Source organism: Sturnira hondurensis, unplaced genomic scaffold, assembly GCF_014824575.4.
Source record: "Sturnira hondurensis isolate 20B ecotype Veracruz unplaced genomic scaffold, ASM1482457v3 Scaffold0020038, whole genome shotgun sequence".
NCBI classification, from domain to species: domain Eukaryota; kingdom Metazoa; phylum Chordata; class Mammalia; order Chiroptera; family Phyllostomidae; genus Sturnira; species Sturnira hondurensis.
In genome coordinates, this window is record NW_028092669.1 from 409870 (window position 1) to 481958 (window position 72089).

A 72089-nucleotide genomic window follows, 5' to 3' on the forward strand; every position below is an offset into this window, starting at 1 on the left:
TTATTTTTTAATCAAAATATTTGATGCCAACCTTCCTTCTACTATAAAAGTTTTTTAATGAATTGATATTAAGGAAGGCTGCATCTACTAGAAGAGAAGAAAGTTCTGTAAGTTTAGGGTTTCAGAACTCCCTCAAACCAGAATTACCAGTATCTTGGTCAGAGCTGGGCTGGGACCTGGAACAGAGTATAAGTATGTGCAGGTGGCATCCTTGAGAATTCAGTGCCTCAGAGGACCATGAGTACTCCAGCTGTAATGGAGTACAGGGCAAGGGGTACCCAGGAAAATGAGAGAAAACCCCCACAGCCATGGTTTGGGGGATGTGGGAAACAGATGATAGGATTAAGGTACTTTGTATTACAATGACAATGTTTTTAAAATTATATCTATTGATTATGCTATTATAGTTTTCCACCTTTTGTTAGCTAGTCTAATAGCTGTGCTACTACCTCAAGGCAAAGTGGGTGTGACTTTCAGGATATATTCTGACTTGTGATGCAGCCAAGGGCGTGGTCCCTCTGGATCACTGAGTCACTCTTTCCCTGTCTGGGGATGGCAGCTGAATAACTGTAGACAATACAGGAAAACTAGAAAAGGTACTCACTGTGGAAGGAGTCGGAGATGAGGTCGCACAGAAGACTCCGGGTCAGGGGTGTACAGCCATGTGAACACAAGTGAGGAAGAAGAGCCACAATGTACCTTATAGTGAAGGAAATTCTGCCAGGCTGCTGGTAGTGAGATAATAGCCATGGGAGCTATAGGAGCTGGTCTGCCATGGGCTAGTAAGGGAAAGAATGGCATGTTGCTGCTGTGATCGCGCCTGCTATAGCTGACTCCAAAGCCATCAAGGATCTTGCCTTGCAAGATGCTTACCTGCTGCCTTGCAGACCTGGACTTTATCTGAACACTTGGGACTTGTGCCTTTCCTGTACTTCACCATGATCCGGTATAACACGACTCATGCTTTCTTGGAGTAATAGTACACAGAGGCTAGTGACAACATACCTCCAATCCTGAAGATGAAAGCTGCTGCATGAGGATGGTGACTTTGGTACCTTCCAGAGAGACTAAAGAACTGTTTGCACAGCCAGCTTAAAATAAGGAAAGGGGAAACTAGTTTGGTTTTGGCTCATAGCCTTTTGGAAAACAAGAGAAGTTCTGGGTCTCGAGGGAAAGGAGGGCTCTGAGCATAAGTGTTCTGAGCCCCTCTCCCCAAGGCTGGAATACTGTAAATAAAGACCTGTCTCTTCCAGAATTAGTGGTTGGGTCATTCACCAGAGCACCATGTGGACAGACCTGTTTGCTCCTTTACATAGCTGCAAAACTCACTGAACTGGCTTGCCAGTTTTTACACTGGCTTGCCTGGCATAACTCAAAAAGAAAAAAATCATGTTCATTCTTCTAGAGCTCCACGACAGCATTTAATAACACCCTCGGATGTCTTCCACATATAGAATTACAGTATTTTTTAAGTAATTGTTAAAAGATGCAGGGTCATTCTATAATACTCATATCCAGTACTCATAGATGTTCAATGGGTCTGTAAATCTCCCCCTGAAATTTATCATAGTAACTGTAACAGAATCTTTGATCTTTCCATGGCTTTAGTTGTGTATAAGGCAAATATATCCCAGTGCTGTGTTTGCAAAGATTTGTGTTCAAACATTCCTGTCTTCCATTGTTCTCTGTAAATCTTTCCATCAATACAAGGCCATAAGTTGGTGGTCTACATATATCCACACTGGAAAGTGCACACCCAGAGAGGGACACATGATGCAAAGGTCCAAGGAAGAAAATTCTTCAGGTAGTAGATGGATCCACTTGTTTGTAATCTTGAGCAGCACAAGACCCACAGTGCGTACATCCTCAAGGTTTGCAAAAACGACTCTAGTAGGTTTTTTTGGATACTGTACTCGTGAAAGCCCTGCAGTCCTCAGGCCGTGTACCAGCAACTGGCGACTGGCTCCTCAATGACAGGTCATGCAGGTGCACATCTTGGTGCCTGTATCACCCTCCCAAGGTGCAAGGGTGCAGCTACTACAGCTAAAGAGACACCACGGGAAGAGGAAGAGGCAGGGCCAGCAGCAACAATTACCACAAACTCCGGTGACCAACGGAAAATGAGGACCACGGGAGCTTCACTGAAGCCCTGGCCCTGCCCCAGGCTTGCTTGCCACCGCTTCCCAGACTGGGCAGGTTCCATGAGGTGCTCTCACAGTCCCCTCCCCATCCAGTGGCCTGGAGGAGCCACTGCCAGTGACCCCGCCCCCTTGACTCTGTGTTGGCTCCTCTCCCCACCCACTGTGGGACTCCTGCCCATTTTAAAATCAGATTATTATTATTTTTCATTACTGAGTTGTAGAAGTTCTCTCTATATTTTTAAATATTTAATTCCTTGTCAGGTATAGGGTTTACAAATATATTCTCCAATTTCAGAGGTTGCCTTTTCACACTAGGAGTAAACTAAGGTGAAAAACTTGTGCACTGAAATTGCAAAACAGTGATGAAAGAAACTAAAGCAGAGATAAATTAATGTGAGGAGATTCCATGTTCATAGATTAGAAGAATTAATATTGTTAAAATGTCCATATGACGCAGAGCGATGCACAGATTCAATGCAATTCCATCAAAATGTCCATGGCATGTTTTGCAGAAAGAGACAAAATAATCCTAAAATGTATGTGGAACCACAAAGGCCTCCAGATAACTAAAGCTAACTTGAGAAAGAAGAAAAAAGCTGGAGGCACGATACTTTCTGATTTCAAAATATATTGCAGAGCCAAAGTAATTAAAATAGTATGTTATAGACCAGTAAAACAGCCTAGCATAGGGACAGACATGTGGACCAATGGAACAGAGTGAAGAGTCCAGAAATGAACCCACACTTAAATAGTCAACTGTCCTCTGACAAGGGTGCCAAAATGCATGAGGATAGTCTCTTCAACTAATGGTGTTGGGAAAACAGAATATCCAGATAAAAAAAGAATAAAATTTGACCTTTAAACTATACACAAAAGTCAAATCAAAATGTATTAAAGGTGTATACATGAAGACCTGAAACTATAAAACTCCTACCAAAAAAAACATAGGGAAAAGCTTCATGACATTAGTCTTGGCAATGATGTCTTGGAAAAGATTCCAAAAGCAAAGGCAACAAAAGCAAAGCTAAACAACTGGGACTGCATTAAAACAAAAAAGCTTCTGCACCACAAAGGGAACAATTAATAGTGTGAAAACGCTGCCTATGGAGTGGAAGAGCATATTGCAAACCATATCTAATAAAGGGTTAATATTTAATGGATATATAAGAAATTCTTAAACTCAATAGAAACAAGCAAAACCCCTGAAAAGCCTTGATTTAAACAACGGACAAAGGACTTGAACAGAGCTTTTTTTAAAAATTACATTTTATGTTGTGTCTTCCTAGAGTGTGAATATATATATTTCCCTCCATGGGAACAACTGAATGATGTCACAGGTGGATTGCATAAATATGGAAGTTGAGGCTTCACAAAAGAATTGGTCAAAGATGAGAAATAGCTCTGATTTCCAAATATAAATAATTTCAACAGCCAAGAAAACAAAGTCCCTGGTACAATAAAATGCCTTCTCAAGGAATCTTCTTTGAGTGTGTTCCAGCACGAATGTCTAGCTGAATTCATTGCAAACTCTAGCCAACTTCTGCATTTCCTTATTAGCTTGAAACTAAATGGCAGGAAACACCCAGGGTACCAATAATACTTCAGAATCTTGTGCCAGTTTCAAACTGAGTAGACTGTACTATGGGGTTAGTTTCTATATACTTTGAAAAATTCCATTGAAATGAGAGATAACGAACTTGAAAGGCAAGTCTTTTTCTGAATCAATAAATAAAACATCAAAGTGATTATTGAGCCAAAGATCCAAAGAGGTCATGTGCAATTTTAAGCATAATAAAGCAGTGAATATGAATTTAAATGAGCAGCCTGATTTTAAAAAGAAAAAAACCCCACTACTGCCCTGGCTCATATAGTTCAGTGGATTGAGCGCGGGCCTGTGAACCAGAGGATTGCGGTTCGATTCCCAGCCAGGGCACATGCCTGGGTTGCAGGCCGGTTCCCTGCAGGCCAACTCCCAGCAGGGGACCCACGAAAGGCAACCATACATTGATGTTTCTCTCCTTCTCCTTCCCCTCTAAAGATAAATAAATAAATAAAAATTTAAAAAACCCACTACTTTCTATTTGTGGAGCAACCTTCTCCTAGGAAATGATGTAGGCATTATCACCACTATGCTGTGCCCAATTGTTCACTTGCGTCTGGTTTCTAAATGTTTTTTAGACAACAGAGAACCAATAAGCTTACTTTTCACTTCTAATTCACTTAAAGAACACTAAAATGTTGGAAAGAATGGTAGTGCTCAAAATAATTTTAAAGTAATGGGAACTCTGGAAGCCTGAAGTTCTTGTGACCATATGCAAATTTAAGGGAGAGAATGTCAAACCTCTTATCTTTAGTTGACCCATCTAACAATTTGTAAGAAATCCAGAAAGACACAGATCTTGTTCTGGAAACCGCTTTCTCATTTTGCTGTTTCTCTGAGTAGGTTGGGCAGAACCTACTCAGAAAAACATGTAGGAAATCATTTCCTACAGCCTTTCCAGGAGAGCCTTGCACCCTGTGCTTTAACTTTCTAAGACATACGAAGGAGCGTGGGTGTTGCAGCCAAATGAACCTGTTGTAATATAGAAATAATGTCAAAGCTGATTTTTTTAAAGAAAAAATAATCAACAAAATAATTACTAAAAATTTAAAAGATAACATTGTTTTCTCCATGAAACCCTAGTTGAATGTGTTGGAAAGATAATATAAAAAGTGACTGAAAATGTTGCTGCTGAGTAAAATATAAATAAGAGAATTATAAGTTACTGGTTAGGAAAGGGGACAAAAATATGGGAGGAATCTGAGCTCTAACAATTTCACGAGCATCTCTAGCTTTTCCTTCTAACTGAAGAAACTAAAACTGAAAATTGTGGGCCAAGCTTTACCAATGAAATGTATTAAAAAGTTGGTGAACCTGTGAGAAAAGAAAGTCCCTGATGAAAAGTTTGAGGAGTAAATATATGTTTATATGTTTTTAATTAAAATAAAACATTCAAATTCATAAAATCTTCTCTAAGATAATGGTCCTTAAATTTAGTACCTACGTTTTCTTCTATGTAAATTTATTGTTTCAGATCTCATATTTAGGTCTTTGATCCATTTAGAATTAATTTTTGTACATAAGTGGTAAAAGATAAAAGGGGCCATATATATGGTGACAGAAGATGATTTAATTTGATTTTAGGGGATGGACCCACAATATACAGGTCATGTATCATAGAGATGTACTATTAACTAATGTTACCCTAGTAAATTTAATTAAAAAATAAAATATTCAAGGTACATTTGGACCATCATCTATGATATTCTAACTTTAACTCTTGACATTAGTTGAACAGCTATCATTCCTCGAGTTATGTGGTACCATGTTGTACCCACCTTGCAAAATTGTAAAGATTAGAAATGATGAATGTGTATGGTTCAAAGTAGTTGCTCAAGAAATAAAAGTTACTGGGGGGTGGTCGTGTTACTTATTGTGCACTGTGGGGCTTTGATGCATCTTTGGAGCCCCTCTCCTTCATGATACATTTTACTTTACCGGCTTTATACATAAGATGTTGGAAGTGGCACTGTGACAATTGCAAAAAGATTAATGCACTGATTCCAGCTTCCAAGAATTTGCAATTGAATATTAAAAAGCAATAGAAATAATGACCATTTAAAGTATGGTGCTTTCTGTGCATTTGGGTAGTTATTCACTTTCAGAAAAACTTCACAATGTTTAAAGTCACATAACTTAAATTCACCATTTTAACCACTTTAAAGTGTACAGTTCAGGAACATTCAGATCATTCATGATGTTATGCAAACATAAACACTATCTGGTTCCAGACATTTCCGTCACCCAAAAGGAGACAAATACCCTTTAAACAGTTAATCCTGTAACCTAGGAAATCACTATTCTGCTTTCTGTTCTGAATGAGTTTATATATTCTGAATATTTTATTTAAATGGTACCAAGAAATACAGTATATTTCTTTTTTTTTCTGTCTGGCTTCTTCAGTTATCATGTATTCTAGGTTCTTTGATGCTGTAGTATTTATCAGTATATTACTACTCATACTTCTTATGGATGAATAACATTCTACTGTATACCATATTTTATCTGTTTATTCATCAACTCATGGACTTTTGTTTTACTTTGGTTGTATTTCAAATGATGCTCTTATAAACATTCATGCACAAGCTTCTGTGTGAACACCTGTTTTCAGTTCTTTGGGGTATATATACCTAAGGGAAAACTTGTTAGGTTGTAGAGTAAGGTAGAGTAAGTCATCTGTTATCTTATTAAGAAACAGTTGCTTCATATTACACTCTCACCAGCAGTGTATGAGGGGTTCAATTTCTCTATATCCTTGGAAACACTTGTTATACTTCATTTCTTGAAAATTATATCCATACTAGGAGCTGTGAATTGGTTTTGCATCGTAGTTTGGTTTGCATTTCCCGAATGAGTATTGATGTTGAGCATCTTATCATGTGTTTAGTGCCCATTTGTGTATCTTCTTTGAACAAATGTCTTCCAGTCCTTCATTCATTTTGAATTGGGTTGTTTTGTCATTTACCTGTTGAGTTATAAGAATTCTTTATATATTTTGGATCCTAGACATTATCATAGATAGGTATGCCTTGGAGATATTCTGGGTTCAGTTCCAGAGCACCGCAAAATAAAGGGAGTATCACAATAAAGTAAGTCACATGATTTTTTGGTTTCTCAGTGCATATAAAAGTTATGTTTACACTACAGTGTAGTCCATTTAATGTACAATAGCATTATGTACATTAAAAAAATGTACATAATGTACATTATGTACATTCTAAAAAAAAGCAATGTATATACCTTAATTTAAAAGTACTTCATTGCTAAAAATGTTAACCATCATCTCAGCCTTCAGTGAGTCATACTCTTTTTGCTAGGAGAAGGTCTTGCCCCAAGGTTGATGAAGATGCAGTATTTGAGACACTCAATAAAGCAAAGCACAATAAAACAAGGAATGCCTGCATGTAATTTACAAATATTTCCTCTGATTCTGTGGGTTTTCTTTTTCCTTTCTTGTGTCCTTTGATGCACAAAAGTTTTTCATTTTGATGAAGCCAATTTATTTGCTTCTTTCCTTGCTTATACTTTTGATATATGTAAGAAATCATTGCCTAGTCCAAGGTCATGAAGATTCACTCCTACCTTTCTTCAAAGACTTTCATAGTTTTAGCTCTCACATTTAGGTCTTCAAATCATTTTGAGTCAAGTTTTGTATCTGGTGTGAGATGAGGTCCAATTTTCTTCTTTTACAATGTAGACATCCTGTTGTCCCAACACGATTTGTTGAAAAACTACCTTTTCCCTCCATTGAATGGTCTTGACATGCTTGTTGCAATCAATAGATGTATAGATCTATTTATACAATAAATGTATAGACATATACATTAGATGTATAGATTTATTTATAAAGTCTCAATTCTATTCTGTGACCTATATGTATGTAATTTTACATATATCTCTATTTATTATATATCCTTATGCTAATACCACATAATTTTGCTTACTGTAGCTTTGTAGTAAGTTTTGCAATAAGAAAATATAGGCACTGCAAATTTTCTCTTATTTTTCAATATTGTTTTGCTGATTTAGTTTCCCTGGCAATTTATGTAAACTTCAGGACTGGTTTTTCCATTTCTGCAAAAAAAAAAAAAAAAAAGGCTATTGGAATTATAATAGGGAGGGTTTGCACTGAATTTGTAAGTGGCTTTGAGGAATATTGCCATCTTAAGAACATTGTATGATTTGTTAACAAAAAATGTCTTTCCATTTATTTAGGACTGAGGGGGCGACTTCCTGGCAAGTGCCCCCAAGTGCCACAGATGAGAGTGAATACGGCCGAGACATGATGTGATCTGCTTAGAGGGGAGAAGTGGCCATTTTCCCAGACGGAAAAGGCCATGGGCTGGTGGCCAGTTTCTCAGGGGAAAAAGGCCAGCAGCGGCCAGGTTCTCCAAGGAGAAAAAGGCCCCGAGCCCCCTCCTCTGTAGCCTTTTATTGGGTTCTAATACACAGGAATATGGTGGCAAGGATCAAACAGTGATAACATTTCAAAGAAATCTGAGTGTTTAGTCTGAATCAGAGTCTGTCAGGAACAGAATATTAGGGTTTCTTGCTCAAACCCTTAACATGTGAATGAAAGCACTCTTAGCAGAGCAGATTTCACAGCCTTATCAGCAAGTCTTTGTGATGCCAGATTTTTCCCCAGGACACACTCTTGCAAGGCCAGGAGCTGCACCTCTCCCATCAGGTATTCAGGCTTAAGGGGATTAGAGCCAGGAAATGTTTCTCCCAGAGAACATGGGGACTCAGGGCTTTGACAAAGGGGGGCGTGAGAGTCCACTGCTCTTTGTTGCAGTCCCCCCCCCCCCTGCTGTGAGGGGTCTTATCGGTCATTGACTTCCAACCAATCTTTGGGGGCAGGGAGAGGAAACTGAGGCAGCATTTGCTACCAGAGACAAGCTTTGTCTCCTTAGGCTTGCATTCCAGAGTTATTCCCTTGCCCTTAGCCACAAGGGGTAGAGATACAATTCCTAAAACTAGGCAGAGTGGTCTGCAACATAGGACTTCTTTAATCTTTTGATAATATTTTTTGGTTTTTAGTGTACAAGTTTTTTACTGTCTGAGCTGAAGTTAAACTGAAGTATTTTGGTCTTTTAAACATTATTTTTTTTAATATTTTATTTATTTATCTTTCCAGGGGAAGGGAAGGAGAGAGGGAGAGAAACATCAATGTATGGTTGCCTTTCGTGTGTCCCCTGCTGGGTGTTGGCCTGCAGGGAACTGGCCTGCAACCCAGGCATGTGCCCTGACTGGGAATCGAACCGTGATCGTCTGGTTCACAGGTCCGAGCTCAATCCACTGAGCTACACCAGCCAGGGCTAAACATTATTTTTAATGCAATTGTTTTCTTAATTTTCTTAGATTATTCATTGCTAATCTATAGAAATACAATGGGTTTGTGTGTGTTGATCTTGTGCTGTGCAACTTGCTGAATTCATTTATTAGCTCTAATAATTTTTATGAGGGTTTTTAAAGCTTTTCTATATGTAAAATTATGTCATCTGTGAATAAAATTTTTATTTACAATTTGGATGCCTTTTATTTATTTTTCTTGCTAAATTATTCTGGGTAGAATATCTAGTAAAATTTTGAAATAAGTGGCAAAAGTAGATATCCCTGTCTTGTTCCTGATATGAGAAAGCAAGTTTTCAGTTTTTCATTATTGAGTGCAATGCTTTACCTTCATAAATGCCCTTTATTATTTTGATAATGTTACCTTTATTTATAGTTTACTAAGTGTTTTTATTATGAAAAGGTGTTAGATTTTGTCAAATGCTTTTCTCCATCAATTGAGAGGATCATGTGTTTGTGTGTTTTTCCTTCTTTGTTCTATTAATATAGTGTATTGAATTGATTGATTTTCTTATGTTGAGCCACTCTTGCACTTTGGGAATAAATTTCACTTAGTAACAGTGTATAATATGTTTAATATGATGCTGGGTTCAGTTTGTTAGTATTTTGTTGAGGATTTCTGCATCTATATTAACCAAGGATGTTGGTCTGTTATATTTTTTAAAGATTTTATTTATTTATCTTTAGAGGGGAAGGGAAGGAGAGAGGGAGAGAAATATCAATGTATGGTTGCCTCTCATGGGTCCCCTGCTGGGAACTGGCCTGCAACCCAGGCATGTGCCCTGACTGGGAATCGAACCGTGATCGTCTGGTTCGCAGGCCCATGCTCAATCCACTGAGCTACACCAGCCAAGGCTATATTTTTCTTCTAGAGTCTTTTTTGCTTTGGTATTATGTTAATTTTCACCTCCCAAAATGTGTTAAAAGATGTTCCTTCTCTTCTATTTTTTAGCAATTAAGAAAGCTTGGTTTTAATTTTTTAATATTTTGTAGAATTCACCAGTGAGGCCATCTGATCCTGGGCCTTTCTTTACTCCCAGGTTTTTGATTAATGGCTCAATCTCTTTACTTATTATAGGTCATAAGATTATCTATTTCTTCTTCAGCTAGTTTTGGTAGATTATTGTTTCTATTTGTTCATTTCATCTAAGTTATCTAATTTGTGATGTGCACTTTTTCATAGTATTGTCTTATAAATCTTTTTTGTTTCTGCAAGGTTGGTACTTTCTGATTTCAGTAATTTGAATGTTTTCTCTTTCTTGTTAGTTTGTTAATTTTGTTAGTCTTTTCAAAGAACTTTCATTCTACTTGTTTTTATATTTCATTTATCTTTGTACTAATCTTCACTAATTTCTTCTGCTTGCTTTGTTTTTAGTTTGCTCTTCTTTTTCTAGTTCCTAGAGGTGGATAGTTATTGGCTTGAGATCTCCCTTTTTTAATGCAGCCATTCAGTTATAAATTTGCTCTGAGCACTGCTTTGACTTCATCCCAAAGTTTTAGCATGTTGTATATTTGCTTTCATTTGTATCAAAGCATTTTCTTACTTTGTCTTACATTTTTCTTTGATTCATTGGTTTTTAAGAGTGAGTTGTTTAATTATGACACATTTATACATTTCTAGTTTTTCTTCTGTTAATTGATTTATGGTTTCATTTCATTGTAGTCACAGAAGGTTTTTTGCATAATTTCAATATTTTAACATTTACTGATAGTTATGTGTGCCTAACATATGACCATCCTGGAGAATGCCCCATGTGTACTTAGAGTGTGTCTTCTGCTGGCAGTGGGTGCATGTTCCATGGCTGTCTGCTGGGTCAAGCTGTTCAGGTCTTCTGCTTCCTTATTGATCTTCTGTCTAGTTGTTCTATCCATTATTGAAAGTGAGGTATTAAATCTCCAACTATGATTGTAGAACTATTTATCTCTCCCTTTATTTTCATCAATGTTTACATCAGATATTATGAAGCCCTGCTGTTAAGTGATAAATATACAATCACATCTTCTTGAAGAATGGACACTTTATCAATATTTTTTTGCTCCAGGTAGGTAGAATTTTTGGTTTACCAGGGTGCAGTTGGACACCACAAATTGTGCTGTGTGACCTCAGATCTGTGGGAGGAGCAAGTGTGGGTCCTGATGAAGAAGCAGGGATAAAATGTGGATGGGATGCATTGAGTGTCAAGGGTGGCTCAGATGAAGGCAGAATCAGGCCCAAGATACTTCAGCCATGATCATTCTTCCCAAAGAAAGTCCAGTCTCCTGGGACCTTAGGAATCCTATGGGAGCTGTCAGGGGAGTTCTGGGATGAGAAGAAGCTGGGTGTCCTGGGTACCAGAGGCCTATTGTCTCAGACTCATCTGTAAGGAGTATGCCTAGACCACCTGTTAGGCAAACCCCATTTTTTTCTTTCATAACTTTAAATTTGTCATCTAACTGCTTTATGGTCTTCATGGTTTCTAAAATAAGTTGTTAGTCTTAATGAGGATTTCTTGAATGTAAAAATTAGTTTCTTTCTTGATGTTTTCAGGATTCTTTGTTTTCCTCTGGCTTTCAACAGTTTTTCTTAAGAATGGACCCTATTATTTTTGCTGTTCCTTTACATGCCTCATACATGTTTGTTGCAAATTGAATATTTGAATGCTATAATAAAATAACCTTGGAAATCAGATTTGCCCACCCTCCAGGGCTTGTTGTTGATGCATGTCCTGGGCTGCAGAACTCCTTTAGTGAATTTTCTAAAGAAGCATTTTAGAGATTCTATTCATTGTCACACGTGGTCGCTGAAGTCTCAGTTCTGTTAGCTTTGTTATTAGACAGAGACATCCTTAAAGGCATAAAGATTTTTAAAAACTTTCCTGTGTTCATACATGGGCTTTTGTTGGGACACTTTTATGACATTTATCCAGGCTCTTGACAATTGTCTGACATATCTAGAGACTTAAGTTATTCTAAAGCTCAAATATTTATTTTGATAGTTATTCACTATTATTTTTACATTACCAACACTGAGGAAACTGATCATTAGGCTATGTCCTTCTGCAATTTACAAATAACAAATATGTTGCAACAAATACAGGATTTTACGTTCACAAAACTTTGGATCTATCTAGTCCTGTCCCCTACCCAATGAAGTGATATTCCCGGTTCCATAACTGATGAGGACATCCAGTGTCAGCTTGAGCACTTCCACAGACCTGGCCAAAATCTCTGAGGCATGTTATTCCATTTCTGAACACAAAGTTCCAAAAATAATCTTCTAATATTGGGACAAAATCAGTCTGCTTCCACCCATGGCCCCATTTCTGTCAGAATAAATTAGACTCTTTCTTCACTTGATAGGCTCCCAAATAACTGCTCTTTCCAATTTGGTTTTTTGGCAAAGGTTTTCCCCGACCCCCACATTTTTCTAACATGACTTCGCTGTAGTGATTCTAATCACTGCTCCATTCTTTCTTTTTAAATTAAGCTTCAGTTTAATGCATTAACATTTCTCTTAAAACACTGAATAAAATATCATGGATATAGGTGGAGCGATGAAAATAATAGTACTGCCTATTCTACTTCTATTATTCTAGACCATTCTTGTATAATTGGTGAGTTATAATTTCAAAAGTAAGATACCTTCATATTTGGCATTGGTGTCTTTAAAGATTTAGAAGCTAAAGTTGTTTATTTTATGTTGCATGGTGTAGAAATATTAAGGACTCAAAAAACCATTGCTATAAGAACTTAAGAAGATTCAGAGCTTTTTATAAAGGAGTAATTTATGTATTTATTGTGTTTACCTAGAAGCTATTCCTATGTAACATCAGCTTCAACTTTACCTCCCTCATGTCTGGCACCCAAGGCGTGTATCATATATAAAACACACACACAAAGAGATTCTGCATGAGGATACTTGTTAAACATTTTACTGTTAACAAAGATCAGAGAAGATACTTAATTACAATGGAAAAGCCAGGCCAGTCTGTAGGGCAAGTTATTAGCATACGGGTAGGAATCACTGGAGGCAGGACAACTGGGTTTCATTTCCATAAAAGACCAAGAAGTTTTAAAGTGTGACTTTTTTCAGGGGATGACAAAATATGGAACATTACCTTGCTCTGATAGTGAGGGGTTATATTTAGAGTGGAACAGTGGTTATAAACTGATGCTCTTGCTCATTTTAGTGCTTCACAGTTTTTGCTCTTGAATGGTTGATTTGTATGCTTGACTTTGTTCTTCCTGCATTAGTTTAGTATGGTAAAATTGTCTGAGTTCTTGAATTTGCAATCAGTGTTTATTTACTTATTTTTATCCCACTTTATTCCAAAAATGATTCAAGGCAGCTTATGGAAATAGACCAAATAGAATATAAAAATAGCTGAGTGCATCTAGCCAAACAGAATGTTGTGCTTCGAAAATAAGAACAATTCAGCCGTGGCTTGTGTGGCTCAGTGGATTGAGTGCTGGCCTGTGAACTGAATGAAAGATCACCGTTTTGATTCCCAATCAGGGCACATGTCTGGGTTGCAGGCCGATTCCCCCATTAGGGGTGTGCCTGAGGTAAGTGATTGAGGTATCTCTTGCACATTGCACATTGATGTTTCTCTCCCTCTCTTTCTCCCTTACTCCTCCTCTCTCTCTAAAAATAAATAAAATTAAAAAAAAACAAAAATAAGAACAATCCAGATGTGACCAGCATATTATCAGGATGTGCTTGTACAGAACAGCAATTGAATAGCAACTGGGGTCCTGCTGCCATTCTCTCCACAAAACTTCAGAGGCAAAGTTTGTTGATAAAGTAAGGAGTCTATTCAAAAGCTTCAGAATTTTGGAATATCAGCTTTCCATTTGCATTAGTCAGTTAACTCTATCGATTAAGGCCAAACTAACTCTATAGCTACAGCTTTAATCTCACTTAAGCCTATCGATTAAGACTAAACTCTTTAACAGCTTACTTCTATCAAAAGTAAGATGTTTTAATTATTTCTCCCTGTTAGTTTTAATGATTTCTGTAGGGCTAGTTTACAAACTAAAACAAGATAAGATACAAAAGCTACACAATTTTGGAAGAACGGCAGGCTTTTGCCTCAGAGCCCGTCCCCTCTGGAACACCCAGAGAAGAATCACCCTGCCACCCTCTGCCAGGCCAGCCTGATACTAGGCTGTGCCCAGAGTTCCTTCCCATCCAAAATACCTTCCACTGAGAAATGCAGGCAGCTTCAGCACCATCATCCAGGCATCCTCCAGGAAGAGAGAGCCAGTGAGTGAGCCCAAGAGCCGAGAGTGCTTTTATTTCAAATCTTCTCACCTGTAACTCTATGTGCTTTGGAGGCATTCAGCTTCTGAGCCAATCCTAGGCAAACTACTCGTACAGTCCCTCCCTACTTCTTTCCAGTGATCTGACCTGATGTCTCTGTGTCCTGCTGGCAAATCTTCGATTCTGGCTAGAGGAGAACCATATTTAACGTCAGTCTTTATAGAAACCAAAGTGGCAACGTGACAAATTTTCCTATGACTTGAACAAATTAATTGCTCAGGAAAAAGGACAACTATTTCTGACAGCACAGAAAGATTCCCTTTTGGGAGACTTCCCAGTCTAGTACACTCCCATTCAAGAATACGGAAGCTAGATAATCTTTACATGCTATTCACTGAGCTGGATGTAGCAATGATGTCTGTGTGCATACTCCAGGTCTGCCCCACATTTATTACCAGTATTAAGACGGTCACTTAAATTTAAAACCCTCAGTGCATCTGGAATTAGCCTTTCCCGGTTGAGGGATCTTTAGAAATATAATTCTCTTATTCGTGTGTAACTTTGATGTATGTGGCTCCCACACTCAGTTATTGTATTAACTGCAATGGTCTTCTTTTCCAGGGTTTTGTGTAGTCAAAGTTGACTTTCATCCTTCAGTTAAGTCTAATTAAGAAAATCAACTGAAGGAATGTTCCCAAAACAGTGAGATGTTATTATGTACTAACTCAAGACAGATTGCCTCCTACATATATAAGCCATAAACACCAGGTTGCATTCCTGTTAATGGGTCTTAATTATGTGTCCCCAGAGTGTTCTCATAGTAGTGGCGATTATCAGGTGTTAATAAATGCCCAAACATTCAGTCTGCATGCAGAGTATGTTCTACCAAATATTTAAAATGATGGTTTTTATTAAGCTTATCCAAATTTAAGACCCTAAGTTGCTCTACTTCTTTATAGCAAAACCATTTACTTTGTAACATCCATGTAGAAGTCCTCTTGCTTTTCTTATGTATCCAAAGATGTTCTTGGACAAACTATTGTGGAGGAAGGAGTGGGAGTGAGGTGCCAATCAGGGAGTTCATCTTACTCACCTCCCCTGGGCGGGTTTTGACGTGACCCCCTTGTGGGTCCCCTCTCTCCACCAAAGTTAATTTGCCCAAGTGTCACCATCCTTCATTCAAGCTCTCTCACACAATAGTTAGTTAGCATTGGAAGTTTATTTTTTTCCAGTACTCCCCTGCCTAGATAGTCTAACCATAATCCATTACATCAGACCTCAATGGTAATTCTTTTTATGCAGAGTCAGCTGGACCTCAGCCATGGCATGATATCAGGAATACTAAGGATAGAACTTTTATTTTGCTAGGACTTATTTTATTTTTTAGAACTTTTATTTTTAAATAGAACTTTTTATTTTTCACAAATTATTCTCTTGTGCCACCCCATAAGTGATGGGCCTTACAGAACTAAGTCCCTCAAACGCATGCTGTCTCTCCTGACTTCTTTCTTTTTTCACTTTTTTTGCAGGCATTTTTTTCCAAAATCTTCAGTCCAAAGCAACTTTTTCTCTTGGAATCCTTGCTCTTTCTGAGAGAGGATTGTGTGTATGTGCATGTGTGGATGTGTGCCTGAGTATGTGTGTCTGTTTTGTATCACAATGCTTTCCATTATCTTATAAACCAGTGTTCTGGGATTTAACTAAGGTTCCTTCTTGGCTGGGTCTCAGCCTGCTCTCAAACAGGAGGAAGAGGTAGTGGCCCTAAATGAGTTCAAAAGGAATGAAAAACAGTCTACACATCCTTTCTACCTTTTGCACCAGCGTGAGTTAGGGAGGATTTCATCATTAGAAGCAGGCACAACATTGCAAGATGAGCACTATATTTCTTTTTTTTTTAATTGTAGTATTAATAAGTGTCAAACCCTTCCCTGGAATTGATTGCAATTCAAGAGTCAATCCAAATTAGACTTTTTTCTGTTTCCAGCCATCTTTCTTCCTCTATTCCCTTCTCCCAATTAAAGTGTTTCCTCAGTTCATGTTTGTATAATTACAATAACCACATACAAATCACAGATCATTCAAAAACAAATCATTCTAAAGAACAACTTTGAAATGTGAAAAATATCACAGTTACCTGATGTTTCTTCCCCACAAATTCTTGTATTATTATTCCTCAGTCTTCTCTGCCAACTCCTTAGGATTTGGGATGTAATCTGTAACATAGTGATGAAGCATCGTGTACTACTCAGTTGATATGAATCGAGTGCCTGGTCGTTAATCATCCATCCACATTCACATTAAAGTTTGGGGGGAGTTCATGGGCACCAGGTTCCCAGTCTCTGTACCTTACTTGTTGATCCATGCATTCTTTTTCTTAGAATCTCATCTCTCTAACATTTTCATGAGCCATTTGAAATTACAGTCATCCCTCCCTAACCCACCCCTAGACAGGTTCCATTTCCTTGGCAGCAGTTTCCATGTTTGTAGTTTTACAAAATGTTATTAAATTGCTGTTACTTTTGCTACAGAGTGAGCTCCTCCAGGGAAGGGACCATGTCTGACTTGCCCATGTTCTGTCCACATCATGGACCTCAGTGCTTTGCAAATATGTTCTGGATTGATAAGTAAACTTTGAATGTGGTGTCTCATTTTCCTCACTGACCATAAAGCCTGAGTTCTTTAAAAACTGCCCCAGACAGAATTCAAAGGTACAGAATATTACAGAATTTGAAATAAGATCATCAGATTTTAGCACAGCTTTGACAATAAAGTCAGCAGAACTCTAAATTCAAAAAACTGTCTTTTAATTCAATTCAGAATGTTTGATTATGTTAGTCTAATTCTCTATCCAAAGCTATTTTCAACAGCAAAGATAACTGTAAGTGCAAAGACATCCATTGCTTATCTAAGAAACAGAAGAGAATTCTTTACTCCAGAGGCAGGAAAAGGAATCTTGCCCGGGAAAATTAAACACACACAGTCCCAGTGACAAGTGAGGAGATGTATGTATGTTCTGTTCAGTGCCGAGAGAGTAGGGCAGCCGACGCCGGTCTCTGGGAGCCTGGAGCACTGACCGTGCCAAGCTGCAGGGAGCTGGTCCAAAGTGGGAAGCAGCAGGGCTTCCAGCAGCAACCAAACCGTCTTGATAAACTGGTACAAGAAAAGTTAATGTGGCTAAGTTTTTCCATTTTTATAAATTTGTATTTTTAATAAATAAGATATAGATTATAACTCAGTAAGAAAATTTACTCAAGAGCCAATTTTAAATACTGAAGATTTAACCCTGTATTTTAAATTTAACCACCTGCCAGTTGATGGCTACCTTACCTACAGGGACCGTCTTGGACTTGTAAGTCAAAGCCATAAAATTAGAGTTCTACAATTGTAAATGCTGCTGCTTTCAATAGCACTTGGAGGAGATCTATTTGCTCAGGTGGATTGCTGCTGTCTCATCACACTGACTGTAGGAGTAGGATCTTTCTCTGTCTGTAGGACCAGCAAAATACCTGAAAATGTCGCTAATGCAGAAGCTCTTCCTAGAGCCACCCACAAACACACTATGTGCTCATCACCATCCCATGTGTCTGTGCAGCCATCAGTGTCATGTATGAGACCCACCAAATGACAGTCTCCATCTCACTTGTTCTTCTGTCCCCAGAATAATGCTAGATGGATGGCAGAAAGCCAACCAAGGGCAGCAAGAAGCCACACAAGGAGTGTCCTTCCACAGGGGATGAGGCTGGGGGAGGAGACATGAGCTGGGGTCTGTATGCCCCGTCAGTGAAGGAAGTGAGGGTCGGGCCTATTGGGAATATTGGAGATGTGTGCTCCGACTCTGAAGGACGACCTGCATGTGAGGTGGAGTGACAGGAGAAACCTGAAGTGTGGAAAACAAGAAAACAATGTGGCGCAGAGTGGGGAGATAGGAGCTCGGTTTCTTGAGGGGGGGTCCAGGAGGTCACTATGGCTATGTGGGAGCCCCAAGGAGGAGCTGCAGTCCCCGGGGAACAGAGCCTCTGGAAGCCTCAGCACAAGAACTAAGGTGGCAGGTCTCAGCTTTGCTGGGGATACCTGAGGGTCGCTGAAGTCTCTCCCCTCCCAGTTTTTGCTTTTTTACTTTTTACAAGTTTACTGTTTCTCCCTTTTTCCAAGCAGTTTCAAACAACCAATGGGGAAAACATGTCATCCAAAGTTGTTTGTCCTGTCCTGGTAACTTTAACTGATGTCGAGATTCCCAGGTTAGGATCCAGGGGTGGACTGAGAAACATGAAGAAGTCCGTAAGCAAAAGATCTTTACTTCACCTCCAAGCTGGGTTCAGCTGCTTCCAACATCTTTGTGCTGTGTCATTCTTACCTGCATCCCCCACTCTTCCCAACTTCCCCTCCTCTCTGAGGATGGGCAAAGCACTGGCCTCCAGCCTTCAGGAAAGCAGGTAGAGGCAGACACAGGGCCGGGGTCAGGAAAGCTGGGTATTCCACCTTTGTGAATTGCTACATTTCCTTCTGTCCATGGGGAATTTTTCAAGCTATTGAATCAGAATGGTGTGACCACACAGTGGCATTTGTACTTTAAGAAGGTTGTACTGCAGAGTGGATGATAGATTCTATAGAGAGCAGAGTGGTGGCTGGATGACTGATCAGTAAGAGCAGACTGGCCAGTACTCCAGGCAAGAGAAAGTGCCAACGACAGCAGTAATGGAGAGCATTGAGCCCACACGTTACAGACTGAAGGATCAGAACACACCATCTTTTGGAATTCTGAGTTTTATAAGTTTAGTACATTAAGAATACTTTATTTCTTAATATTACCAGTACCATGATGGTCCCAAGAGGTCTAGTGTCATCATTGGAAGTGTCCCCTAAGGGACCAAAGATAAGGTCCCTTGGGGGCCATAGAGACTGAGTTCTTAAGATGTTTTAGGCCTGCCTGGCGAGCTCTGAACTCCTCTGTGGACCCTGGATGTCAACAGCTGCATTTAAAAAGGACCTCTTCCTTAAATTCAATTGTGTTTAGTTGCCTACTGAGTTTAGGGAGTCAAGGAGATTTACAGGAGGAAAAAAACAAGTGTGGAGCTGCTCTTTGCATGCCTGTGATGTCTCGGGAATGCAGGGCCAGCACGTCTTGTTCACTGAAGAGAGCACATATTTAATGGAAGTGCCAGCAATGGCTGGACTTAGTGGCTTTCCTTGCACCTGACTTGTTTAAGCTAGGAATATTTGCAATCCCAAAGCCTGTGGACTCCTAAGTGAGTCAGGTGCAAGGGATTTTAAAGTCTTCTGTGAGCTTAGAGAGGATTCTCTGCCCACACTTCTAAAAAAACTGCCCTATGAAAATTAAATACAAAGGGCAGTAATAATGATGATCACTATGTACTGAGCCCTCACTGCCAGTTCTGGGTCCATCAGGTGTTTTGAAGGGTTTTTGTAAAACTGACACAGCTCCACAAGATAGGCACTTGCTGTGCTTACCAGCTTCTGCTTAAAAAACTGTCCCAAAGCTCAATAGCTTAAAACAAGAATTTGTTATTATTGTGTCTAATGATAGTGTGGACAGGAATCTGGATAGAGCACACCTCTGAAGAGCTCGCCTCTGCTTCATGATGTCCAAGACCTCAGCTGAGATGTCTGTAATGGCTAGGGACTGGAAGAGCTGGGGCTGGCTGGGCATCTTCCCCTCCACACACAGACCTTTGCCTGGTAGCTTAGTCTTCCTCACATCGTAGCAGCCTCAGGGTAGTTGGACTGCTTAGGGCTCCAAGAGTGACAGGAAGTAGGAGCTGCCTTGCTCTAAGCAAGGGTGTTCAACCTTTAGACGTCTCTGCGCCACACTAGAAGAAGATCCACACATTAAATATATCGTGACACATAGTTACAAAAAAAATCTCATAATGTTTTAAGTAAATTTACGATTTTGTGTTGGGCCACATTCACAGCCACAGGGGCCACACGGGCCACAGGTTGGACACCCCTGCAAGGCCTGGGCCCTGAAGCAACATCACTTCCTCTATGTTCTGTTGGCCAAAGTAGTCACAGAAACTGCATTCTGGGGGGTGTTCAAGGGAGAGGACGTAACACTCCACCTCTCAATGGGCAGAGTGGCAGAGGTTGAACTGCCACTCTTAATTCACCTCATTATTATCATCCCTATTTTATAGAAGAGGAAACTGAAGCCAAATGATTTGAGAAACTGTGTTTCTTCCTTTAGGAAATACAGCTGAGGTTGAAAAGTGTGAGTAACTATAGGTCTTTTCACTTTCCAGTACATGGTGCCGCTTTCTAAACATGTGAATAAACATTTGGTATAAATAAGATAAAAGTTAGTGAGGGGAAATTGCTTTTCTGACAAGATTTAGAACAAAGCATAGCAAATCATTTTGCTGCCATTTTTCCGTATCGCGTATCACTGGCTGAGAAGGCACAGTCCAACATACAGCTGCAGAACTTACCGCTTCTCTTCATTCTGAGAGGTTGTTCGAGGTAAAGGAAGAAGGAAATGCAAATGAGTAAAATCACCAATTTAAAAGAGAAATACCTGGCTCAGTGTAGGTTTCTTTCCCCAGAGGATACAAATGTATTTACATGATGAAATAAGCTGAATCCAGTGGGAACCCCTTGTTATTATTAGATTTCCTCTTGAGAAGGAGTTATAAATGAAAACATAACTTGCTATTTTAGTATTTTGTTTTTCAGGGAAGAAAAACCTATTGCAAAAGCAAATTTAAAAAAGAAAAACTTACTTCTTTCAAGCACTTGTTTATTTTCTTATTTGCCAGGCTAAAACGGTCTTCTTTCATCTCTGATTTTATTGGACGCTGAGGAGAAGAGGTTTGGGTGTTTTCCCCCACTTTTTCCAAATCTGGAAAGTCTCTTCTCAAATGTGAACAGTACTAAATCCTTCCTTCCTGGAGCCGCAATTCTGAATCAAAGCCTTCCTCCTACAGAGCTGCGGGCCAAGCGCGCCACGCAGTGGGAAGGAAGAGAAATGCAGGGCGGAGAGCGCGTGGGGCTCGCTCGCAGATTTTCATCCGCGGCTCCCACTGGATTACTGTGATCACTGCTGCTCTCTGGATCTTTGGTATCTTTTTTTTCTAGCATTTGTCCTGCCACAGTGTTGCTATTCTGTCTCTTCGGCTACAAGAGAATCTTGACACAAAGTTTTCTGTAGCTGCTTTCGCAATCCTAGTGTATTGTGTGGGCTTGACATTTGCATGTTTGAGCAATCTCCCCATTATACAGACTGTTAGCGCTCTCTTAGCTTCTTTATTAACATGTGCTAATTTATAATCATACAAGTAGAAGAAAGTTGTATTTAAGTAAGAGATATATTCTTTAAGATTTTCAAACAGAATCCAAACCTTGTCTGAATCTACTCTTGACAATGAATGTGTGTGAGCTCACTGCTAAGGGGTCACTCTGCTGTTTCCTTAAGGCTCCCTTTCGCTCTCTGGAATAGGCCAGACACGATCTGCCTCATCCACCTCCACTGAGCTTTATCAGCAACGCTCCTTGTCCGGTTGTCCACTTCTCCTTGTCCACTTCTGCAGTTCTTCATTCAATTGCCACCTGACCAGTGAGGTAACTGCCCCTGCCCTCACACATTTGCTGCCCCAATTTAAGACTAAAGTCCCTCTCACAATTATATCTGTGAGATGTAGTTTTTAAAAGAGTACATGAAGTGGATAGAACTAGGGTATCTGTAAGTTGTCTGATGAGATATACAGCAGGACACCACTAAGCCAGTCCAGTGTGTTGGATTCAACTTTCTCTTAAACATAACTAACAGAGGAAGTTCTATATCTTCTTTCTTCTTAAAAGGAATATTCAAGAACAATTCTGTTGGTTAAAATGGCAGTAAAAGAAACCTATTATCAAATAAGTATTAATGACAGGTCTTTCCAGCTTTACGTACTCTGAACTGTTGGGAAACGATGCTTACCTTTGTGTGTAAAATAACGAGAGGTATCACTTTTATTGCGGAAAATTCAGTTATGAAGGCAAAAGTGTCCAGAATCTGACTCGTTAATCCAAAGAAGCAATCATTTGTTTGAGGCCTGTGGCTGTAAAACCACGTGCATGTGATGCCACCCTGTGTTTATTGGGGAGAACTACAAGACCACAGGCAAGGAAGGATGGATGCCAGAAGATGCCTCCGAGGCTAAATAAGGTGTTCTTAGTACAATATGCTTATTATATCTGTTAGGGATGTTTCTTTTTCAAGCACTTGGTAATTTATTTAAGTCATACCTAACAAATTCACAAGTCTAATTTTTCAATTATTAGTGAAATTTTAAAATAATAACAATGCACTGTGCATTATAAAGTGCTCTGTGATATTAAAAAACTATTTGAAAATCTATCATTGGTTCATGCAGCTAAACAGAGATGTGGTGTGAGTTGTTATTAAACTAATACAAAACAGAGGCTATTTCTCTGCCCATTATAGTGGCTCAAGTAGAGATTTGGAGTCAAGTGGTCCTGGGTTCCAATCTTGCCTTCCCATTTACTGGTTGTGAGAACTTTAGCAAGTTACTTTAGCTTCCCTGAGCCTCAGTGTCCTCCTATGTGTAATGGGATAATAACAGTGATTCTAAGGTTGTACACATAGTACACTTAGCAGATTTTCTGACAAATGTGAGTTGCTCAATAGCCGTTTGTCTTGCCATTTCCAGGCATTCCAGAATCAGGTTCTTGGTTGCTGGCCCCCCATCAGGAGCCCGGAGGGTCAGGCAAGCTGAACAGTGCTGGGTCCACTCCCAGCACCACCATCACCCACCTCCTTCCCACAGAAGCAGAGACTACTATGGGACCATGGCTGTGCTGGACTCTGCTTTGGTTTAGGTTATGCTGGTCTGCACTGTCCCATGTTGAGAAAAAGGGATTGGCACATGTGGTATGGCCCTGTTGGTCATTATTCATTTTCACACATTCACTTTCTTGCTTCGTGTTTGACAGTCTATTGAAAATATGAAGAGTTTTAAAATTATGACTCTGTGAAAGGTTAAAGTAGGAGAGATCCTGGGAACTGTGGAGAAAGCCAAGCAAACAGAAGCAGATGACAAGCTAAAGAAATTGCTTTAAAGAAGAGCCCTACCAAAATTCCTGAGGAAACTGCCTCCAAACATTTTCTTATTTATCTTTCTGCTCACTCTCCCATAATAATGCAGGTTTGATGCAGCAAACTGTGAGACAAGGTCAGAAGTAGGCACTGTCAGAGTATTGTGAAAAAGCAGTATGGTTGTTGGTACCAGGGAACGATTCATCAGTTAAGAGCACACACGCATTATGTGTCTGTTATATGTGAGACATTGTTCTAAACACCCGCAAACAAAACATCCAAAGACTCCTGACCTCATGGAGCTTAAATTCCAGGGGAGAGAAAAACAATAAACAAACAGACAAACAAATAAAAAACGAATAAATGATATCATGTTAGAAGATGAATGGTACTATGTTGGAAAGCAGGGCAGTATTAGGGACCGAAGGTGCCGAGTGCAGAGTGGAGAGGGAGCAGGTCACAGTATCGGTGGAGCAGCCTCGCAGAGCAGTGAGGTTGGAGCAGACTTAAAGAAGGTGAGGAATCTTCTGGAAACTCTCTGGTGAACGTGCTCCAGGTGAGACAATACTAGAACAAAGGCCTTAAGATGAGGTGTGCTCGTGTATTTAAGAAAAGCTATTGCCAGTGTGAACAAGGAGAAACCAAATACAAAGGCAGACCTGTGGGGATGCTCTGCCTTTGGTAGGTCCTAGTAGGTCTTGCAGCTATTATCAGCCTTTTGGCTTTTTCTCTAAAAACATGGGAGTCATTGGCAGGTTTGTAGCCAGCAGTGACTTGATCTAATATCTTTGAAAATATCCTCTGGGTGTTGTGCTGCAAATAACCCGTGTGTCCCAGACAAGAAAAAGCTAAAGGAGTTCATCTCCACCAAATCAGTATTATAACAAGTGTTCAAGGGACTTCTTTAAGAAGAAGAAGGAAAAAAATTAAAAATATAAATAATAATATGGCAATAACTACATTTCTATCAATAATACCTTTAAGTGTAAATGGATCAAATGTTCCAATCAAAAGAATGGAATGACTGAATGGGTAAAAAAACAATACCCATCCATTGCTGCTTACAGGTGATCCACTTCAGATGAAAAACACACAGAGACTGAAAGAAAAGGGATGGAAAAAGATATTTTATGCAAATGGAAACAAAAAAAACCAATCTGGGCTAGCAATACTTACATCAAACAAAGTAGACTTTAAAACAAAGGCTAAAAAGAGACAAAAAAGGACTCAGCAATTCTGCTTTGAGGTATTTATCTGAAGAAACCCAAAGCTCTACTTTGAAAAAACATATGCATCCCTGTGTTCATTGCTGCATTAATTACAATAGCCAAAATATGGAAGCAAGCTAAGTGCTCATTGGTGGATGAATGGATAGAGATGTGGTACGTACATACAATGGAATAGGATTCAGCCATAAAAAAGAATAAAATCTTGCCATTTGTAATAATATGGATGGGCCTAGAGGGTACTGTGCTGAGTAAAATAGGTCAGATTGAGAAAGACACTCATATGTGAAATTTAATAAACAAAACCAGTGAACAAACAAAACAGAAACAAACTCATACAGACAGAGAACATTTTGATAGTTACCAGATGGGAGTAGGGTTGGGAGGATGGGGTGAAAAGGGGGAGGAGATTAAGATGTGAAAATTGCCAGTTACAAAAACAGCCATGGAGATGTGAAGTACAGCATAGGGAATATAGTCAAATATTGTGATAAGTATGCTATGGTGTCAGAGGGGTTCTACGCTTATTGAGATGATTGTCTAATCTCTATGTTGTATACCTGAAACTAGTATAGTATTGTTTGTCAATTGTAATTGAAAAAATAAAAGGTATCGAAAACACACAGATTATAGACCTTGAGACAGCAGATTATTCTGGATTCTCCAGGTGGGCACGAACTAATTGCAGGAGTCCTTATAAACTGAGAAGCTTTCTGGCTTTGGTCAGAGAACCACAGAGATGGCAGCATAACTCAGCCTGACATTGTTGTTGTTGAGATGGAAGAAGGGGCCATGAGCCAAGAAATACACACAGCCTCCAGGAGCCAGAAAAAGCAAAGAAATGGGTTCTTCCTCAGGCTCCAGAAAGAAATGCAGCTGTGCTAACTGACACCTTGATCTTAGCCCATGTTGGATTTCTATCCAGAGAACTAAAGGATAAATGTGTGTTGTTTTAAAAGCAAAGAGACAAACAAAAAAGCAGAGAGAGTCCTGGCCCGGTACCTCAGTTGGTTAGAAAGTCATCGTGAGCACATCCCTACCGGATTTGATGGGGAATGGACAGTTGTGAAAGAACAGGAGAGGTGAAAGACTACAAGGTAAGAGTACAGAGTACGTGGTAAACGGAGGGAAACTTGGCAAGGCCTGCTGGTTCAGATTCTCCTCCAAGTCCCTTTGTCTCTAGAGAGAAGGAGTCTCCTTTCTTCTGACCTGCTTCAGGGGAGAAGGTGGGAGAAGGTCAGAGCAACCTTGCTTCTGCTGTTCGGTTTTTTCAAACTTCTTCAGCTTAATATATTCGGTCAGCCAAGGTGCCATATTTTAGGGTAGCATATCCTAACCCCATCAACCCTCACGGGGGAGTCACTCCCCCTAGACCTGAAGGAAAGGAACCTCCTTCTCTCTGAAGACAGGAAAGCTGAGGGGAATCTGAACAAAGGCTTCACTCACTTTCCCCTGGCTCATACCCTTTGTCTTATTACATTTTTTCATGACTTTTCACTGTTCATCAAATATAGCATAAAAACACTCAGGTTTAATTGCTTTTGTAGGTCTTCATTTTCTTACAGAGGTTCTGTTGTCACATAAAACTTGCAGTAAATAAATGTGTATGCTTTTTGCCTGTTGCTCTGTCTTTCCCAGTCTAATTTCTCCAGCTGGAGAAACTAAGATGGGTAGAGGCAGAGATTTTTTTCTCGCCTACATCCCCTTGCCTGGGTTTTTGTCTTGGGTGTGTAGGCCTTGTGTAGAATGGTTGCTCAGGAAATAATAAATGAATATGTGAACCAGTGAGAATGAGGATGAGGCTATAGACTTTTGATGGCAATCCCATAGAAAAACACCTGGGCAGTTCCAATGGTTTTAGAGGTTGATGGCACTGGGTGATTAGTAAGTCTAATTTCACTTTAAAATTCAAGGCTTTTCTGTGTGCTCGCTTACGCAGCACATGTACTAAAATTGGAACGATACAGAGAAGAGTAGCATGGCCCCTGTGCAAGATGACACACAAATTCGTGAAGCATTCCATATTAAAAAAATAAAAATAAAAGTAAAAATGAAATGCAAGGCTTTTCTGTTTGCTGTTAAAGGCATCAGCAACAGTCCTCTTATACTTAATCAATCATCCAAGACCTATGTTAGGATGAGGGCCATCACAGCCACAGTATTTTGCGATTCCACTATTTCCCCCAACTCTTGAATCTGGACTTGCCTTGTGACTTGATTTGACCAATAAAACGAGGCCAGTGCCCTATGAACCTGTAGAACTTCCGCTTTCACCCTATTGGAATTCCTATTGGAATGCTGTGTCCTTCACATAAGGAAGCTTAGGCTAGACAGTGTGATAAGAAGCCTCCTGCTTGGGTGGTACTTATACCCATGAGATTGAATAAGGAAATTAGGATAGATGGGGGGCAGGGACAAGGCCAGTTCAACCACTGACACCAGAGCAAAGGCAGAATATTTTTGAACAATGCAAGTAATTGGTTGATAGGATGGTGAGGAAAATAAAAGATCTCTTCTAATTGATGTTTTTCTAAATTATTACACAAAAAGTAAAAGTTGGCAGGTAACAGGCAGGCAGGTAGGGAGACTGTATCGGAGTTTTGAGAAGAAGAAGTGTGTGTACAGCCATCCAAGAGAGTGGGTGGGAGATTTGACCAGGGAAATGTAGTGCAGTTGCCCACAGTAGCAAAGGTTTCCTTGATGTTTATGATCATTAAAATGAGTAATGTTAGCATCATGCTGTTTGTTTTCCTACAGCCACATTTACTTGCCTAAGAGTAGTTGCAGAGTAAGTGGAGACTAAGGGTTTTTCCAGTTAAGAGAAGGGAGAGAGAGAGAGAGAGGGATAAGAGGTTGAAGGTCTATGAAAAAGAGTTGCTAAAATGATGGAGCATGCAGTTTATGCTGGATAAAGAAGTGTGAATACGACCACAGGGATAGAAAAAAGTGAGAATTCCGTTGAAAGTGAAGAATTATTGGCACTAGGAAAGGTGAATTGGAATGACAAGAGGAGCTAAAGTGGGCTGCTTGAAATTGATACTGCAAAGGACACAGTTATTACTGAGGTCAAGGTTATAATCCTGGGAATGGTGTCTGAGCCTGTTGGGTTAGAAACTGAGAAGGTGCATGCACATTGCAGGAAACATCTATGTGAATATTGAAATCACCATGAATTATGAATTGAGCCAACTGTATTACTGGCTTCACTTCTGCTAGATGGTAGCGAGCGGTCTTAACTCTCTGAACTTCTCATTCAGAGCACTCACCACAGTTTGTATTGGTCGAGTAATTCTTTGACAATAATCAGGAATCGTCTGTTTTTGATTACTGACTGGTATATAGTTGGCACTCAAAAGGCGAAATGAAAAAAAAAGAACTATTCTAGCTACAGACAAATGTGATACATTATAAAGCCAATGGGTTTTCATATGAGTGGAAAGGCAAGGCTCCACGAGGGCTTCGGTTTTTTTGTCTGTTGTACTCCCTGCTGCTTTTCCGGTGCTTAGAACAGTGTCAGACACATAGGAGTAAATATTTATTGATTGAATGAAGGAGCCACCTTTAACATACCACCGCACCTGCGCTAGAAACTCATGGTCTGACATACCCACGGCTCTCTGCGCCTGCGCAGTATCTGGCTCCCGTGAATCCCTGACGGGCTTCCGTACCTGCTTTGCCTTATTAGGTTTGACCTCTGCTGGCCCCAGTAGCCGCTCGGCTACGGCGCTGTCCCGGCTTCTTGCGGTTTGTTCCGAGCCTTTCTCAGCCGAGTTCTCTGCTTGCTAGTGCTGGGACAGTGGAGATGGCGGCTCAGAAGATAAATGAGGGGCTGGAGCACCTCGCCAAAGCTGAGAAATAGTGAGAGATTCTACTGTCGTTTGCCTGGGCGTTGGGGTCTTGCCCCTTTCCGGCCTGGTTGAAAGGACGTGAGGGAATGAGAGTGGGCGGGGGGTGGTGGTTTGGGGCCTGTGGTGGCAGCGGCGGCCTGCTACAGGTCTGTAAACGTGGTTGCCACCCCCACCCCGCCGGAAGTCTTCCGCGCGCCCTTTCTGGGAGTCCGTGTGGTCGAACCTACGCTGCTTTTGCTCTGAACTTGGTGTCTTTAATATCGGCACTTTGAACTGGATAAGTCCCTGTGGTGGGGGCTGCCCTGTGCATTGTAGCGTGTTTAGCAGCATCACTGGCCTGTACATGGATGCCAGTACCATGCCTCTCCTCACTCCTCCCCGGGTTGTGACAACCAAAACTGTCCCAGGGGGAGGTAAAATCGCCCCCCGTTAAGAACCACTACTCTAAAAGACTGCTTTATGTTGGGTAGTGGGCTATAGATTGACCCTGAAAATTCCTTGTTGAGCCTTTGTCTTGCCCTGTTAAACTCGTCCTGGGGGCAAGAACTGCGCTTCCTTAGTCTTTTTACGTTTGTTCTGCCAGCTTCTACGGTATGTAATAGGCACCCAACAAATATTTGTGAAACTGAATTGCTTTCTGCACAATCCTTTTGACGCTCTCCTGCTCCTCGGTTGCATTAACGCCCATCGAATTTTTATCTGGCAGTTCGAGGTAATAAGATGTCTGTATTGTGCTCTGTGTTAGATGCTTCATATACGTCGTAATCTGACTGACATTTTTACAACTCTCCAAATAGAGATTCTCATTTTACAGAAGGGGAAATGAGACTTGAAGAAGCCTTGCAATAGCTTATGCAAGGCTGCACAGTGGAAAGGTGGCAGATACATTTCTCCACCAGTGGGAAAAACTCAAGCTATTTCTGTTGTACGACATTAGTTCCAGTGTGGAAAGTACTGGGATTCTTGGTGTAGGTGCCCACAATAATCTTTGTTTATTGAGAGCAAACACAAGTACTATTAGAATAGTGTCTGTAATAAAGATCATCCTAAAGCTGTTAACTGTGCTTTGGTAACAGAGGTAATCCCCTGCCTGGGGATTTTTAGAAACATGGTAATAAAGGTGATTTCTGAGCATGGTCCGAAAAAGAAATACTTAGAGGAGGGAAAATCCTATGACAGAATCTTTGCCCAGGATATAGTTTAAGCAGGCCTGAAAATGTGCTGGGAAACAGGGACTGGAGAGTAGCCGCAGTACACAGGGTTAATGGGCCAGAATGGAGAAGTGTTGGGGCCAGACTGAAAGGTCTTCCCCTCTGCTCTAATGGTCCTGAACCTTAGCTTTCCTAGGGATATAATAGCCAGTGGACCTGGTTAGATTTATTTTGGCTAAAGGAAATGTGGCAATGTGGAGAATTGGGAGGAGGGGAGAGTGAAAACTTTGGCATATTTAGTAAACAAACGTTTACAGAGTTATCTGTACACAGGCTACTAGGGTTACTGAGCTAAAAAGTGGTCTGTTCCTCAAGAGCCTAGAAATCACAGGAGGGCAGACAGGTAAGCCAAAAATAAGGTATTCATTGCTTGATATGAAGTATAGAGTGGCTTCAATTGAGATACAAGGTAAGGAAAGGTTGCTGTGCCAAGAGTGGAAGGAATGGAAGAGGATGGGAGGACAGAGCCCAAAAGGTGACCTCCCCATTACAGGTTAGTAGGCTGTCATGGTGAGGGGCCCAATTAAAGCAACAGAATGAGCAGCAGAATTGGGTGACATTCCTTAGAATTGAAAAGCTTTAATGACTTGTCTGGATGTGGAGGGAGAGGCTTGATCCTTATGTTCTAACTTGGGAGGTGGAATGGTGGAGAGAGAGACCCTCATCGGAAGCAGAGATGAATGAACTTGGTGGGTGGGAAGGGCTGGGTCAGGGAGGTGTTGGATTGAGGCTTGATTGTGTTGTGTTTGGAGGCTCAGTAGGTGGCAAGAAAAATGGGCCTGGAACGGAGAGGTGATTTGATATTTCTGTCTTCTACTGATAATAGGGTTCCATATTGCCAGGCAGTTTTGTAATTATGATTTTGTGGGTTTTGGTCCTGTGGAAATTAATTAAACTGTTAACCTCAATAGAATTTCTTTATTGACTCTTTGGGAAAAAAAAGTCAAAATGGTTATAGCCATTGAACTAAACTAAATAGAGTGCCTTCTCACTTACTAGTTAGAGATTCTTAGTTTGCTGGGGATGATTTATTGAGTTGGCCAAAAAGTTTTTTTTTTCATATTATGGCTCTAGTAGCGCTTAGTTGTCTTTAACTTCATTCGAAACAATTTTGTTATATTGTATTGTGACAGCTGTTATATCAGCTTGCTTTTTAAAAAAGACTTATCAAAATTGGTGATTTTTTTGTGTAGCAGTTTTAACATTAAAGATTGAAGAAAATACGCAACATTTTCAGCATATGCTTTATCATTTCAAGAAAGGTAAAAACATAACTGAAACGTAAAAAAAGGCTTGTGCAGTGTATGGAGAAGTGACTGATCGAATGTGTGAACCAACTGGTTTGTGAAGTTCCACACTGGGGAGTTCTCTCTGGACAATGCTCCACTGTTAGGTAGACCAGTTGAAGTTGATAGCAATTAAATCGAGACATTAATTGAGAGCAGTCAATGTTATACCACATGGGAGATAGCCAACATACTCAAAATACCCAAATCAATAAAGTTACTGGTGAAAGTGAAAAGTGTGTCTTTTATTTTATGTACAGATTTTTTGGCCAACCCAATACTATAGTTTTAAATCTCTAGCTTTTCAATGTGTAGATCATTAGACAATTGAATTATTATGCCTTGTTTTGGGTAAAATTAAAATTCCTGTTAATATATAGGATATAATAAGTGCTTTGGAGTGGGGTGAAGGATGAAATTTTTGTTTTATTGTATACTTCCTCAATTTTGTGGTTTAGCATGGATAGACTGCAATTTAAGGAATTATTTTGAGCAAAAGTGTTCCCTGTAAGCTTGAAAAGTTACAGATTTGCATCATACCAGTATATACACAAATACAAATATTAAATAAATTTAATTGGCAGAAAAATGTTCCTTTATAGTTAGGGCCTCTTGGCAGTTCACATAGCTGTCCCAAAATGAAGGTATACTTCTGAGGGGATTCCCCATATCTCAGGGACATTTGATGCTAACAATGTTATGTATAAGCTAATTGAATTGAAATTTAGAATCTAAGGTGGTGTTTATTTAGCAATTCTTATGCACAGGCAAGCTTGATAGTCACTAAATTAATTTAAACTAGAAATACATAAATATTTTAAATTAGAACAAGAAAATAAAATGTTGCAGAAAGGGCAGGTAAGGTAAGGACTCAAAATTGATTGTTTGGTTTGGTATCTGAGATGCCAGTAGTGATTCTTGAAAGCACCTTCTCTTGTTTACATAACATCCCTGTCTTTCTGGTTATTCTTGTTCACTGGTGGCTAATTTGCAGCCTTTTATGGTGATTCCCTCTGTTGTTCCTCTGAATGTTTGTATTCTGCAGTCTTTCATCCCCCTCTCAAGGCCTCCCTAAGGGGATCTTAACAGGACTCCTGGTGTGGCAAATGCTGATGACTCCTCATTTAATCTCTCCAGCCTCTCTCCTGAGCTTTAGTCTCTCAAATCCAAATGCTTACTTGTGTTGTGCTTTAGAGGGCTTCAAGCCTTAAATTTAAATAGCCTCAGGGCTTGTTTACAGGCTGCTCACCCCAGTCACTGGTTCTGTGGGCCTTGGACGGGGTAACAATTTATATTTCTAGCACATTTTCAGCTAATCTCTGCTATACTTGGATGTTATGCAGGCATTTCAAAAGAAGGAAAACCCTATCTATGCCAGTGGGAGGGAAGATGGTGAGGCTGTATTAAATTGTAAATAAGGTTGGATGGGGACTTGTTACCTGATAGCTCCTCTTCCTTTTTTTTTAAATGACCTATAAAGTCATTACAAGCAGAGTTCTAACTTATAAATGTGGTTGGCAACCTCTAAGAAATATATCTTTCTTTCATTGTAGCCTGAAAACTGGTTTTTTAAAGTGGAAACCAGATTACGACAGTGCTGCTTCTGAATATGGAAAAGCAGGTACGTGTGACTCACCCCTGTATCTCCAATGTGCAATCTCAGAGTGGGTTGATAACTTTCTCTCAGCGTAATACTTGCTCTTAATGCTTCCTGTAAGATTCTAATAAACAACAATGACCCAATCCCTTGCGTGTTTAACACTTGTTATTTTCAAACTTGTTGAGGGCTGAGTCAGAGATCTCCGTATTTCTTCATGACAGCAGAGATGAGTAGGGTTGGCAGAACTTAGCTGCAGGTTTTTAGCATTGTGTATATATATTCTCGAACTTCATTCAGTTGCATAGTATCTCTAGAAATTCCTTTTTTACAATTCCTGTTATTGAATACAAATTTTTGTTAAATTTTTTGTAATGTCTTATTGTAAGCAAATGTAAAATCATGTGTTTGGCGCATGATTTTTTATGAGACTTACTTTGAGATATACTGATAAATGTTCGTGAGTGTGAAGCTACATAAAAATTAGAATATATTTACCCATATGTAAGATAAACATCTGAAGTATGTAGCAGATAGGGGCTTTGCTAAAAATTTAGCACTTTAAAGTTATGGATATAACTTTTAGCATATCTGTGATTGTTTGTGTTTCAGTGATAGCAGCTTCTGATCATGTTTATTATCCTATTGTAGATATCGTGTAGGTACTGGGCTTCTGGCAAACTTTAGTTTTAGTGTATCACCAAAGGAAAAAAATTGTGTAAGTTGAAGCTGATCGATACAATAAAGGCGTTATTTTCTAGATAATAAAAGAAATGACAACAAATGAGTCTTTAGCACTTTTATTTAAATCTTGAGTAAATTCTCTGATATTTATATATCATATTTAAAGGGAAAATTATTAAAATCTCAAACCTTATGTGGATTTTTATGGACGTACAAGAAGCTTTTGTAATGGGAGGGCACAACATTTTTTAAATTTCCATGAGGGAAATTTGACACAGATTTGTTTTATATAATCTGAGACCGTGAGCTGCTTTCAAAAATAAATATTTGAGGTCAGGTTTTTCCCATTAAAGCATTCTTTAGTTATTTTCTTTTATAAGTTTATGCAAAATACATTTAAGTCAGAGAGGGGAAATAGTTTTGGTAGTTTACTTTCAGTATTTTACTAAAGAGAATTTTATAGTGTGTTTTTAACAAATACCTTTTTTTAAAAAGTTGTATCCTTTTTATGTATTTGTAAGCAACCTTTGGTAAGTTTGTCAAATCCGTCACATATATTTTAGAGCCAGACCTAATTGTTTTGCTCTGATGATGACATTTTACAGCAATGAGCATTGTATTTTAACTCTTTGGATAGTGAGGGTTTTTTTCCACAGAAACCTAAACGGTACAAAAGCTTTATTTTGAATCCATTTTTAATTTTTAGACATTTGTTTTAAAGATTGTGCTGAATAGGAGGGTTTATTATAAAAATATTTAATGTATATATTGGTCTTTATTTCAAAGTAATTTAAAAGATGGAATAAGCTATAACTAAAGCACTGGGGTTTTTTGTTTGTTTGTTCTTATTAAATATAAAACTAGTGAAGTAAGGTACTGTTTTTTGTGAAAGTACCTGTTATTTCAGAGCATTGGTTCAACTGATGCTGTCTTAGTTTCTCAGAGCGTAGATGTTGGTGTTAGTTAGGAAGACTCGTTGGTTTTGAGTGGAGGTAGCGCTGATTTGTAGGAAATAATGTATAAATAAGAAAACAGCCAAACTTTTGAAAATATTTCTAAGTTATTGATTATTGAAATGAGGTAAGAAAATCGCTTTAGAAAAGTAATATTTTAAAGTTTTATGACTTCCTAAATATTTGATTAAAATAAGTATGTATTTTCTAATACTTTACACATGATACAGATTTTGGTAATGATTCATTGAAGTTTTTTAAGTGGTGGAAATAGAAAGTCTTTTTGTTGTTTTATTTCAGCTGTTGCTTTTAAAAATGCCAAACAGTTTGAGCAAGCAAAAGATGCCTGTCTGAGAGAAGCTGTTGCCCATGAGAATAACAGGGCGTATCTTTTTCAGCCTTTAAAAAGGACTCGACAATTCCATGATTTTGACAAATGCATTTTCACTTGTTATAAATTTGCTACGTGTGGAGTACAATGCTGTTAGAATAGAGAAGTCTGTGTATTTAAACTTTGAAGGAGTATTTATAGACGCTTCTGATCATGAGGTCTGTACTGCTTTGCAGAGTTACATTTAAGAGTTTATTTTTTATTTTTCTGGATTTGCTGAATCGTGGTTTTACTTGGGATGAAAAGTGAGGAAGATCTGTAGACAGGCACCGAGGAGTTAAGAGGTAGCACAGGTATTGGAGCTGTATAAACTGCTGTATAAATATACTTTTAAAATACAGTCTTCCCCAGGTATTTGAAATAAGATTTTCCTGAAGTTTTTTAAAACTTACACTGAAAATTGTTTATTTTGTTGCCTTTGCTAATTATGATTATAGTAGCCTTGCATTTTAGTAAAACTCTTCATATTAATGCATAATGGAACTAGTGTAAAATCTTTGTGGTATTCTTGTGAATTATGTAGTTCTAAGAGATATCAGCAGGCATTAAAGTGATTTCTTTTTTTACCTGGTTTTAGGATTTGCCCTTTGGATTTCCACTGGGGCAGTGATTTAGTTACCTTTGTCTTTTAATAGTAAATATTTAGAAATGATTGATTTGCTTTTTTCCTTAATATTGACTTTGTTACATCTATTCAGTCTTTTTCATGCTGCCAAGTAAGTAAATATTCTCCCACATTTTCATGTGTTTGCAGATTATTATGTTTTAAATGTTGCTGTCTTTCCATAGGTCAGTAAAATTTTTCCTACAATACAAATTTGTAAATAGTGAGTTCATTTGTATTGACTTAAATAAAAATCATTTCCATTTGTTTCAGTGTTTACCTGAACCTTGAAACTAAGCTCTCCTAATAAAGTATTTAAATTAAATCCACATTAATACTTTTAAAATCTTTCTATTCAGTAGCCTATGAAAAACCGAGTAAGTTAGAACCTCTCTTTTCCCCTCTTTCTTGATAGTTAATAGTGCCTATGGAGAAAAGTAGGAATCTCTCTCCCGCTTTTTTGGAGAATTCTTATTTGTTTCAAAACTTGGATTTATCAAGTAGAAGTTCGTTTAACTTCTATCAAGTAGAAGTCAAGTAGAAGTTCGTTTAACTTTTTTGAGTCGTACTTAAATTTGCATTTGCAGAATGTTTGCATTTGCAGATGCCTGATGTTTCTAAGGCATTATTGCCCTCAAAAATAAAATGAAGAAAAAATAATGTTCTGTGCCTAAAGTATATGTAGTGCCTGAGCCAGTTAAAAGTGAAGTAACTTTCCTTATTCATAGTAGAAAGTTTATCCTCCTCCTTTTTTCTTTAAGATCTCATCCTAGAAATTATATTCTTTTTGCAGAGCTTATGAGCAAGCTGGCATGATGTTGAAGGTCAGTAATGTTTTGTCATACTGTTAAATAGGTAGAATGAATTAACTACACCGTAATGAAGTAAATTTATGTTGGAGTTGAAAAGTCTCCTTGCTGTAAGGCAAGAGAAAGCCATGCTGATTGGACCTATGGGGTACACTGTGTCATAAGATAACACGTTTTAAAAGTGAGATTTAAGAGAACATTATGGAGGAAACTGGGAACCCCCAAAGTTCTAAGCTTTGTGACCAGGAGAGGGTGTGTTGCTAAACAAAGAACTATGTGGGAAGTCTCCCTAATTTTGAGAAATGTAGGACATCTTACTGTAGTAAAAAATTTACAAGTAGATATATTTTTACTACCCATGAGTTATAGAAAGAGATTTTCACTTGTTTTATGTAAATATCAATTGGCATTGAAGAGAAACAAAGACTTAAGCTGTTGCTATTTAACTGATTCTTTCTGAATGGAATATTTAGGTTAATCTGGCTATGCTGGTTTTCATATTTCTGCTTCTTAAAAATAGGTTGGCAATTAATATACTGTTGTGAGACAGAATATACTGCATTATGACACTGACTTTCAAAGTGTGCCAGTGGCAATTGACATAAAACATTTTCCTTTGCATTTTTATGTTCTCTGATATGGTAAAAAGTTGTTTTGAATTATTTACTGTAAAGCATTGTTTTAAGAACTTACTGTTTTTAATTTTTACAACTTCTCTAATCTTGATTTTTTAAAGTGAATACTTGCTCATTATAGAACATTTACAAGTACTGAAAAGATTAAAGAATGTTAGTAATTAACATATTTAACATATTTAGTTAACATATTTAGTTTCCTTGTAGTTATTTTCACATAATACATTTTCACATATATAGAAAATAGAAAATGTTCTACATATAGTTCTGTATCTTACTATTTATGTATAATGTTTTCAGGAAGATTTTCTAATGTCATTAAAAATACTTTCATAATATATGTCAAGAGTTTTAAGAGTTTTCGTAGCCTTTGGCCCAGGAATTCTAATTGTAATTCTAATTCATGAAGAAATAGAGAGATAGTTTCCTCGGAGACTAGGAAACACCAAGGTGCCTCTGAAATTTCAGTGTACTTTGTGCCTATTACTAGGATATACTGCCTTGATGCAGAAGTGCTAGACCACTAATAATGTATAGTCTGCCCAGCCTCAGCTTGTATTCTAACAGCTGTGCTAAGCTTTAGTTTTCATCAATGATTATTACGCAGAAATTACTTTCTTTTTAATCTTTTAAGGATTTGAAAGGCACTGCTTTGAGTGAAGGAAAAATAAACCTATGGATAAGGAAAAGGACAAAAGAAAGTACATTCTGGCATTCTCTTGTATTTAAGTTAAATGTTTTTGAATAGTCATGAGACAATTAGGACTCTTAGGAGTCCTGAGCTCCCTGGTCTGCCTTTTGTTCTGAGGGACAAAGTTTTCACCATTTTCTCATACAAACCTTCACATCCATCCCCTGTTGAAGCTTAGGAAGGGAGAGTTTGTTGGTGGTGGAGAAACGGGAAGGCACGGGGACTTGTTGGATCGGCCTCTGGTTCTGTCATTTCACAACTGTTGTGATTTCATATCCTGTTCGCTCCAAAGAAGCTATGAGGTGACTACGGCACACCAGCCAAGCCACTGAGAATAGGCATATTTTAATTTTGTTCTTTATGATTTTGCTGTACTGGAAGAACAGGGTGAAGAGTATGAAACAGGATAACTTTTAAGTAGGCAGCCCATCTTCTTTTTATGGAGAGTTGTCAGCATTGTGGTTGGCCCTCTGCAGCTCATAGTCATGCTTGATTTGATGCAGAAGCAAGAAGAGGTACTTAATTAATTTTTAAACACATTACTTAGACGGTACTTCATATTGCCCCTATCTATGAGGATAAGACTCATGAAGGATAGTACCCTGTGATATATTTCTTTAATCCCCCTAAATATATTGTAACTTTTCAGTATGTATTTATTTAAATGATGAGTCAGTGAATTGGGAGAAGAAATATTCTGTAAAAGCCAAAGTAACCCTCAGAATTAAAGTGGGTGAAGTAGATTTTGTTACACTCATCTTCCCTTTCTACCAAATGTCCTTCAATATATGCCATAGACACTTGACCTTGACCATTCTTTCCTTGACCTTTGGTTCTATAACAAAAAAAGATTTTTTTCTATCTAGATTTGAGGTTATATTAACTGATATCATTTCACGTGAGTTTTAGGGCAACTTACTTTGTGCAGTGTCTTTTAGTCTTTTTCATTATTATTTATCTCCATAGCTAAATAATAGAAAAGTTACATTTTAAAGTTTAGAGTACAAGTTTTGCATCCTAAAATATTTGTCAACTTAGGAGAGACTAAATAGGCAGATTTGAAAACACCCCATGAGGTGTTAGCATGGAGCTTATATTAACACAACATGTCAACCCTAAGTGAATAATGCCTGTATACCTTATATCAAGCTTTTAAATGAATTTTTTTTAATTTTTAAAAAAGTTTTGATACGGAAACACTAGATATGATGTCCACAGGAAGCTGATACTTATGGTTTAATGGTAAGATAGAGAGTTACTCCGTGGCTAGCATTCAGCATGAAAGATGATTTGAACTCGGGATAGGGAAGTGATCTCGATGAAGGAGGTGGGCCTGGGTGTGTAGGGCGGTAGGATATGGGGAGAAGGGAGTCTACTTCCAGCAGGTGATATGCCTCCACCAGGACCACTGCTACTTAGCTCCAGCGTGTTATTGCCCTGTGGGAATGTAAGCCTGCTGATGCCATAGATTTTGATATTTCTTAAAAATAGGAAGTCATAAAACAGCTTTTGTGAAAGTATCTGCTTTAAAATACTGAATGGTTAAAACAAGAGGTGCTTGTAAATAAGATGCAGCTGTTTGGGCTACCGTTTCGTGTAGTCCATGTATATATAGTAGGGACTCAGTTAATGTTCAAAGAATTTTGAATGCTTACAAAAGTGGTAAAGAGCAAATGTTTTGGTTTTTACTCTTTGTGTAGTTTCCCGGAAATTCTGAAGTGATAAATTCTGTGTAGAAATTAACTGATACATATTTAGTTGGGCTTAATGAAATTTGATGGGGAGAATAACTGTGTAAAGGTGTTTCATTTTAAGTATATTTATTGTGTAAGGTTTGACTCGTTTACCTTCATGACTCAGGGATAAGGTAATTGAATTTTAGATTAACTTTGTATTTAAGTTGGTGCATTTGTTGATCCACGCTGTATCTTTTGCCTAAAGGAGATGCAGAAACTACCAGAGGCTGTTCAGCTGATTGAGAAAGCCAGCATGATGTATCTGGAAAACGGCACCCCCGACACAGCAGCCATGGCATTGGAGCGAGCTGGAAAGTGAGTGTGCGGAAGAGTCCGTGCACAGAATCCTTTATCTTTTTGTCTTAGGAAAGTCCTTTGAGAACAAGTTTTCTATTTCTCATATAAGTCAAATTTTCTCTTCTAATTTAGGCTTATAGAAAATGTAGATCCAGAAAAGGCTGTACAGTTATATCAACAGACAGCTAATGTGTTTGAAGTAAGTTTGAATTTTTTTCTTCAACTATACTTAGAATATTTAGATTCATAATATGCAGGAAAATAGAGAAACAGTGGTTACAAAAATGCTCACAGCTGAACTCTATCTTTTTCTATCTGAGAGTAATGAAGTGGACTAGCTAGCCCCTTTGGTGCTTTCCTCCCAACACAACCCCTCACTCTCATATTGAGTGTCATTACTTTTTTACTCAGTAGTTATTGGAGGGAAAAATACTACTCCATTAAAGCAGCCAACGCTCTCTTTTGTTTGATTCCTTCAGAATGAGGAACGTTTACGGCAGGCAGTTGAATTACTAGGAAAAGCTTCCAGACTGCTAGTACGAGGACGCAGGTAAGGTTTCCAAACCTGTTCATGTTTGCCCTGTATATTATACCTTTAGTTTATGTTTGGAACTAGTTAAGTAATTTTGGCATTGGCTTGTTAATCTTTTTGGTGTAAGCCGTAGACACGCCAGGTGACCTAGTACAATTGATGTGTATGAGATGGCACATTGAGTTAAATGTTAAAAGATCTGCTGTTTTTCTAAAGTGTAATTTCAAAAAGTATCACACATTGTGCTTTTATTGTCGAAGAGCTGGCTCAGCAGCATTTGAGAGCAATTTTCTGGATCTGATACTTGGTTAGATTACAATTTCTCTTCTTGAGGAGAAATATCTCTGTAGGCATAGATAACAAGATGTCCTAAATACTCACCCCTGAAGATAGACAACCTTTGATAACCAAATAGTGTCATTAAATAGGGTTTTTACTTTTCATCTTTTAAATATATGGCCTAAGGCCCAAACAGCTGGATCCCAGAAACCTAGAATCCCTACTGGACTTTCCTTTCTTTTTTACTTTGCTTCAATTTAAACTGAGTAAACAGTTTCTGTCATTCATAAAATTCTATCACAGCAGTTAAGGTAAAAACACCCTTAAGAGACTAGGAATCTGAAGATAGACATTTTAATTGAAATACGCCCCAGCCCTCCACTGACAGGAAAGACCCAAGACATATTTTGTCAAGGGGTCAAAAAAGAAATGACTGAATAATATATAAATCCCTTTCTGAGACTGAATTAAGGATTTTTTCTTCACTAAGACTGCATATTCTAAAATATAATTCAAACATTTAGAGTAGCATCAGAATAAATTAATACAGAATTAACAGCTATTAAATGTTCTCATTTAAGTATACAACTTTATAGGACATTTTTCATTGATTAAACAATAACATATTTATTCTGTTTTTAAATTAAGACTTTATATTAAACCATGAAAAACAATTTATAAATCAGCCTTGGGTTATTACCTTTATTCATCTTAATGCTCTTGGCTTCCTAGAAATTAAAACAGTTGAAATGTTAACTCTGACATTGTCCAACTTATAAATGGTGGCCTAAAAAATTGAGTTTAGTCTCTGAAAGGATTCCCTGCAGAAACAAAACTGTTTGTGGTGGTAGTTTCAGGCTGTTGCAGAATAGCCGAAATGAAAGGCTTTGACCCTTGTGATCGGGGCTCCTCACTGTAGAAGCAGGAGGTTGTGTCTTTGAATCTTTGTCGCTGGGCAGATGGACAGGTCTGGCGTGCCTTTATCTCCTTTCCTCATGTACTCCCACCCCAATGGTCCTCCTACAAGGCTCCTAGCACCTTCACAGAGCTCTTTGAAGTGGGGGCCTTCCCACAGGGAAGGGATGACTCTGTGTAGGAGTGTGCTTTGCTTCAGCTTCCTTAAGGTATTTCTGCTTTCCACATCCTTTTCTCTTTTTCCTAAAATGCAGGTTATCTAAAGCTGTGTTTTAGGGGAAATAGCCAAGAGGGGGTGGGGCTAAGATGTCCCCAGGGAGGTCAGTGGAGGAACATTTTCCAGTTATGTATACATATACCTTAAGAGAGCTCCCTTTAGGGGTGCTAGCCACCATCATTCTGAAAACATTACTGGCTGATTGTGATATGTGTCTGGGAATCATGATTTTATAGCGAGTACTAACTTTTCTTCATAGTGTCAGTAGAGGGGGAATGTGCTAATGGGAAGAGCAGTCAGTAGGAGTGAGAGGGTTATCGATTCTTTGAAAGGTGGACATTTATAAATCTAGGGCAACCAAGAAGTCTTTTGTTTACTTTGAGAATTTGTTTTATTGCTTTTTTATCTTTAAAAATGCATTTATAAATGATAGTATTTAATGCAGTGTTGGGCAAAATTAATGTGGAAATATTTTAAAAATTGTCTAATGTAAAAATTGATTGCTATTTACCCAGTATTAAGGGATTTGATACTTTTAAAAGTATCACTGGGGGACTTCCAGCCAAGATGGAGGTATAGGTGGAAACACTGTGCCTCCTCGCACAACCAAGTTTAAAGACAACAAAGTTTTAGTAACAAAAATGCAACCAAAACACAGAAAATTGAACTGTACTGAAGTCTGACAACAACGAACCGTTCACCCAGACCAGTAAGAGGTGCGGAGTCAGCGGCTGATGGAGAGGGGTCGTGCAGGAAAAAGCAGCCGGACCGGATTGACCCAGGTGCACAGGCGGCCGTTGGCAGATTCCAGGCATGGGGTGGCACTGGTGGACCCAGTGAGGGCACAAGGTGGCTGGCTGACTGAAGTCACACATTCACACTTAGATAAACCAGGCAAAGGAGCGAGCAGTGAGACAAACTCCACAGGCTAGGGCCCCAGCGACAGGAATTAAAGCCTAAAAGCACCACTTGGAAAAACTCTCGGGGTTGAGGTGCTGGGAGAAGCTCCCAGGCTCACAGAGAGTTTGTTGGAGAGACCCGCAGGGTCCTGAAGGGTTCACAGGCTCACACACCTGAGAGCCATCACCAGGGGGACCTGGTTTGCTTGCGGGAAGCAGCAGAGAGGACTAAAATCAGAGAGAAAGCTGAACAAACGCCATTGCCCCTCTCTGACCCTGCTCCCACATACAGGGTCACAACCCAGTGACTGGGTGGCCCCACCCTGGTGAACACCTAAGGCTCCACCCCTCATACTTAACAGGCACAAACAGAGCCAATACTTTTAAGCGACCAAGAGATACCCAACCTATCAGATGCACAGTTCAAAATGCTGGTGATCAGGATGCTCACAGAACTGGTTGATTTTAGTCAGAAACTAGAGGAACAAATGAAGGCTAAACTAATTGAAATGAAGGGACATGCACAGGAAACCAATAGTGATGAAAAGGAAACTGGGACTCAAATCAAGAGAGTGGACCAGAAGGAAGAAAGAAACAACCAAACAGAAAAGAAGGAAGAAGCAAGAATTCAGAAAAATGAGGAGGGCTTAGGAACCTCCAGGACATCTTTAAACATTCCAACATCTGAATTATAAGGGTACTAGAAGGGGAAGAGGAAGAGCAACAAATGGAAAACTTATTTGAATAAATAATAAAGGAGAACTTCCCCAGTCTGCCAAAGGAAATAGACTTCTTGGAAATCCAGAAAGCTCAGAGAGTCCCAAAGAAGTTGGACCCAAGAAGGAGCACACCAAGGCACATCTTAGTTACATTAGCCAAGATGAAAATGAAGGAGAGAATTCTAGAAGCAGCAAGAGATAAGGGGACAGTCACCTACAAAGGAGTTCCCATCAGACTGTCAGCTGATTTCTCAAAAGAGACCTTCCAGGAAAGAAGGGGCTGGAAAGAAGTATTCCAAGTCATGAAAGGCAAGGACCTACATCCAAGATTGCTCTATCCAGCAAAGCCATCATTTAGAATGGAAGGACAGATAAAGTGCTTCTCAGATAAGGTCAAATTCAAGGAGTTCATCATCATCACCAAGCCCTTATATGAAATGTTAAAGGGACTTACCTAAGAAAAAGAAGATAAAAAATATGAACAGTTAAAGGACAGAAAACTCACAGTTACTAACTACCACACCTAAAACAAAAGCAAACTAAGAGGACAGCTAGATCAGGAGCGGAACCATAGAAATGTAGATTACATTGGAAGGTTAGCAACAGGGGAGTGGGAGGAAGAGAAGGGGAGAGAAGGTACAGAGAATAAGTAGCATAGATGGTAGGTAGAAAATAGACGGGGGGGAGGGCAAGAATAGTATGGGAAATAATAGAATCTAAGGAAGTCGTGACACGTCATAAACCAAAGGAGGGAATGGTGGGGGAGGGGTGTGCACTGTAGGTGGGAGTGAAGGGGGAGGGAATGGGACAACTGTAATGGCAAAATCAATAAAATATATTTAAAAAAAGATTTGAAGTTTGTTTTTTATTCTTTCAAAAAGGAGGAAAAGAAGTAAAAGGAAAGCCATTTAATATCAATAAAATATATTAAAAAGAAAAAATAAAAGTATTATTGGGTGCATGTAGTATGAAAGGATTAATGTCAACTGCCACTGTAATTCTATCAGGAATTTAAGTAGTGCAAGGTAAGAAAAACATGGAGAGTCAATACTAACAAAGATAATTGAGATAATTTATGTGCTGTTTAGATATCTTGAATTCATATTTTGATTATAATCTGATTTGAGATTATCAGTTGCCTAAAATAAAACAAATGGTAATTTTTTACTTTGTATAAATAACATCTGATAGAATATGGAATGAAATTTAAAGTTTTATGCTTCTTACATTTAATTAATATCCATATTTTTTTCATCAACTTGAGACTGTAAGATTTAATTCTAACTTAATAGTTTAGTTTGTGTCCTAGCATAGCAAAATTAAATAACCAATTTAATATATTGGTATTAGTCTCCTGTTTTTCCTTTTATTTCTGGAGAGCTGTAATGCAGAAGTTAGTCACATTTCTTCTGTGAAATGGTCACATCTGGGAGCCCTTAAAGCAGTTCTAGACCAGTGTCCTTGTTTCCTCTTGGGAAAGGTTTTTCCAACATGCTTATCTGACTAACCTGTGAGACTTTCTCTTCCTCTGCTTTCCAAAGATCTGAGGCAGTGTTGGCACACTGTATGGTTGCCTCATAATGACCCCGATCCAGAGAGCTTTGTTGTGATTCCCAGTGAGGGAGAGAATCCCACTTCCTTTTTTCTTTCAGATTTACATTTTTTCCTTTTTATTGAGTTTATTGGGGTGACACTGGTGAACAAACTTATGTAGCTTTCAGGTACCCAATTCTATAACATATCACCTGTACACTGTTTTGTATGTTCACCCCAAGTCAAGTCTCCATCACCATTTATCTCCCCATACCTCCTCCACCTGCCTCCAACCCTCCTTGCCCAGCAGTCACCACACTTTGTCCACATGCCTGAGTTATTCCTCTTTTTTTTCTATTTTGCTCAGTCCTTCTACCACCTCCCCAATCTCTCCCCCACTTTCCAAGAGCTGTAAGCCTGTTGTCTGTCACAGTTTTCCTTGTTAGTTCATTAGATTCCACGTATGAGTGAAATCATATGGTACTTATCTGTCTCTTAGTGGCTTATGTCACTTAGCATAATGCTGTACAGGTCTACCCATGCTGTTGCAAATGGTAAGATTTCCTTTTTCACTGCCAAGTAGTATTCCATTCTGTACATGTACCCCAGCTTTTTTATTCACTCATATTCCTATGGACACATGGGTTGCTTCTAAATGTTGGCTATTGTAAATAATGCTGTAGTGAACATAGGAGTGCATATATTCTTTAGAATTAGTGTTTCAGGTTTCTCTGGATAAATTCTCAGAAATGAAATCACTGGGTCATAAGGCAGTTCCTTTTTTAATTTTTTGAGGTAACTCCCGTACTGCTTTCCACAGTGGCTGCGCCAATCTGCATTCCCACCAACAGTGTGTGACATTTCCCTTTTCTCCACATTCTTGTCAACACTGGTTTGCTGATTTATTGATTATAGTTGTTCTGGTAGGTGTGAGGTCATATCTCATTGGGTTTTAATTTGCATTTCTCTGATAATTAGTGATGATGGAGCATCTTTTCACATATCTGTTGTCCATCTAAATGTTCTCTTTGGAGAAGTGTCTATTCAGGTCATTTTCACATTTTTTAATTGGATTGTTTGGGGGGGGGTTGGAGTTGAGTTGTAGGAGTTCTTTATAAATTTTGGATATTAATCCCTTTTCAGATGTATCACTGGCAAAGAATGGTTCTCCCATTCTGTGATTTGTCTTTTAATTTTGTTGATGGTTTCTTTTGCTGTGCAAAACCTTTTCAGTTTCATGTAGTCCCATTTGTTTATTTTTTGATTGTTTACCTTGCCTGAGGAGATGGGTCAGAAAAAATATTGCTGCAAGAAATGTCCAACATTATATTGCCTATGTTTTCTTTAGGATTCTTATGGTTTCAAGTCTAACATTTATGTCTTTAATCCATTTTTAGTTTATTCTTGTGCATAGTTTAAGTAGGTTGTCTGGTTTTATATTTTTGCATGTGTCCATCCAATATCCCCAATACCATTGTTGAATAAACTGTCTTTACCCCAGTGTATGTTTTTGCCTCCATTGTCAAATATCAATTGACTATAAAGGTGTGTGTTCACTGTGGGCTCCCTACTCTGTTCCATTGATCTATATGACTATTTTTATGGAAGTACCGTGCTGTTTTGATTACTATGGCTTTGTAGTATAGTTAGACATCAGGTAGTGTGATTTATTTAACTTTGTTCTTTCTCAAGATTGTTATGGCTGCCCTGGCTGGTGTAGCTCAGTGGATTGAGTGTGGGTCTGTGAACCAAAGGATCAGGGTTTGATTCCCAGTCAGGGTTTGATTCCCAACCGGGTTGCAGGCCAGTTCCCAGCAAGGGGAAGCCCAAGAGGCAACCATACACTGATATTTCTCTCCCTCTCTCCTTCCCTTCCCCTCTAAAGATACATAAATAAAAAGCTTTTTAAAAATGGTTATGGTTATTCCAGGTCTTTTTTGCTTTCATATAAGTTTTTTAAATATTTGTTTTTATTCTTTGAGCTATATCATTGGTATCTTCATAGGAATTGCATGAATGTGTAGATTGCTTTGGGAAATACGGATATTATAATGATGTTAATTGTTCTTATCATGAATATGTCATGTGCTTCCACTTATTTGTATCTTCTTCAGTTTCTTCCTTCAGTGTTTTCTAATTTTCCAGGTACATGTCTTCTGCATCCTTGGTTAGATTTATTTCTAGGTATTTTACTCTTTTTAATGCAATTATGAATAGAATTGTTTTTAGTTTCCTTCTCTGACAGTTTATTTTTGGTGTATAAAAATGCTACCAATTTCTGGATATTAATTTTGTACGCTGCTATACTTTACCAAATTCATTTATTAGCTCTAGTTTTCTTGGTGGAACCTTTGGGTTCAGTATGTACAGTATCATGTCATCTGCAAATAATGACAGTTTTACTTCTTTTACAATTTAGATAGCTTTTTTTTCCTTCATGATTGCTGTAGGTGGGACTTCTGCTACTGTGTTGCATAAGAGTAGTGAAAATAGAAATCTCTCTCTTCCTGATATTAAGGAAATCACTTGTAGTTTTTGCCCGTTGAGTGTGATATTGGCTGAAGGATTGTCGTTTATGACCTTTAATATGTTGAGGTATGTTCCCTCTGTTTTGACTTTGCTGAGAGTTGTTATCATAAATGGGTGCTGGATATTATCAGATGCTTTTTCTGCATCTGTTGATCTGATCATGTGGTTCTTATCCTTCATTTTGTTTATGGGGTGTATCAGGTTTATTCATATGTGGCTATTGTACAAACCTTGCATCCCCGGGGTCAATCCCCCTTGGTCATGGTGTATGATTTCTTCAGCGTATTGTTGGATCCAGTTTGCTAATATTTTGTTGAGGATTTTAGCATCTGTGTTCATCAGATAATAGTTTTCTTTTTTCTAATGTCTTTATCTGGCTTTTGAATTAGGGTAATGCTGGCTGGTAAATTGACTTTGGGAGTCTTCCCTTCTCTTGAATTTTTTGGAATAGTTTAAGAAGGAGAGGTGTTAGTTCTTCTTTTAATGTTTGATAAAGTTTGCCTGTGAGGCCATCTGGGCCAGGACTTTTGCTTGTTGGGAGCTTTTTGATTACTGCTTTAAGCTGGTTCTTCTTGATTAAGTTTTGGAAATTTGTATCTTTTTAGGAATTTATCTAATTCTTCCAGATTGTCCAACTTGTTTGCATATAGTTGTTTATAATATTTTCTTATTATCTATATATATTTTTAAGACAGAGTGGAAGAGAGGGAGGGAGAAAGAAAGGGAGAGAAACATCAATGTGTGGTTGCCTTTCACACGCCTCCAACTGGGGACCTGGCCTGCAAACCACACACGTGCTCTGATTGGGAATTGAACTAGTGACCCCTTGGTTTGCAGGCTGGGACTCATTCTACTGAGCCACACCACCCAAGGCTCATATGTGTTTCTTTGGTTTTAGTTGTTATTTGTATTTCATTTATGGTTTTAGTTATTTGAGTCCTCACTCCTCTTTTTTCATGATAAGTCTAGAGAAAAGTTTGTCAATCTTGTTTATCTTTCCAAGAACCAGCTGTTATTTTATTGATCTTTTTCTATCATTTTTTAAGACTCTACTTCATTTATTTCTGCTCTCATCTTTATTATTTGCTTCCTTCTACTAACTTTGGGCTAATTATTATTTTTTCCAACTTCCTTTAAGTGTAAAGTTAGATTGTTTATTCAGATTTTTCTTGTTTCTGAGGTAGGCCCATCCCTGTTAGGACTGCTTTAACTATGTCCCATGGATTTGGGATTGTTTTCTCATTTTCATTTTTCTCAAGGTTTCTTGATTTTTCCTTTGATCTCATTGTTAACCCATTCCTTGTTAAGTAACATGATATTTAACCTCCATGTCTTTGTGTGTTTTTCAGTTTTTTTCCTAGTGATTGATTTCTAGTTTCATACCACTATGGTCAGAAGATGCTTGATATTTTTTCAGTATTCTTAAATTTATTGAGACTTGTTTTTGTGTGCTAATGTGGTTTATCTTAGAAAATGTTCCATATATATTTAAAATATATTCTGCTGCTTTGGGGTAAAATGCTCTGAAGACATTTATTAAATCAATCTGATTTAGTGTGTCCTTTAAGACTGTTGTTTCCTTGTAAATTTTTTTTTAATTTTTATTTTTTATGATTTTATTTATTTATCTTTAGAAGGGAAGGGAAGGAGAGAGGGAGAGAAATATCAATGTATGGTTGCCTCTCGTGCGTCCCCTGCTGGGATCCGGGAACTGGCCTGCAACCCAGGCATGTGCCCTTGACTGGGAATCGAACCGCGATCGTGTGGTTCGCAGGCCTGCGCTCAATCCACTGAGCTATACCAGCCAGGGCTCCTTGTAAATTTTTTGTCTGGAAGATCTATCCATTGATATTAATGGGGTGTTCAAGTCTTCTACTATGACTGTTGATCTCTCCCTTTATGTCCATCAAGTTTTGCTTTACATATTTAGATGCTTTTATGTGGGGTCCATTTATGTATACAAGGGTTACATCCTGTTGTGAATTTCTCCCTTTGTAATTAAGTAGTGTCCTTTGTCTCTTACTACAGGCTTGGTTTTAATGTATATTTGTTGTCATTTATAAGTCTTCATATCCCAGCTTCTTTTTTATTTCCATTCGCATGAAGTATCTTTTTCCATCCCTTTTAGTTTGTCTGTATCTTTCATTCTGAGGTAGATGTCTTATGGACAGCATATGTATGGGACTTATTTTCTTACCCATGCAGTTACCCTGTGTCTTTTGATTGGAGATTGTATTTATTGCTATTTTATTTTTTAAATATGTTTTTTTTTCTTTTTCTTCTGCTGTTTCTTAAAGCAAACCCTTTAACATTTGCTGTAAGCTGGTATGGTGGTAACAGACTCCTTTAGCTTTTTCTTACCTGGGAAGCTCTTTAGTTTTCCATCAATTTAAGTGATAGCCTTGCTGGGTAAAGTAGTTTTTGTTGTAGGTCCTTGCTTTTCATAACTTTGATTATTCCATGCCAGTTCCTTCTGGCCTGAAATGTTTCTATTGAGAAATCAACTGACAGTCTTATGGGAGCTACTTTTGTGGGTAGCTGTCTTTTTGTGTGTGTAGCTTTAAGATTCTCTTGTCTTTTACCTTTGCCATTTTAATCATGATGTGCCTGATATGGGCCTCTTTGAGTCCATCTTGTTTGGATTTCTGTATGCTTCCTGGGCTTGTCTTTCTCCTTTATCAAGATAGGGAACTTTTTGGTCATTATTATTTCATATGGGTTCTTGATCCTTTGCTTTCTCTTTTTCCTTCTGGTACTCCTATGATATATACATTGTTACACTTCACGTTGTCCCAAAGGACCCTTAAGCTATCCTAACTTTTTTAAAATTATTTTTTCTTTTTGCTGTACTGATTGGGTATCTTTTTTCTACTTTGTCTTCCAAATTGCTGATTTGATATTCTGCTTCATCCAACCTGTCTTCCAGTGTATTCTTCATTTTAGATATTTGTGATCAATCAATTTTTTGGTTTTGCTGTCCTTTTTCTTGCTGTTGAGCATCCTTATAACCATTTACAATAAACTTAATGTCCAATAAATCGCTTGCCTCCATTTTATTTAGCTTTTTTCTCTGGAGATTTTTCCTGTTCTCATTACATTTGGGGTCTGTTTCTTTGTCTCCCCATTTTGGCTGCCTCTTTGAGTATATTTCTCTGTGTTGGATAGATCTCATATCACTTCCCATTTTTGTGGGTTGCCCTTATATGTACTGGATGATCTGTGGAGTCCAGTCATGCTGTCTCTGATCACCTGAGCTGGACACTGCAGGAATGTTCCTTGTGTGGGTTATGTGTGCTGTCCTTTTAAGTTATACAGGGAGTGTATATGATGAGTGAGAATCTTGGGGGACAATCTTAGAATTCTGCTCCCATGCCCAACTTATAAATCAACTTTGTTTCCATAATTTAGCTAACAAGTTGAAATTTGGAGATTCAGAATGCATTTCTCCAGTGACTCTTATTTTGCAAAGCAGTAAGTTGACAGGGCACACAGGCCACACAGATTCAAATTAATTCATAATGTAAGTTAAACCAAGCCACGATGTGTATTTTTAATACCAATATTTTTTAAAACAATAATTAACAGAAAAATATAGTGTAACATGTTTGTATTTTTAATTTGAATCACAGCAACATCTTTCTCCCTCTATACCCTAACAGTGCAGAATGCTTATTTAGTCTTGAAACAATAAGAAGACAAAGAATGCAAATAAATAATACAATCATTAATAAATAAATAACAATTGAAGAATAAACTTTTTCACATCCTCACAACTGTAAACCTGCTTTTGCCAGCCCCAGTATAATACAGCTTCACTGGGAGATGGTGATGTGATTAGTGTTTGATGGGATTAGGGTTGGGGAGGCAAGTAAGGGGTAGGGATTTGGAGGACCAGAGGAAGATTTTTGGAGATCCTTTCCTCTCCATTCTGTCCTCTGAGTGGGATGGGAGAAAAGGTGAGTATGAGAGTAGACAGAAAAAGGTGAATGCACAGGATCAAAGGTGACAGGAAGGACTTTTCTAGCCTTCATCTGTGTGCCTTTCCCTGCTGCCCTTTTCGGCCCCAGGAGCAGTTGGGCGCACTGAGGAAGTAGGGAGCATGTGACAGTGAGGGCAGAGCGGGAGAAGTAATTCTTTAGTGGGAGGCAGTGCTGGCAGGGCATCTGGATGGCCTTTGGTGGAAGGAAATAAATCTGGGATGATTAAATGGAGAGTTTTTCTCTGATACATTTCATAAGCACTCATAAAGCAGTTTGTTGAATTTGAAAGATATTGATTAATGAATGATCCTTACCTGTCCATAATTTCTCTTGCTTTTCTCTGTCTGTCTTATGCTAAAGGGGCAAGTTGAGCATTTATATGAGCAAAGCTCATGGAAATGTGGATTACAGAGCAGGTGCTAAAATGCCTGATATCTTCTTTATTTCTCTAAAAAACTGTCACATGAAATACATTACAGTGATGACCTCTGTTGTAGATCATTTGGACCTGGCTTGTTTTACATTTCTTTGTTTTGTCTTCAGGTTTGATGAAGCAGCACTCTCTATTCAGAAAGAAAAAAATATTTATAAGGAAATTGAGAATTATCCAACTTGTTATAAGGTATGTTTTGGAAATGGTTATTTTTGGCTTTACAATAGATAATGTTTCATAATGGCATATATATGTACCTATAGCCAGATTCCATGGATAGTTGTATATTTTTTTAAATAGTGCTTTTTGGGTCTCTATTTTTGACTAAACTGGACTAAGCCTATCCCTCTTATTGATTACAATTAAAACTTCCAGAGAAAATACAATTATTTGAATTAGTAGAGCAAGGTGATAGAGGTGAGTAACCACTTGGAGAAGCAATCAATATAGCAGTGGGCTTCTAAGGATTTTTCCTTGTTCCTCTTGTGGCGTTGACTTAAGAGAAGCCTCAGTCATGGAGCTGGGCAGCAGAGGCTCCAGCGGCTACAACTCCTAGAGAACTCGTAGATGTCATCTTTCTATCCAGAGGATCTGGGAAAATACACCCCACTGTTTTCATCTCTTTTTTCTTCCCTGACTTTGCTCTGTAGGGGAAGCCCTAGTCATGGGTCTGTAGCTGTGGTGGTGGCATAGGCAGTTAAAGTGCCAATGGAAACCTGGTCTGTTTGGCCAGAGGAACTGGGAAGACGAGCTAAGAGAGCAAGCAGAAAACCCCTGGAAGGGGAGCTGGAATAGGGAATCCTCTTTTTATGTGTGTATGGGCCCACACAAGTCTTGCTATTGCTCCCCAGCTGTGCCTCTGCAGGACAGACTCAGAGGCAGAACATGGCATTTGAGAATTGCAGTAAGACTGCACCACTGTCCAGGGCTCATAGCATTCTCCCTGGGCTCTCGCATAGGGCAGAGCCCAAGAAGCAGAGCAGAGGGACCAAACTAAGACTAGAGTCACTGCCGAGCAAAAGCAGACAAAACATGCAGACTGGGCCTGACTAGGGGGATTGCCTGGTGGAAAGACCCAACTTTCCTGAGAATTAAAGGACAGTCTGTGCAGCATAACATTCACAGTGTCCAGGGTGCAGTCCCAAATTACGGAACATAGGAAAACATGACCAGTTTTCAGGAGAAAAGACAACTGATGCCACCCCAGAGGTAACACAAGTGTTGGAATGACCAGATCAGGACTTAGAAGCGGCTGTTGTAAGTGCTGCTGAGGCAAAGGCATACACAGGGGAATGAATGGAGAGCAAATTATTTTTGATGGAAACTATACACATGAACTAAATGAGAATATTAGAACTGAAAGAACAATATCTGAAATAAAATACTAGATGGGTTTAACGTGATAATAGAGATGAGAAGATTCAAGGAACTTGAAGGTTAAGTTACCTGAAAAATAGATATAATAACAGTTGAAGGGCTCTCTTGACGATACCTTATTAGTCATATCTTTGATCTTATTAATGCTTTTGTTGACTTATAATTGTTGACTTATAAATAGTGTCATTGTTTCTGTTATCCAAATTTTCACTCATTCTAGTTCCCTAGTATCTCTTTAAGAAAGGCAAAGTACAATTGTAGAATTTTGTCTTTCTTTTTTATTCCCTTTTCAAGATTAAACCTATGTATATAGGTGTTTAAAGCAAATTTTATTTCAAATGTATGGTTGTGATCTAAGGCTTTGTTACTCTGTGTGATTCTCAGACTAGCAGTGTCAGGACCCTCTGGGAGCTTGTTACAGACAGCAGGCTCTTGGGCTTGCTTTGGGCCCACTGGCTCAAGGTGTTCATTTTAATAAGACCACTGGGTAGTCTGTTTGTACATTAGAGTTTGAGGTGTACTGCTTCAGGATATTTTCTGCAGATGTCCTGTGAAAATTACTGCAGAATCGCCCAAGCTGGCGTAGCTAAGTAGATTGAGTGTGGGCCTGTGGACCGAAGGATCATGGTTCGATTCCCAGTCAGGGCACATGCCTGGGTTGCAGGCCAGTTCCCAGCAGGGGACCCACGAGAGGCAACCATACATTGATATTTCTCTCCATCTCTCCTTCCCTTCCCCTCTAAGATAAATAAATCTTTTTTAAAAAAGAAAATTACTGCAGGATTGTATAAATTTCTGTATAAAACCCAAATTCTGAAAACTAAGTTCCTGATGTCGGGAAACTGACTTTATTAAGAAGATGTAAATTTGAACCCTAATCACCTCTTTTGTTTTAGAAAACAATTGCTCAAGTCTTAGTTCATCTCCACAGAAGTGACTACGTGGCTGCAGAAAGATGTGTCAGAGAGAGCTACAGGTGAGACGCTGAGAGCATTGTCTTCACTTGGAATGTTAACATTTCCATTAATTTGAGATTACTGCTTAGATAAATAACCCTGGCTATGAAACTTTTTTTTTTAAATTCATTTTGACAGGAGCACCTCACTACTATTTCAGCTTTTACAGCTGGATTTTTACAAGTGTGTTCTTTCTTGTATTTTTCTCCTGGAACTTCCATGGAAGTGAAAAACTTGAATGATTTTGTTATGTTTGCCTTCTAAGAAAAAAATAACAAAAAAAGAAAAGTGCTTAGAACATATGCTACAGGAAGATGTGAATAAGGAATTTTCTTGTTTGAGATGTTTACAATGAGCAGTCCCAATCCCAGCACTGTTGACATTTTCGGATGTGTAATTCTTTGTTGTCAGGCCTGTCCTGTGCACTGTGGAATGTCTAGTCTCATCTCTGACCTCTGCTCAATTGCAACAGTTAAAAATGTGCCCAGATGTTGCCACACCTCTGCTGGGGGGCAAATTCACCACTGGGTGAGAAGGAACAGGTGGAGATGTGTGATTTGTGCTTGCTGTAGCATTCCAGGGTTTAATGGGAGTGAAGACTGTGCTGCACTCGAACAGCTTCTTGAAGGTTATGACCAGCAAGACCAAGATCAAGTGTCAGAGGTCTGCAACTCACCCCTTTTCAAATACATGGACAACGATGTAAGTGGCCTTTTGGTTATCTTTCTTCTTTCTTCTTCAGTGGAAGAGGCTTCCAATGAGATTACCTCTCTTGTGGACTTGTGAACTATTTTCCCCCTTTATTTTTTTTTATCTCAAAATACTTCTCAAAAGGGAACTTAGCATTTACACTGAAGTTTTTGATAGGTTCAGATTGTTTGAATGTGAACCATGTAGGTTCACAGCCAGTTATTTATCCATCTACCTGTGTTGACCATATGTGTATTTTTAAATTCAGCTCCATTTTTCTGGTTTCTTTCACTTGTTGACCTCCACAGCTTCCTTAGTTCATTAAGTTTCGTTTAGGCTCACTGTCTGACAGAGACCCATCACGTAGTGGCCTTTGTAATTCGAGATAGACTTGTTGGAATTCCACTCCTGTGACAGCTAGCTGTGTGATGCAGCTTATTAACTAACTGTAAGCCTCAGTTAGCTCACCTGGAGAAATGGAGCAACTGGTCTCTGTCTTGCCAGCCTGCTCTGAAGAGTAGATTAGTCTGTGTTCACAAAGCAGCCTCACACATTACCATATACAGAAAGTGAGCCTCAACAGTGGGCTTCTGTTCTTTCAGATTTCCCTTTTCAGTAGGTTTGTGAGCACCAATTCATTTGATTTGGTCTTGCAATTTTAGTCTTATGGTATCAGATTGGCTTAAGATTTTCAATTTTTTTTATCACAATGTATAGAGAGGAACATTCTTTTCTTGATGAATTCTTAATAGGCTTTTGTAAATTTATATGTATTTTTTAGGAAATTGTCTGTAGCTTACACTCTTCATTTACTCAACAGATCTTTATTTTATAGGAACTGTAAGTGGTACTTAACTTACTATGTTTCAATGATCTCATTCCTATGTGTGGCCTAAAATTTGACATTTTTGCTAGTTGTGTATGTCTCATTAAGGTCATGACCTATAGAGGGCAGAGCAATGTTGAGTTCTGTGCTGAATGTTTTTCCATAATTAGTATTGGTTATTATGAGGTAGAGAGCTAGTATCTGCCTTTTGTTGCAGCATCGCATACGGAGCTTGTAGTTATCCAGACTTTGAGAACATGTTTTGTTGTTGACAGTATGCTAAGCTGGGCCTGAGTTTGGTGGTTCCAGGAGGGGGAATCAAGAAGAAAGCAGCAGCAGCAGCAGCACCACAGGTCAAGCCTGAAGGCACCACTGCCACCGCTGTGGAGGAAGATGAGGATGAATATGCAGGAGGGCTATGCTAAGCTTTACAGAATGAAGGGGGGAAATCCTGACATGCCATTCATGGACTTGGAACTGGTCTAAGGGCATCCAGACTTCATTGCAGTCATGGCTTTGAATGCTAAAAAAAGGCTAATTTTTTTAGTTATAATTTCCCCAAATCTTTCATTGTACTCACTACCTGTGAAGCATTTTTTTTTCTTTTCAAAAACATTAGAAGGAATTAACAAAAAGTACTGTCACATGTTAATGCAGTTGATTTTAAAGTTTGCAAGCCAAATTCTAGACAAATTATGTTCTAAACAAAAGGGACATAACTATATTATTTTTCCTGTAATTTTTTGTTAGAGAATTATCTTTGCATTTTATTTGATAATTGCTGCTAAAATTAAAGGTGTATTAGTTAAACAAAATAGGAAACATTTGTTATGTTTTGAAAAGGAAATTTATTCCCTGTAATATTAGCTACATTTAAATTATTAAATCTTTTCAGAGGCAAAATTGTGATAGGAAGCTATTTTGACCTTTACAATATTATTTAGCCCAATAGAAGATTCATCTGAAGTTTGAAAGTTCTGAAGGTAGCATATGGAAGTGACTCTGCAAATGTCTTCAGTTCTCTGTGAAATGTGGGTATTTCTTCCACCAGAATCTGCCCCCAACACACACATAGTGACTGTCTCCAAACCCATGTGGTTCTTGTGTTAATGGGAACTAATGTGGACCTTTTTATGCATTCTAACAAAGAGGTGATGCTTATGTTGATTGATATATACATTTTTATCCCTCCAAAATAATTTGATTAATTTAGAGTTGTAACAAGCCAGTTACATGACACACAAAATACTGCATACTACCAAATTTTAGCCAAAATGAGAGAATTGTTTTTGAGGTATTTACATTTAAAGTACTATGCTGCCAATATTTTGATTATTTATAGTTATGATCTAAAAGGTTATTTTGAAGCATTCCCTTTTCACCCTATGTGGCTTAGATCCATCTCCTAATCTATTAGTTTGTAAGAGGCTCCAAACACCAGCAGTGTGCATTCTGTAAGCAAATGCAGCCTAGAGCAGTTTCCTGTTTATTTGCACCCTTTCCCTCTCCTCAGAGTCCCACCTGTTGCAAGCTCAGTGTGCTTAGTTTTGCTAGACTCCCTGAAAACACTAAGGTAGATTATCACAAGTGGTTTTAGCCAGAGATGGTTCTGTTGGAGAGTTTAGACAGGATAACATCCTCATTTGTGTGCTTGGGTGGGTGGATAGCAGGATAAAAATTTTTGTAGGAGGTCTGATTCAAAACACTAATAAATTTGATGTTTTGATTCCCTAGGTTGCTTGCATAATTAACAGGTAGCAGCTAATTTTCAATCATTGTTTGGAGATTAACTTTGAACATTCTTACTAAAACTGTATTTAGGCAGTTGTATGTAATGGCATTAATATTTCAAAGACACTATCATTGCTTTTGTACCCTTTAGATCCAGGGAGAAACTTCCAGAGTCTGATATTATTGCTTATTTGGGCTAATTAACAATCTGGCTAAACAGACCTGGCAGCACCTACTAGACATTTTACACCATTTGTTTATAGACCATGTTACCATTGCAGCCTTGGAATTTTTTTTTACATTTACTCTTTTCTCACATATTAAACAAAATTGAGGAGTGATTCAGTGCATTCTGTAGCAGCAATGCAAGTGAGTCTTAAACAACGTAAAAGCCATATACCAGGGCAATCTCCTGCCAGCCTCCCTATGCACATTTGAGAGCTAAGAGACGGACTTGTGGATGTCAGGGTTATTCTGTGTCGTGTCCAGTAAAAGGCATTGGTTCCACATTTATGCATTTAAGTTTTCCACATATATACGTCTTTATTTTCAGAGAATAGTCAGCGTGGAGAACTTCTGTTTACAAAAGGAAACACTGTCCTTACTTTCACCGAAGTGGAAGTCTGCATGAACATGCTCAGAATCCAACATTCAATGTTCCGTTATACTGCAAGTATAGCTAACCTACAAAGTATATTTAAAATATTGAATTTATCTGTATATATGCAGAGTATGGTATTTGTGCTTTATTCCTACTTTTTCCAGCTCTCTGATGAGTAGAATATTAAATGTGTTATTATGGAAATGCAGATTATTGCTTCTTTGGCAAGATAATTATGGAAATAAAATCTGAAACTACATAAATATGATTATTTCTTATTATTCATTTTGCTTTTCTTGTTTATTTCCTTTTTTCAAGGACAAATTTTCATTTATATGATTCCAGCTATATTTGACAAAAACAGTATTTGTCTTTGAAGCTCTATATTCCACTCTGTGGGAGTTAAGGACCTTTGGGAGTTACTATAAACTCTTTGGGCTTTTAAGATACTGACCATCCAGCTACTAAAACACTGCACTATCTGCTACTTAGTAAGATGGATGACTGAATACACCTTCCAAAAGAAATAACTCTTTCATTGAGTTAAGTAAGGTGAAAATACATGATTAGAAGGCTAAGAAAACTAATGTGAAGTAGCATTGTTCTGTGTTTAAGTAGAGTTAGTACCTTAATTACCAGTGCATTTACTTGTAATTCATCAGATATTTTCTGAGCACCTGCTATGAAATATTGTCTATGTTTTGCGTAGAATGGGAGTCAATAGGATTTAATAGCTGGCCTTAATAGCAGTTGGAGGAACAAGTAGAGGTACTAATGCAAGGGGAGGAATGGCTCTTGGACACAATGCAAGTTTGCATTTCCTCCAGGACACTTGGAGTGTTCTGAGTGTGCTCTGTGTTCATCCTGGTATTTCGTAGCATTAAGATGAAACAGCTAGGAAGGAGAAACAAAATGCATCTCCCTCTATTCCCTCCCATTGTTTTATTAGGCTATACCAATAAAAGGCTGAGCACTGACTTTAATTTGATGTTAAATTTAAGAACATGAAAAATGTTTTGAGCCCTGGCTGGTGTAGCTCAGTGGATTGAGCACTGGCCTGTGAACCAGAGGATCGCGGTTTGATTCCCAGTCTGGGCACATGCCTGGGTTGCAGGCCAGTTCCCAGCAGGGGACACATGAGAGGCAACCATACATTGATACATCTCTCCCTCTCTCCTTCCCTTTTCCGCTAAAGATAAATTTTTAAAATCTTTTAAAAATGTTTTGAAAGAAAAAAGGATTGAAGCAAATAATATCAAAAAGGAAAAGCAAACCTCTTCTATTTGAGGCTCTTTTTAAGAGAAAAAATTAATGGCCAAACTTTGTGCATAGGAGGAACTTACAGGGCTCTAAGTAACATTTAAAGGCACTAAATAAAATTTCCCTAAATAATTAGCTTCACCTTATAAACTAGGCTAGTTAAGTTTCCTTAGAGTTTAAGGTTTAACCATTTTAAATTACCCATGCAATTTGTTTTTTTTAATATCTGATTCTGTAAAAGCTTTCAAAGAGCCCAATTAGGGCAGTCCTAAAACTTTCAAAGTCTTTGCAAGCTCAACTAACTTGTAAAGCTAGTAAATTAAAGTTCTATGTACAGTAAGTCAAGTTTCCAAATTTTCAAGTACTGTTTGTGAACTTAAAGTCTCAAATTAATCACAGTTAAATATTTAAAATGAAAATCAGAAGGTTAGTATGTCGGATTATATTGAATGTTTGAAGAACCTTAAATACAAACATATCAGATTATCATATTAATTATACAACTTATTTCTAGCTGAACAGTGTGATCACCATGGTGTTGACTGTCAGTACCAAATACTTATTTCTACATCTAACCAGGATAAATCACCTGACTTAGCCAATTAAAGGGAATAAATCTGTCATTTTGGATAGACAAGAAATACTTTTGGGACTATAGTAGTTAGAGTTCAGAGACTAAGATACAGACTTTGTCTGCTAACTACTCAGTACTCAGGGGATGGTTCTTCACGTGCCACAAGGAACAAGCCCTGCCTGTTCTTTGGTTCCTGTACTGTGTCAGTGGAGGGCAGCGAGCCAGTACCTTGCAGCTCAGGCTTCAGGGTCACAACACTGGACCACACACCCTCTGGGCATTTTTAAAACTTTATCCTATGTAGTTTTTGAGCTTTGTTTTTTTTAAACATCTATCAACATTTTTTAGATAGATGGATAGATAGATGATTGGATAGATGTAATTCTGCACTTCTGAGTAGTTCAAAGATCATTTATTTTCCTACTAATGATTTCATGTATTTGGTTTCTGAATTTTTTCACATCTCATGGATTCTAGGCCATCCTTACATTGATAAAGGGTGGTCATAATTTGTTAGATGTTATTTTGATAAACCTAATAATAAAAACTGCTACAGATAATGTGATCTGGATTATAGGAAAGGCATGACTTCCTAAAAAGTGAATCAGTCAGGAAGGGCTGGATTATGCTGCATAACAGCCAACTCCAGAACCTCAGTGGTTTACAACAGCAGAGGTTTGTCTTTATTCCTGCTCCCTGTGCATCACACACAGGTCATCGGAGGGCTCTGCTCTGTGTCTCCCACACTTAGGGCAGGACAGGAACTCGGGATTATCCTGCCAGCAATAAGCAGTCCATCTGAAAAGTGACAGGTGACTTCTACTCACCTCATCTCAGAGGCTGGAGCCTTCAGTCTCCCATAGTCCTAGAAAGACAGGAGACTCCACCACCCTTGTGACATACAAATCGTAGGCTTTAAAACACTTGTGGTCAATTATGTTGCTTTTTGGTAACTTCCAACTTCCTAACACTCATTGTAGGATTTTAATAGAAGCTAAGTTTGGTCCTAAAGCAGTCACTGTTGCCCTGTTACAGACATGCATAGTGATCTCACATGTATCACTGTGTTTAATTTGGACAGGCGTTCTTTGGCACCCCCATTTTCTGGTGAGTTAGCAAACCTAGAGGAATTAATTCATTCTGAATGTTTTCAGTGCTAACATACCTAGTGGGAGATGTTGCTTAACTGGTTTCTTGGTTTTCTGTCATTTATTTGAAAAGAATAATAACTCCAGTAGGCCAACTTGAAGTTTGAGCTTTTAATGAATTTTTAAGTAGAATTGTGAACAATCAGTTGTCAAAAACCTTAGTGACCTGGCTCAGACTTCTGTAAGTATGCATAAAATGTGAACTCCATTAAACTAAAATGTGATGTCCGTGAGAGGAGGACCTTGGTCCTCACCAGTGAATCTCCCAGAGCAGTGCTTGGCACCTAGTGGGCATTGAACAAATATGAAATACATGAACAAAAACACTCAACAAGCATTGTTCTGTTGTTAAAATTGGCTGCTCTCTAGTCGAGCTCTTTGTCACTCTTAATTTCTGTTGACCAATATCCATTCAACACCTTTCAAGCCAAACAGATGGAACATTCCTATGGTTGTGGAAATGTTCTTTAACTTAGAGAATTCTTTGTTTCCCCTGCCCTCCTTGCCTGATTTGAGGGACTGAAGGTGCCCTACTGGACATTAGGTCAGGGCACATTCAGGGTTTAAGGATGTGCTCTGAGATCTAAGTAAGCGCATAGAAATGCATTCAGCTACCTACCTTTAAGGGCCCAGCAAGGGTTTCTTGGGGGATTCCTGGATTCCCAGTTTTCCCACTATCAGAGCCAAATGATAAAGCTGTTTTATTGCTGAAGCTAAGATGCGATTTGGCTGTGACTTTACAGGTGGGATACATTGGAGGGATGGTGATTGGGGGAGAAAAATCTGAAGCCAAATTGATTTGAACTGCCCTGTTCAGATGGAACTGGAGAGCATTATGTTGAACAAAATAAGCCAGGTGGTGAAAGACAAATACCATATGATCTCACCTTTAACAGGAATCTAAACAACAAAACAGGCAAGCAAGCAGAATATGACCAATGACACGCAAATACAGAACAGGCTGACAGGGTCCAGAGAGGAGAGGGGAGAGAATCATAGGGGAAAAGGGGAGGGACTCACATGAATAAGTATAAAGGACACATGGACAATAACTAAGGGGGGGGCGGAAATGGGAGGGAGGTGGGGAGCAATGGGATGGGGCAGGGCACAGAATATAAAACAGAAAACTGTACTTGAATAAGAATTAAATAAATTTAAAAAAAACAAAAAAAGACATGTTCCCCTTGTTTGAATTTTGTTATCCAAAACAAATAAAAATACAATGCAAAAATAATTATATACATGTTTAAATGAGGGGGAAAAAAAAGAACTGCCCTGTTCAATAATAGACCGTGTGCACAGAAAAGTTGCCTTTCCTTTTCATTTAAGCACTTCTGAAGCCCTTTATGGAATCTGACCTTCCCAGCCCAGGAATTAGAACACTCTACAGTGCACATTCTTTGCACTGGGGACCTTGACAGAGAGGAGTCAACATTGCAGTAGCTTATTACGTAGGCAGCTTGTAAGCATTCCCCTTTCAGATTTCTGTTCAAAGCTAAAGTCACGTTTTCACCTCTCCTGCTGCCTCTCCTTACAACTGGTTTTAGCAAAGGCCACCGTGGCTTTGCTTGAGTGTAGTTTTTTTAATCAAGCATAAGTTTTCTACCAATTTTGTGGAGAAGGAAAAGGAGAAAGAGACACATGGATAGGTTGCCTCCCGTACATGCCCTTACTGGAGATCAAACCCGCAATTTAGGTATGTGTCCTGACCAGGGATTGAATTCATAGCCTTTCAGTGCATGGATAGTGATCCAAGTATTTGAGCTACCTGACCAAGGCTCAAGTTGATTTTTGAAAATTAAGAATGCTTTATAAGTGTCACTGAGCAGGGTGTTACACTCATACTAAGTGAACTTAAAATTAAACTGATACTTAGGACATTGTAGAATTAGCAACCCATGTTTTGGTACATTCCTGGATTTGAGGGTGGTTTTGTAACTGAATTGGGTTTTCTGTCATTTCAATGCTACCTCAGTCCCAGAATGTTTCTGCTTCATATGTTTGACTGTCCTACACCTACCTCCACACAAACTGCTTAGGTCAAGTTCTGTGTCCTAGGCCACAGGTTCCCCACAGCTGCCAAAGATCCCATCCCAGGCCTTTGGACTCCTACCCAGCTCCTGCCAGTGCTGAGTCCAGAGTTTGGAGGTGCTCTCCAGCTAGGACTGGCAACATCATTCTGAGAGTTAGTACAAAAAGAAAAATGCAGGGGTTTTTGTTTAAAAATCAGACAAAAGCCTGACTCCTCTGCCTCTGCCACTCAGTGTTTTACATTTGCTATTCAATGTTGGTATTTTGGCAGAAGACTCTTACAGGGGCTTCAGTCCAACATGGCACAAGCACCTGATGCTGACCCTCCCCACACCCAGTTCACTGGGGCAGAGGACAGCAGCAAGTTGAAGGGCAGCCCAGAGAGTGGTTGCCAAGAACCTGACCTGGGGAGTTGGGGAGGAGGTGGGCCCACAGGAGCCCAGGCTCCAAGCCCTGGCATGCCCTTTGTCCCAGCAGACTTTCTTTGTGAGAAAACACCAAGATAAAATTCTTGAGGAATGCAAGATGACCCCAGATGCAGGCCCCTCTGGTTGTGCCCTGTACAACTACAGTGGTTCCCTACCAAAAGCCAGAGCAGCTGGCAAGCAGGGGCCTCAGGTTAGGTATAAATTTGCTCTCCGGGCATGCAGTTTTGACATTTAAATGTGCACCAGGAAGTCTATTTTACCCCCAGTCTCAATAATCTTCCATCCTGGAGGAGTTCCCCACAGGCCTGGGGTTCATCACAAGAAGCATGATGATGGATCCTTAGAGCCCAGATGCTCACAGTCCTTAACTAGGAATGGGCCAGTGCCCTCCAGGCCGTTTGCTGCAGAGTATGTAACACAAATAGCATTTCTTGTGCTAATATTGATCCCTTCTCATAAGCCAGCTTCCTGAATTATTAAACTAAGAGACACCCTTGGGGCAAAGGGAAAATACAACCATAGAGAGAGGAGAGAGGTTATAGCCTTGTATCAATCTATAGTAGCAAAGCCCTAGACCAGACAGGAATGCAGAAAGACTGCAGGAAATGGGGTCGTTGGGTTTAACAACGGATTCTCCAGCACTTCTCAGCAGCTGTGACTTGCGCTTGCCTGTGGCCACAGGTTTTCTTGTTCATGTATTATTTCTCCTGTCTCACGTACATTTGTTTGGCCCTCTAGAGAAGTTCTCCCAGCCCACCCTCCCCTGCACCTAGGTCTGTGCTCCCCTGTTGTCTAATAACCCACAGCAAACCATAAGCCACTCACTGTACACACGAGGTGAAAGAATGCAAGGCAGGGAGAGCACATAGCAAGTCCATCTGGAAGGAGCCACCATGGGTAAGAGATTGGGAACTTGGAGTATGGATGGACAAGCAGAGAGTGAAGAAAGCCACAGAGCAAAGTCCAGATAAGCCACCAGCCCACTGGGGGGAGAGGGAGCTGATTCGAGCAGGTTGGACTGTGCCTTGGGCTTTCTCCAGGTGAGCTGGAGACTAGGAGTGCCCTCCTGGGAAGCACTGGCCATTGGGTTAACTCTCCCGAGGTCTGACCTTGTAATGGAGCTCTGTATACCGGCCTCATGCTGTTCTCTACCAGGAAACGTTTTTGGAATGTAAAGATCTTTATTTTCTCATTCCTTTCCTCCTTTTTTTTGCACAATAGTTTAGGTTCTATCAAGGAGTCTCAGCTTCTTCAGGGCTCCAATGTCAGAATTTGTGAAGCCATCAGGTGGCGCTGTGGAGCACATTTAAAAGCTTGAAGAGCCAGGTACCACTCACTGATGAGAGGAAAACTGGGTCTGTGATCTAGGCCAGGGGTTTCTTTACAGAGACCAACTGCAAGGTTATTGTTGATAGAGACTGCAAACAAACTACAGGATGGGTCAGTGGGGTTTATATTAACAATCAGATGAAACCTTGCAGCTATGGTATGTCTGTCTCTGAATCATACACATGCTTGTGTGCACACACACACAGATGCACTCTTTATGCAAACACTTGCCTATACTTACCTGCTTTTACTGACCCAGCCCAAAGCCGTAACATCAAATTATGTAGTGGACAGTAACTGTCCCGGGCTTCTTGGTGGGGGTGATGTTAGAATTTGGTCAGGGCTATTCTTTGTAGGGACCTGCTTCCCGCATTGCAGGTCGTTTAGCTAACCTGGGTCTTCCCCAGTAAATGCTGGTAGTATCTCCCAAACATTGTGAAAAGTCAGCAGTGTCCTCACACATATGCTGGTGCCCCACCTTGGGTTGGAGGATTGTTCCTTGCTGGAAACCAAGATAGTTTAGAGAATACACTATGTATTGGGCCAAATTTCTAAACACTTATGTAGCGTCACAACAGCAACATGGCTCCTGTGCTGTCCTTGGTTGCACTAGTTCCATCTCAAGGGCTCACTAGCCCCATGTGTCTAGTGACTGTCATACTGGGTCATGCACACAAAACATTTCTAGCATTGCAGAAAGTGCTGTTGGACATTGCTGCCTGATCATTCTTTTGAAGTGCAGCTGAGCACTGTTTTAACCTCACGGCACAGGACCCTGTATTAGAGAGTCCAATGTAGATGGAGCATCCACTGATCAACCCTGGTGATCTGTGAGGTGACAGCAGAGCCACCAGATAACCACCCACCCCTGCATGTGCAGGTAAAGCTACAGGTATAGGTAAAGTCATTTAGAGTGTCCGTTTCTGCATCTCTGGAGTCATCTTACTCCCCATCCTTCATTTGGCTCGTTCTGTGTGACCCTTTGAGTTTAAGGCCTACCCAGGTACAGGGTACGTATTATCTGGGTCCCCAAGAAGCCTCTGTTTGCTCCATCTGCCTCACTGGAATTATTCCTTCTCCTGAGAGTTCACAAAGTCCTTCAATGCAAAACCCTTGGCTCTTTCTCTTCCTCTTTCAGGCTCAATTATCCATGTTAGAGGGAGATTTTCCAGTTTAGCAACGCAGAGACATCCAGAGGTTTCTGTCAGAAACACCCTTTTCTCCTACAAACAAAATAGAGGCTCAGTTGCACAGAACACTTCAGGCAGCCGGGCTGAGGGACAGGGAAGCATGGACCCTCCTCAATGACACACTGGGATGAACTTCAGGATATCTACCAACAAACTGCAGGTGTGCTTTCTAACTTGCTCCAACAAAAAATTATGAAAATTGAAGTATTAACAGAGAGAGAGAGAGACAGACAGACAGACAGACAGAGAGACGACCTTTAAATGGGAAACATCTCCTTGTATAGAAAGGAACTAGAAGCTCTCAGCAGCACACTGGTGAACTTGTGAGCCTGCTGTGGAAGTGAGGGCCCACCCAATACTTTTCCACTTCAGCTGTTAGTTTCTTAAACCTTCCCAGCAAGTACCATTTCCCAGGGTGTGTCACTGGCCATCATTCTCAGAAGGGGCTCCTAGAAACATAGTTCCTCAGTGTTTAAGAAAAACTGTATAATATCTTAGTGTGTTTACAGCGGACAATAGCACATTAAAGTTTCTGAGAAGTTCTAAACAGGAAAATAGTTGTGAATTGTGTAACTCAGCATTCCCTGATGCATGTGAGCCTAATGACCTTCTCTCATAGACCCCATCCACGTCCTACAAGCCAGGCCCTTGGAGGACAAGCTATTATACACAAGGTTACCTGAAGGGTGTTCAGCCCAGGAAGGCAACTTCCTCTTCTGGGGACAACACTCCGCTGGAGCCTGCCTGAGAGAAACCCACAGAAACAAGCTTTACTAGGTGAGCAAGAACCATTTTAGGACCTCACTAGTGAGACAACAACAACGTAGAACTTTACAGTCTAACTCTCCTGAGGGGTAGGAAGGACATTTTATAGTTGAGGGAAAAGAAATCCAAAAAGTTAAGTAATTTGCCCTAGATTGATCTTGGCACTTTTCTCTCTGCCAATCTGTTATACAGAAATGCCTTTTGCTCAAGGTTTCTTCTACTCATATGTTCTAGTTCTGCTCTCTAGATTTACAGGGTAAAAATCTATTTCTGTTGCTGTGGTTAAGAGCAGAAACTTCAGAAGAGATCTGCTGCCCTCTAGGAATAGCTGGGAGAAAGGGAAACCCCAGGTGTTCAGCTGATACCATCCTTGTCAGGACTGCACTCCTGTCACATAGGAAGCCCTTGGAAACTGTGGCGTGGGTTCCTAAGTCGAATTTTCAGGAGAAAGTTGTCCAGAACAGTCAAGTGAACTGATAATAGGGACTTGGTGAAAGAAAAGAAAATATCCTCACAAGTTGTGACAGAAGTCAGTGCAGATGGCCTGAGCTTGAATCTCACGTGCCTTACTCACAAACAACCATGTTCTGTACATCTCTGTTGGGTAAGCTCCAGAAGAAAAGAATAGGAATAGAGAATATTATGCTTCGGAGGCAGAGTGGTGAAACCACAAATCCTGAGTGTTTCTGACTACGTGCATCTTAAGGTAAGGGCAATGCACTTGAATTCCTTGCACTGTGACCTCGGGCATGGGCAGTGGCTTTGGAGCCAGACCTACTGGGTGTGATGTCCTTATCAGCTGTTTCTGGGCAGGTCACTAACATTTCATCAGCTGAGATGGTTATGGTGCATGTGCATAGGGTTGTGAGCGAGAAGTGAATGAATATTTGTAAGGTGTTTAGAACAGTGCCTGGACTCGAGTTACTGCTCTGTAAATGTCAGTTGATTGACTCTAAGGCCTTTTCTCAGCTGTAAGCCCTGTGAGTCAATGACCCTTTTCTGTCTCTACCTGTAGTATTCATTACCATGAGTAATGAAACTGGAGGCCCCAAATGCTGACCCTGGAGGCAGCACCTCATTGAGACCCAGCAGGGTCATTATGAGGTGAGACCCAGACAGCACGATTGAGACTCAGACAGCACCACCTCATTGAGACCCAGCAGGTACAGCACCACTATGTCCACTTTGCATGGCTTTTCAAGCACCACAAATTATTTGGGGACTTTTATCAAGGGTGAAACACAGAAGTCTTCAATTAAGCTGGATTTTGCCAGAAATGCAAGGTCGTCTGGTCAAGATGGAGGCATAGGTACACACAGCCTGTCTCCTAGCACAACCATAGTAAAAATTACAACTAAACTACAAAACAACTATTACCCAGAATTGTCAGAAAACCAAGCTGTATGGAAAAATGACAAACAATAAATTTAAAAAGTTTCATTCATCTAGACAGGTAGGAGGGGTGGGCACACGGAGATGTAAAACAGGTGGTCCCACACCCACATGTGGTGGATAAAAATCAGAAGGGATACCTCGGGAGTGATGCCCCAACCCCACACCAACCAACTACCCAGCCCAGGTTTCTAGTGCCAGATACATAAGTCCCCATAACTTTTAGATGTAAAAACCAGGGGCAGGGGATGTGGCACTGGAGAAAACTGTGGGATTCTCTGGCGTCTCTTACTAAAGGGCCTGCAACAGACTTAGGATGTACATAGACTAACTCCCTCTGGGCTCCAGCATGGGGACAGCACCGGGAAGGGCACCAGTGGCCTATGGGGAGAAACTGAAGTGCCTGGCATCAGGGCAAATGTTGGGGGATGGCTTTCTTCCAGGCAAAACTCCGGAGACCTGACAGCAAGGACCATTGTCCCTTTTCTGAGTCCTCCCTCACACAGGCAACTCCATATCTGAGACTCCATCCACTTGGTTCACATGGGTTTCCCCACCCTGGCAATTACATAAGGCTCTGCCCCAATCAACTTACAGGTGCACTTTCCTACACTAGGCCACGCTACTAAGACAGAGTCAAAGCCACTCTACCTAATAAATAGAATCAAACACAGGGAGGCTATTTAAATGCGGAGGCAAAGAAACTTAGCTCCAATCAAAGAACAAAACAAAACTCCTGAAAAAGAACTGAACAGCATGGGGATAGGTAATGTATCAGATGCAGAGTTTAAAACACTAGTCATTAGGATGCTCAAAGAACTCATTGGGTACTTCAACAGCACAAAAAAGACCCAGGTAGAAGTGAAGGTTACATGACTACACTAAATAAAAATTTAAAAAAACAGAGAATCAAGAGTAAAGTGGATGAAGCTGGAAATCAAATCAATGATTTGTAACATAAGGAAGAAGAAAGCATGCAATCAGAACAACAAGAAGAAAAAAGAATCTGAAAGCACAAGGATAGTAAAGAGCCTCTGGGAAAACTTCAAACGTACCAACATTTGAGTCATAGAGGTACTGGAAGAAGAGAAAGAGCGAGAAATTGAAAACATACTTGAAAAAATAATGAAAGAAAACTTCCCTAATTTGGTGAAGGAAAGAGACATACAAGCCCAGGAAACACAGAGAATCCCAAACTAGATGGATGCAAAGAGGACCACATTGAGACACATCATAATTAAAATGTCAAAGGTGAAAGATAAAGAGAATCTTAAAAGTAGTAAAAGGAAAGCATAGAGTTAACTACAAAGGAGTTCTCGGTAGACTTCATCAGATTTCTCAACAGAAACTTTGCAGGCTACAAGGGACTGGCAAAAAGTATTCAAAGTGAGGCAAAGCAAGGACTCACAACCTAGATTACTCTATTCAGCAAAACTATCATGTAGAATCAAAGGGCAGATAAAGTGCTTCCCAGACAAGGTAAATCTGATAGAGTTCATTATCATTAAGCCATTATTATATGAAATGTTAAAGGGACTTATTTAAGAAAAAGAAGATCAAAACTGCAAACATTAAAATGGCAATCCATACACAACTACCAACAACTGAATCTAAAAAACAAACTAAGTAAATAAGCCAAACAGAAACAGAATCATAGATATGGAGACAATTTGGAGGGCTAGCAGTTGGGAGGGGAAAAGGAGAATGGGGACAATGTGCAGTGATTGAGTACGAATTGGTAGGTACAACACAGACGGGGTGATGTTAAGAACAGTATAGGAAATGGAGTAGCCAAGAACTTATATGCATGACCCGTGGACATGAACTAAGGGGGGGTGGAGGATTTCTAGAGGGAATGGAAGGTGGGGGCAGGCAAAGGGGGAAACGGGGACAACTGTAATAGCATAATCCATAAAATGTGTTTTTTTAAAAAGCCAAACATGGCCAGAAATACAGTTCACTGTGTTCTTGTCCACAAATCATTTTAGCTGAGATTTCCTTTTAAGGCTTCACTGTTCCCACTAGGTGGCATGTCACCTTCATTACTAGTTTCTGCTATTTCCTACTTCTCTTGCTATAAATCAATGTTGTTGTTTTGCTGTAGGTGGGGGTGTGGGAGAGGTAGCGCTGGAGAAGCTTCTGGATGGGGCGTGGAGATAGTGAAATCTAATGGTCTGCTTTAGCTCTGTGGACACAAACTTTGGGACAGTGAGGGACTGGCCATCCTGGAGTGGCACAAACAATCCCCTCCACTCCCAGGCCAGTTAGACTGTGGACCACACAGAAATGATGGGATGGTGGTGACCAGTGGTCAGTCCCGATCCCTTGTCAGTGGGAAGACAAGTGGCCCTGCGGTCGCCCCTGAAGACTATATAGGCAGCAGGAAGAATGTACAAGCTTCCCTTTCCCATCACATTCTGAACAGGAGGTGCTGCCAGGTTGACAACACAAAACCAGGATCCACCATACTCCTTAGAAATACTCCTGTCCTGATGCTGTCCACCCCCTCTCTGCCCACTGTCCTGGCGCAACTACTAACAGTGACTTTCTCCTTTCTGAGTTTTCTTGTTTGGAAGATGAGTTATATGATTCATTCCATACTCAGCGTCTCCTGAAACTTCAGCTGGGACGTGTGTTTGCACATCTCTAAGTGTGGACATTAGGGACGGCAGGTTGGCAATAGCCCCAAGAGTTTCCCTGCCCAGTGCTGGCCTGCTGGTGCAGGCAGAGGTGGGCACACGTGGCAGGTACAGTGTCACCCCAGGGCTGACATAGCAGCGAGTTAGGGATGGCAGGCAGGGCTGGGCACTATCTGTTGCTCAGGATATAATGGCCAAAAATTCCATGCAAAGTATGGAAAGAATGCAGGCCCTGCCTCTAGGCAGAACGGGGGAGAATCCTGGTAGAGCTTTGTGGTGTTTGGAGGAAAACTACGGAGAGGTTGATGTTTACAGATTGCATTGCTCAGCACTGTACTAGATTTACTGGGTGGCAGCCCCTATTAATATCACTGCACCATAAATGCCTTTACACCCATAATGTAATTGCACTGCAGACACCATGGCTGAACCTGGGCTCTAGAGGTCTGTGATCTTGGTGGGACTCTAGGGCACAGGTGGCAAACACAAGGCCTGCAGGCCAAATCCGACCCTCTACCTTGTTTTAGCTAGTCTGGAACCTCATTTCTATCCAGTGGCAGTGCCAAGCTCTCGCTTAACTGTTAAGGAGTAGTTACATTTATATAGTCCTAAAATTACATTTGGTCCATTGAAGGCAACTGTGAGGCTGATGTGGCCCCCAGTGAAAATGAGTTTGACACCCCTGCTCTAGAAGGTCCATAAGTGGGGAGTAGCACAAACCAGTTCTGTAGCCGGCTTCTGTCTAGCAAGAGGGGAGCTAAAGTGGATGTTTGGGGTGGTCTCCATCTAAATGGGGCATCTAACTGCCTGTGTATGAAGCGAGTGCCTACTAACGTTGATTGATTTCACAGGACTGATGGGGCTCTATTGCAAATAGCCTTAAGGACTGTTGACTTGCAGAATGTTTTCTGGAATTCTCTGTTATACCGTCTTGCATCAGGCTATTTCACTCAGCAACTCTATGGGGCAATTGTTTTAACACTATTCCAGTCTTTCCAGGGCTGGCTTGTTATTTAGGAGGAATTACCATTTCTTGAACCCAGTTTGTATCCTCTTTAAAAAACCAACCACGTGTAATTTGAGAGGTGGCTCCTGCTATCCCGACAGGGGTCCGACTTCCCCTAGGAGAGCCCCTGTCCCCCACAGCCACTCTGTGGCTGCTGCAGCCTGAGTCCTGGCACCCTCAGGACCCCAGACTGGCCTCAGCAGAGTGCTGTTTCCTTCTCCTCTCAGATGAAAAGATGGGAACAGTCTGTCATGGCAGAGTCCCAGGGGACCGACCAGAAGGCTGTCACCCAGCTCTGCCGCAGAGACTCTAAAACAGCAAGATGTGGTTTGCTGGCATAAAAGGTGGCAAACGGAGCCAAAGGAAGGACATGCCCCTACCAGAGGCAATTCTGAAGATGCTTTCATGGACTGGGGTCCCTACATGGGGCAACCTTGGGGATGTGGGCTGGTGAGAGCAGGGTCACACTAGGGGAGGAGCCCATGTCACTGTGTCACCCAGCAGCAGAGTCACACCCTTCAAGGAAACTTTCAGCAGGACATGTGGGCTCCATAGACCTTGTGATTGTAAGACTCTCCCAGTCCTAACAGACTCCTGAGGTGCAGGATTGTGATCCAGGTTCCCTAGTTAATAACTGTGGGGATGCCAGTAGAGAGAAGGAAAGGGAGGGAGGGAGGGAGAGGGGCAGAGAGAGAGATCGATGTGAGAAAGAAACATTGATTGGTTTCCTTCTGTATGCTCCCCAGTTGGGG

General features: G+C 39.6%; 1 protein-coding gene, 1 non-coding gene and 1 pseudogene across 2 annotated transcripts; 2 read left to right on the forward strand and 1 right to left on the reverse strand.

Moving 5' to 3' along the window:
* Positions 1-1308: 1308 nt before the first annotated feature.
* Positions 1309-25930, reverse strand: LOC118974957 (uncharacterized; annotated as a pseudogene).
* A 609-nt stretch (positions 25931-26539) lies between these two features.
* LOC118974967 (U6 spliceosomal RNA) lies at positions 26540-26645 on the forward strand. The gene has a single exon (XR_005063985.1). It is a non-coding gene; the product is annotated as a U6 spliceosomal RNA (small nuclear RNA).
* A 1665-nt stretch (positions 26646-28310) lies between these two features.
* On the forward strand, positions 28311-57838 carry NAPG (NSF attachment protein gamma). Its single transcript, XM_037028555.1, has 12 exons — positions 28311-28474; positions 32515-32582; positions 34496-34580; positions 35285-35302; positions 35984-36014; positions 39267-39376; positions 39491-39557; positions 39838-39908; positions 51505-51583; positions 53668-53747; positions 54300-54429; positions 55519-57838. Exons 1-12 carry the CDS (start codon positions 28419-28421, stop codon positions 55666-55668), a joined length of 945 nt encoding a protein of 314 aa, XP_036884450.1. The 5' UTR covers positions 28311-28418; the 3' UTR covers positions 55669-57838.
* The last annotated feature ends 14251 nt before the right edge of the window (positions 57839-72089 follow it).

Coding starts and splice junctions, on each gene's coding strand:
- NAPG (XM_037028555.1), top strand. CDS start 28,419: ATGGCGGCTCAGAAGATAAATGAGGGGCTGGAGCACCTCGCCAAAGCT. Junction 32,583..34,495: donor TTCTGAATATGGAAAAGCAG/GTACGTGTGACT, acceptor GTTTTATTTCAG/CTGTTGCTTTTAAAAATGCC. Junction 39,558..39,837: donor AGACAGCTAATGTGTTTGAA/GTAAGTTTGAAT, acceptor TGATTCCTTCAG/AATGAGGAACGTTTACGGCA.